Source organism: Malus sylvestris, chromosome 12, assembly GCF_916048215.2.
Source record: "Malus sylvestris chromosome 12, drMalSylv7.2, whole genome shotgun sequence".
In the NCBI taxonomy this organism is placed as follows: Eukaryota; Viridiplantae; Streptophyta; class Magnoliopsida; order Rosales; family Rosaceae; genus Malus; species Malus sylvestris.
The window spans coordinates 23,744,368-23,816,456 of record NC_062271.1 but is presented as its reverse complement, the minus strand read 5'-3'; the positions used below and the strand labels follow the sequence as shown (position 1 = coordinate 23,816,456).

General features: G+C 37.7%; 1 protein-coding gene and 3 long non-coding RNA genes across 15 annotated transcripts in view; all 4 read left to right on the top strand.

Moving 5' to 3' along the window:
• Positions 1–27,251: 27,251 nt before the first annotated feature.
• LOC126594210 ((-)-germacrene D synthase-like) lies at positions 27,252–30,501 on the top strand. Its single transcript, XM_050260426.1, has 7 exons — positions 27,252–27,438; positions 27,926–28,187; positions 28,326–28,701; positions 28,797–29,015; positions 29,139–29,277; positions 29,465–29,710; positions 30,021–30,501. Exons 1-7 carry the CDS (start codon positions 27,307–27,309, stop codon positions 30,312–30,314), a joined length of 1,668 nt encoding a protein of 555 aa, XP_050116383.1. The 5' UTR covers positions 27,252–27,306; the 3' UTR covers positions 30,315–30,501.
• Positions 30,502–35,227: 4,726 nt separating this feature from the next.
• Positions 35,228–36,389, top strand: LOC126594224 (uncharacterized). The gene is made up of 3 exons (XR_007613183.1): positions 35,228–35,364; positions 35,992–36,036; positions 36,301–36,389. It is a non-coding gene; the product is annotated as an uncharacterized LOC126594224 (long non-coding RNA).
• A 2,731-nt stretch (positions 36,390–39,120) lies between these two features.
• LOC126594221 (uncharacterized) lies at positions 39,121–40,515 on the top strand. The gene is made up of 2 exons (XR_007613180.1): positions 39,121–39,581; positions 39,861–40,515. It is a non-coding gene; the product is annotated as an uncharacterized LOC126594221 (long non-coding RNA).
• A 27,568-nt stretch (positions 40,516–68,083) lies between these two features.
• LOC126594218 (uncharacterized) overlaps positions 68,084–72,089 on the top strand; it is a 9,999-nt gene continuing 5,993 nt past the window's right edge. For 4 of the 12 annotated variants that reach the window (XR_007613171.1, XR_007613172.1, XR_007613167.1 and 1 more), the window contains exons 1-4: positions 68,084–68,604; positions 69,101–70,438; positions 70,742–70,808; positions 71,908–71,973. This is a non-coding gene — a long non-coding RNA (uncharacterized LOC126594218). Of the gene's footprint in view, positions 68,605–69,100; positions 70,439–70,741; positions 70,809–70,930; positions 71,759–71,907; positions 71,974–72,089 lie in introns of those variants that run through there. The other 8 variants (XR_007613168.1, XR_007613169.1, XR_007613176.1 and 5 more) reach the window with 7 other exon arrangements.

Here is a 72,089-nt window from a genome sequence, read left to right as displayed (position 1 = left end):
ATCAAATGAAAATGCAAGAACAAAATATTAAAGACACCAAGATTTTAACGAGGTTCCTCCACAGTTAGTGTAACTGGAGTACGTCCTCGGAGCAGTAGGAGTTCACCCAATAATCCACTATCAACCAAATGGGAGTTTACAAAGTGTTGGCAATCTCACAACCCAAAACCCCAATACACCCAATAACTCTCACTCACCAAAGAAACAAATAGAGAGGGAAATATAGTGAATAATTTCCTCTCTATACAAAGCTCAAAGCTAATACACAAATACAACTTTAATTGAGTGAGTACCAACAAAGAAAGAAAATCACCTTTCTTTCTTCTCTTGAAAATGGGGCTGCAGCACCTCTGTTTTTGCTCTCTATTTTCTGCTGCATTTTTTTCTCTTCTATGGCTGCATTACTACTCTTCATCAAAACAACAATTACTTATCATTCAAAACCTCAGCCGTGGCTTTCCATATGCCAAATAAAAAACAAAAGGACTTTAGACAAGGTCCATGTTTTCCTCCCCAAAACAAGGAAGGATGTTGTCCACCTTTTTTTTTTCTTTTGAATTGTTTTGTTGTCCACTTGGCCACTTGGCCAATTATTCAACAATCTCCACCTTGGCCAAGTTTCGAAAAACGCCATGATAAGCCAACCAACACAATTAACACACAACATCACTCCCAAACACTAGCAAGAGAACAACTCATGCCGAGCCAAATGCTCCAAAACTCCTACTGCTCAATGCCTTCTTTATATAGGCATAATGTGAGCCAAGTTCAAACAGTGAACAAACTTGGCTACACCAACAACCTTAGTCAACATATCAGCGGGGTTGTCTTTAGTTGGAATCTTCTGGAGAATGATTTCCCCTTCACCAACAATTTCACGAACAAAGTGATAACGCACATCTATGTGCTTGGTCCTCGCATGATGAACTTGATACTTAGCTAAATAAATGGCACTCTGACTATCACAATGTACATCCACCTGCTTCTGATCAACCCCCAAATCTCTAATAAGCCCATGTATCCAAATGGCCTCCTTTATAGCTTCAACAACTGCCATATATTCAGCCTCTGTAGTAGACAAGGCAACAGACGACTGCAAAATGGACCTCCAACAAACTGGCCCTTTAGCCATAGTAAACACATAGCCTGTAGTAGACTTCCTTCCATCCAGATCACCTGCATAATCTGAATCAACATAACCAACTGCAATACGTGTGGTTTTGCCTAAATCTGTTACTATGATATTATTAGAGCTGAGTGCAATTTTCAGGCAAATGTGTAGCAAGAAGGAGTTTGAGAAAGGTTTCAAGCAATTGAATTCAAGAATTGCCTTGACATTATGTTAATTGGTGAAGATATTCCTGCCTGCATTTTTTAATGTAATGATGCACCTTCCAGTTCACTTGGCAAATGAAGCAGCTATTGCAGGGCCTGTTCAATATAGATGGATGTATCGAATTGAATGGTAATTAACAAACATTTATAAAATTTGTTAATTTATAATGATAATTTTTATTAGTAATTATAATAATTTGTGTTTTGTATTATAATTATAGGTATTTGCAAACACTGAAGCACTATGTTCGTAATAAGGGTCATCCTAAAGGTTCTATTGCTGAAGCATATTTGGTGGATGAGTGTTTGTCCTTTTGTTCCATGTATCTTAGAGATGTCGAGTCTCGTCGCACTCGTAGAGGTTGAAATGAAGATGGTATTGGACGTGGAGTATCTGGTGGGTTATCAATATTTTACTCTAAAGGTTGTTATATGGGTTCAGGAGAAAATGTGGAGCTTGAGTTAAATGTTCTTGATTAGTGCCACAGATACATTTTAAATAATTGTGATGAGGTCAACCCATTTAGAAGGTAAGAACATCTAGTCATACGTCTTAATGTTTTATCAATTTTCTTTACGTTGAAAAATTAATTAAGCATATTTGGACCTAATTGGCTAGGCAACATGAGGAATTCTTGAAAAATCAACATCATCGAGCAAGACTGACTGTGCGACAAATCAAGGAGCTAAGCAAGAAGGAACTTCCAGAATGGTTTAAGCAACATGTGAGTTAATATAACAGTCACATTATTACTTCTTCTTCTTTTTTCTTTTTTTTTTTTACATTTTAATTATGGCATGTTTATATTCCGTGTTAACTTTTATCCTTTTACTTATTATAGATTAATTCAAGATGTCATGCTAATGACATATTGATATCTGAAGACTTGCGTTAGCTAGCCAATTATCCTAGTAGGGTTGTGACAAAATATAAAAGTCACATTATTCATGGGTTCATATTTTGTACAAAATCTGTGGACGATAAGCATAAGAATCAAAATTGTGGCGTGTTTATATTCCGTGTTAACTTTTATCCTTTTACTTATTATAGATTAATTCAAGATGTCATGCTAATGACATCTTGATATCTGAAGACTTGCGTTAGCTAGCCAATTATCCTAGTAGGGTTGTGACGAAATATAAAAGTCACATTATTTATGGGTTCAGATTTTGTACAAAATCTGTGGATGATGAGCATAAGAATCAAAATTGTGGTGTCTTTGTACCTGTAAATGTCCCTAGTGCAATTAGGCAAGTGAATTGTTATGGCAGAGTCATAGACATGTTTGAGGTTATATATTGTGGCCCTACCGAAGTAGGAGACAGGGGTCGAGTTGTGATGTTGTTTAAGTGCGAATGGGTTAATAATGAAAGTCCAAGAGGTATGAAGACCAATCAATATGGATTTACTTTAGTAAACTTCAATCGATTGGGCTTTAAAGAGGATCCTTTCATATTAGCTTCACAAGCATTACAAACATTTTATGTGGAAGACACAATTGAAAAAGATTGGCATGTTGTTGTTTGAACGTAGCTGAGAGATTTGTTTGACGTATTGGAGGATAATGATGCACTTGATGATTATGCCATACCTGATTTGGATGATCGTGTACTTGACAATGAAAATTTGATTACAAGGGTTGGTGTGGAAGAGACTCATTTTTACGAAGTATTACCGTTGCCTACCCAGTTCCCTGATTTTGCCAATGCCGACGATGACCTAACAGAAGATGAAATGGAATAGTTTTATTATTTACTTTATGCTTTTTAAGTATTAATTAGACTATATTTCAATTTGTGTGGTGACTTTGATTTAAATTATTTTAGTTTGTGTGATAAAATTTAAAATGTTATTTAAAAACACATGGTTTAAATTTTTTTTTTTCAGTCATGGCCCTGTCGGATATAACTGACATGAACAGAACAAAATTTTGGGCGGGATATTTCCCCCAACTTTGATTACAAAAAAATAAAATAAAGGCACACAAAAATAGACAGAGGAAAATTTTGTGGCGGTAGGCAGGCGCTTTTCAGTCGGGTTGTCGGATATAACTGACACCATTTACTTTATTGTCGGTCACAACCGACACTATTCTGACATCTATAAATGCACCGTTCTGACATACATAAATGCATTGCACTGACAGAAACATAAAAGCTCTATCGGATTTTAATTTCCTGACGGATATAACTGACAACATTTATTACCCTCAACTACTTCCCATTTTTACTTCAGCCATTCCTCTTCTCTTTCCCATTTTCACTTCAACTGTTCTTCTCCTTCCCATTTTCACTCCTTCCCATTCTCACTTCCAGCCATTTTTACTCCTACCCATTTTCACTTCTACCCATTTTTACTCCTCTTCCCTTCTCTATGGAGGAACAAAATGAACGTAGGATTTTTTTTTTGTTTTGTTTAAGGGGCTTGAGACACCAAAGTACTCTTCTGGCGTTCTATTGTAGAGATATATTTTTCCATCGTGTCATGCTTCAACGTCCAATAGTATGTTTCCACCGACAAATTCTTACAAATTTGAGCCAAACTACTGGACGTCTACAAGGTAAAAACATAAACCTGCAAGATTTGTGAGACTAGTAGAGAAGAAAAGAGAGACTAGCTCTAAAGGGGAGAGACAATATGTGAGACTGGTTTGGTGGCCAAACTGCATAAGGAAAAGGAAGAGGAAGAGACATATAGTCACTAGGGTTTAGTTAGGTTATGGCCTTTGGACCTTCAATTTAGTTAAATTTGGTAGGCCTTGCAAGAGATTAGTATTAGATGGGCTATGTTTATTGAATATATTTAAAAACATAAAAATTAAATTTTCACCCCCTCCTCTTAATGTAGATAATATCGTTTGATAAATAAAAACATAAAAATTAAATTACTAGTAGCTGGTTCAGTTCGGTCGTGCTAGTTTTTTTAAGTTGAGAACCTAAATCGAAACCAGTCTGAATCGGCTCAATTCAATTCTTGTCAAAAGTTAATCTTTTTTTTTTGTCAACAAACACAAATTTTCTTTTTTCGATTTTTTTTTTTGTCATGGTTCAATTCGGTTTCTTAGTTCTATGGTTCTCATGCAGTCTAACACCTAATGGTGGCATATGGGCCTAAGCCGTTCTTGGGCCCAGTATTATGAAACCATTTATTAGTGTCGCTATGATAATCGACAAAAAACATATATTACTGTCGGATATTAAGCAAAATTCAACAAAAAATGGATGCAGTGGCGGATGTACTAAGGGACAAAATTGACAGCGTCAGGAAATAAATTTTCTGTCGGTTAAGGCCCTAAAACCAACAGAACTTGTGTTGGATATATGCAACAATAAATACTAAACTATTGTTGGATATTATCAATTAATGTCGTTCCTGACGGCCAGAGAATTAAAAATACCGTCAGATTCACATCATCTTCCTGTCGGTCCTAACCAACAGAATTTTTTTTTAAAAAAAATCTACTATTTTCCGTCAGTCACAACCAACAAAAAAATATTAATAATTAAAAAACATACGAATCATTCTGTTTGTTTTTTTTTTAATTTTACAGAATGAATAAAAAAAATTTAATGAGTGAATAAAATAAACAAAGCTCGTAACTAACATAATATGCATTCAAATATAAATTAACCTACAATAATGTCTTTTGAATCCGCCATAACACATAAAGTAGATGTTAGATATAAATTAACCTACAAAACGGTCATCTGAATCCGCCATAATACATAACTAGACAAAAAAACATTTGTCCGAAGTAGGATAAAGTGTCAGACATAGCTGTAAGGAAAACCAACAAACTATTCAATAAAACCCGAGCCTTCTGCCGAACCTCCTTGTGCTCTAGAGCCTTCTGCTGATCCTCCTTGTGATCCAAAGCCTTCTGCCAATCCTCCAAGTGCTCCTAAATACCTCATCACATCCCCATCAAAACTACCCGACAACAATTCGGAAAACAAACCCAGGGATAATCCACCATTGAAAACACCTAAAGAAATATGCGAGTTATCGGGAGAAGCCATCTGAGGTCGCTATACTGGCATTGGATACTACAGCTGAAAAGGCATATGATGCGTGGGATATGCAGGCGCATGTGGCTGACTGGGGGCCAAATGCTGTGATGCCTGAGGACATAGTGGTGGCCACCGCAAATGTTGTGGAATAAGCCACATCAATATTTGATGTTGCTGCATCATGATCTGCTGGTTCATCGTCTACTGTTGCGAGGTTTTGATTTCTCAAGCTCAATCGTTACCACTGCCAGCTTTCTGGAGGCTTTTTCCTCCTTTATCCTCAATTCGTTGTTTTCAACTACCACCTTGGCTAATGCACCCCTGGATAATTTCCTGGAATACCTAGCACTTAAAGAGCTTGCATATGACACCATCTCTGGTATCACCCCATGACCATAACCTCGAACCCTATTTCTAGTCTCATAACCCATATGCTCAACATAAATATGTGTTCTAACCTCAGAGGTGTCTTCTTCTCCAGACTCGACAATTGACTGAATTTGACTCTCCATAGATGTCTTGCAATATAATATTTAAACAAAATAATAAAAGATTATTAAGAGTTGAAATATAGAAAAATAAATAAGATTCATAAAAACAGATTCATCAATCCAAACAGAAAGATAAACAAAGTTCATAAAACACAGATTCTGTGTTTAAATAATGTGTTCTAACAAATGCAATATTATTGTTTAAATAATGTGTTAGAACACAGATTCATCAATCCAAATGAAACATAAATAAGAATTAAATACCAATATTCATAATCTGAATAGTGTTATAAATCATTTACCCCTCTATGTTGTGACGATTCATCAATCCAAGAGTCATCTTTCTAGATATGGGTAGCTCAAAAAAAAAAAGATGGGATCCGGCTCCTGTCCATGCTTGTTCTTCTTTAAATATGTTAAAAGAGAACAATAAATACATATTAACCCCAGATTATAAATACAAAAATAATAAACACTACATATATTACAAATTAGCAACACATACAAGTTCCTCACGAACCCGAGCAAACGTTTTTGTCTGTTTTTCAGGCAAAAAACTCGACAACTCATTCAAATGGAGTCTTATTTGCATGACATGTTAAATTTCATTGAGGATGTCTTCTGGAAATTCCAGTGCAATGGTTCCATGTGTTGTTCCCGTGGATGAGGAAGCGATGCAAAGGCATCTTTAAATTCATATGCCTTCTGGAAATTTCTATGCGAGGGTTCCATGTGTTGTTCCCTGGATGAGGAGGCGATGCAAAGCACGATTTAATTTTGACGATGGAGTTCATTTCTTTTTTCTATTTTACTCGTGTCTTTTTTTCATTTATGTTTGACTGGATTTTGATAATTTGATGGTGGTCATTCGTTTATCATATGGATGCTTCGCTTCCATGACTTAGGTTAGAGAATTTTTGTCTTTTAAATTACTCTTCTCTTGGTAGAGAAGAATATATAGCCCAGTTAAATATCAAAGTACGCGATAATCAATACTACAAACTAATAGGAATATTATTAAACAAACGAAAATACCAAAACGGCTACAAAACCCTAAGAGGCTACAATGTGACTAACTTATTTCTCAAACTAAATTACAAGCAATATTTATAGAGAACTAAACATAAGAAACCCTAATTCGGATGGACTAAGCCCAATTCTTAAACTAACAAGGAAACCCCAAATACTAATATTTTCCAACACCTGTCAAACTCATGGCAGTATACGACATGGGTTTGCAAACAAGTAGATGCGGACTGGCAAGCATGCAAACTTGACTTTACTGGACTTGACTTGACCGGCAAACTTGACTCAAATTGGCAAACTGATTCAACTTGACTGGATTGGCAAACTGATTCTGACTAGTGTTAAGAGTATGGAAAGAACCCGTCACTAAACGGACGAGATTTCCATATTTCAATTGTAGCAACAAATGAACAACATCAACAAATTATGACAACTATCACTTGAGTGATCAACACTCCAGCCACTTGAAGGACCGTTGCGGTCATCAACAACATGCTCCAAACACAAACCAAATATCAAATGTGGGCCCAAAAAAAAACAAAAAAACCAACAATTTCTTCTCCTGCCCGTGTGGGCCTAAAACACAAAATTATTTTTTTTCTTCCTTCCTTCTCTATGCCTTTCTTCAATTCATGCAAAACCAATTGTAGCAAACAAAAAAACTTCTAGTGCAAATTCAAACTGCAGAAGGGGATTTCATAGGATTGTGACAAATCCGACTTGAACAAGTCGGTGCAGGTACGATGAACGGGTGGATGTAGTAGCGGAGATGGTGGTGCGGCTTGGACTGCAGGTGATCCAAGGCGGAGACGAACTCAATCCGAGTTTGTGGTTCTCAGGTTTGGGCTTCGTCAAACAAGCAGGTGACCAGAGACGAATACGGACGGCGGGGAAGGACCAGAAGGTTGTCAGCACAACTGAAAAAATTATCACTTTTTTTTCTTGCAAACTGTCAAACACAACTAGGCAATTGGTGCGAAATATATAAGCACACAAATTTAACCCTCTTTTGACAATTGTAGTACAAGTATAAGTAGGGATTGTTCTGGACCGGGGATTAGGATGACTTGCTAATAACCTCTAAACTGACTCAAAAACATAAAACTAAACTTAAAAACACTTAATAAGACTCTCAAGACTCAAAGCAAACTTAAAATACTCCAAACAGCTTAAAACAACCAAATAAACTTAAACTAGACACTAGGAATGACTTTGGACGAAAATTGACTTTTACTTGAATCAAAACACATAAAAACACAAACTAAAACATATTTGAAACACTTTGAAACAAGAAACTAAAATGGGGGTTTTGATTTGGATGAAGTTGAAACAAACAAACAAGTATGAAAAATTAGACAGATTGTAAAATAAATTTGAGAAATAAGATGATGGATGGGATAGCTAGAGGCTTTTTCTCCACACATGACATGCATGCAAATAACTTGATTTCTAGTTACTACTTCATTGAATTATGAATGACAATGCTCCAAATTAACCGTGACATCACTAATTAATTCTCAGATTTTCCTTGTTTTATTGGATTGGATGACATCATTCGACAACCCAAAACATTCTTCTAAAGTTCCCTACATGACATCATAATAGAGATACAATCAAAGATCATTACGTTTAATGAAAATCATAAGCATTGACAAAGCACTTGCAACTATGACATCATGTCGCTCATGCTAGGAATTGAACTTAACGCGATCGTTTATAAGCGACATTCACTACATGTGAATATAAGTTTGTAACGATTATGTGAAACTTCCTTATATTCTAGCAACGGATTTATGCATGCCAATTAAGTGTCGACCCTTAACAAACAAATACAAATAAGTTATCAATCAAATAGTTAAGCCAATTGCATTTACGATTCAAGAGTTCATAACTAGAATTTATCAAATCATATTACACACATAATCATGGCTTTGAAATCACCCTTAGCCAAGAGGGGTTTAACCACTCATCTTCACAACAAAACAAAGTAAAATGAATTTAAACATTGGAAACAAAAGAAAGAAAACACCTAAACGCTCCAACGATCCAAGTTGGATAGCAAGCACATCCAAGCACTTTCCTTCCTTTCTTTTGCTACGGCACAAGGTGTTGGTAAGTGTTTGAAGGTTTGTTTGTATGGAGGAATGGATGTGAAGATGAATGGATGTGTTTTTATTGATCTCCCTTTGATGAAGGGTGGATGAATGTATTTATAGACTAGAAAGATAATGTAGTGGGTGGTGGTAATGAGTGGATGTAGTGGTAGGTGAATGTGTTGGGCGGTTGAAAGGAGTGGATGTGTTGGGTGAAATGAGTGGATGTAGTGGTAGGTGAATGTGTTGGGTGAAATAAGTGGATGTAGTGGTAGGTGAATGTGTTGGGTGGTAGAAATGAGTGGATGTGTTGGGTGAAATGAGTGGATGTAGTGGTAGGTGAATGTGATGTAGTGGTAGGTGAATGTGTTGGGTGGTTGAAAGGAGTGGATGTGTTGGGTGAAATGAGTGGATGTAGTGGTAGGTGAATGTGTTGGGTGAAATGAGTGTGCTAAAATGGTTATTTATATGGAGATGATGATGCACAAACTTCAAATTTCATCCATTCCTTTTGCTCCAAGCATAAGCTATCCATTCCATGCCAAAAAATGCTCCAAAATGCACTTCTTTGCCACATTAACCCTTTGGACCTACAAACACACGAAAATAGCTTAAATACATATTTAACTAAGAAATAACAACATAAATGCATGAGAACAAGCTAACTCAGTCGTATAAATATGCTTTTATCAACAATCTGAACACGAACGACAACTGACACAAGCAAACGGATACCAACCCAAAGCAGATTAAATCCCAAAGGATGAAACCTGCTTTGATATCAAGTTAAATATTAGAGTGCGGGATAACCAATACTACAAACTAATAGGAATATTATTAAACAAACGAAAATGCCGAAACGGCTACAAAACCCTAAGAGGCTACATTGTGACTAACTTGTTTCTCAAACTAAATTACAAGCAATATTTATAGAGAACTAAACATAAGAACTCCTAACTTGGACGGACTAGACCCAATTCTTAAACTAATAAGGAAAGCTCAAATACTAAAATAAACATAAATGCTAATAATTTCCAACAACCTCTTCTCTGCACTGATATTAATGCAAGTTATTGTTATTGCATATATTGTTTCCTCATGTTATCTTTTCTTTTGTCAAAAAAATTACTGTGTTTTTTTTTTTGTGGAGTTTTAACAAAACACTCCCTGTACTGTTCATTTTTAACGAAAAACCACATTTATACCTTTCCCTGGTACTATTTACTATACCTTTAAAAATGAATTTTCATTAAAAGGGAAGTTTTTTTTTTTTACTTTTCGTTAGTTTTCCTTTTTTTTTTTTTTTGGTTTATGTAGGAATATGAAGAAAATTTAAAGTGGATTTCAACAAATCAAGAATGGACACAAATGATAGGGGCAATAATTTAATTTTACCTAATGAATAGCATTTGTGACCCATATAAATTAATTTGATTTGCTTCTGTATCTCCAGTGAATGCTTGACTTCACGCATAAAGACATTCTTGATTTCTTGGTTTGTTAATTTGATACCTTTCATAATGTAGGTAACAAATTAAAAATAATTATAAGAATGTCTTTATGTGTGACAAAATTTAAAAAAGAAAAAAGAACTTCATAAGTCGTGCATAGCGCACCGTGATGTAAAAAGACATTTTGCAAGTGCATAAGTACGTGCAAAAAGGTAAAAAGACATTTTGATCATAATATAACCACACACTTTCCCTCAATATCCTCACACCCCGCCTGGCCTTGCCTTTTTTCTCCTCCTTCCTTCTGCACTTCCGTTTTTCATCCCGTTTTCAATTAATCAAAAAGGCAAATTATACGCTGTGTAATAGACTGTGTGGCACCAATGATACATAACAATGCTCTTTACATGCATCAGTGTTATACATCTTCTACATTTGGCTTGGATGTAGGGTATATAAGTCATCTAATATTAAATTTTAATGTAGAATGCTAATAAAAAAGCTTATATATAATTCAGTTTAGATTGAATAACCGGTCAAACTAAACCGAAACCGCACTGCCCGGTTTCATTAATAGATTTAAGTAAAATTGAACTAAACTTAACTGAACTAGTGTTCTTCAATTTTGGATTAAAAAATGTACCGAACTGAATTAGACCGTGCCCACCTCTAGTTGTTCGAATTCAAAATTCAAATTGAAGCACATGATGGGTTGGATTATTGTTCTAAATTTTCTTTCTTTATTGACTGAATTTTTTTTTGTTAATTTTTGGAGATTGGTTACTTTCATCATCATGCACTAGTACTAGAGTAAACCCACAACCTCGAGTCAGAAGGACTTGCATTGGCACCTAACTGTCAGCTACCCACGCTATGGATTTACGTAAGAATTAACATAAGTTTAACTTTGTTTTTTAGTTTTAAGGGAATTTTTTTGAAAATGTCATATGAACTTATACTCATTTTTTAATTTGTTATATAAACTAAAAGTTTAAGTAATTTGTCATAACAACATTCCAAAATCATTAATTTGTCATCTCATCCTAACTCTATTAAGTTTTCCATCCAAAATAAGTCATATGCCTCGTACATGACTTGTATTCAGGGTTATTTCTACCATTTTAACATCTCACTTCCTTCTATTATGTTGCATTCGATTAAAACAATTCTAAAGTGTTCAGTTTAGCATATCATGAAATCGAATTTAATATGGGCTCTGTAATATAAGAAACGAGTTGAGGTTTGGTGATAGAAATGGAAATGTAGATACATATACTCGAACACAACGATCCGCATGAATACCCTCGAACCCAAAATTTATGAGTTTTACTAAAGAAAAATAAAGAACATGTAAAAATATCTTAAATGACAGAAATAACCTTGAATGCAAGTTATGTGTCTTGCACATGACTTATTTTTTTATAGAAAATTTAAACGGAGTTAGGTGAGATGACAAATTGATGATTTCAGAAAGTTAATATAACAAATTGCTTAAGATTTTAATTTATATGATAAATTGAAAAATATGTACAAGTTCATATGACATTTCAAAATTTTCTTCTAGTTTTAATAAAGAAAATAATAAAATGTCAAACCAATTCCTCACCCACATGTTGCAACTTCTTCCTTTCCTCACCCGCACTTTGCAAACCTCGACCTCTCTCTCTTCCTTTCTGTTTGGATTAAAACTTGATTTTTGGCCCAAGGATGGAGTCGGCCCAAAAGGAGGCCTGGAGGAATAGAAGATCAAGGCTCGGCCGAAACTTAGGAAAGCAGGAAAGGGCCTTTTCTGACTTGATACAATTCATAAGTGCCACTTGCCTACCTACCCAAGGACCAAGTGGTGTAGACTGATCAGACTGCACAACCCATAAAGTACTTTATGGTGGCATTACATGTAATAAAACTGATGAGTCATCACCCTCAGACCGCATTCGGACAAAGCCGTCGCTACAGGAGCCAAACCGAGTCGTCTATAAAAGGAGGAAGATAAGACAGGAATAAGGACACTCAATCAAACAAACAAAAGCGCAAACTCTGCTCAAAAAGCCAGATTTTCGTTTCAAAATGAAGCTGTAGTCAGCCCAAACTTTCATCCCCCGCGGGATAATCTTTTCTCCCAACCTCTGTAATAGCTCTGCTACCTTGTTCGAACTTGTTGTAGTAACGATTCACCTTTTGTATTCTCCTTTCCCCTTCCTCCCTCTAAGCTTTCAGACCTTTTACAGAACTACAAAGATAGGGACCTGCAAGACGATCAGCCTTAATTGATAAGGTTTAATCTTGCCCGACCGGCTTTGTTTAGTCTTTGTCTTCTCTTTCTTTAAAGTCTAGCAATATGTTGTATACTTCCAGTTATATGCAAGTTGTTTCTAGCAAAATCACGATGACAAAGCTTTCTCAGTACTTGGATCCGATTTGAATATATCTTCAGTGTTTAAATCAGATCCAAGTCCTAAGCCCTCGGGCATGTAAATCTGATTAGTTTAAAAGTCCTTGGCCTCAAGGCATAAAAAAGAACTTTATGTGGACTTGACAATCCTTGATAAACGAGAAGTCCGAAGTTACTGAGGGCGCAAGTAATCGATCTACCTCTTGGTTTTGTTTCTATTATATCATGATTATCATAGAACGCTTAAGTATGGAATGTATTCTGATAGGAAGCCTTAAGGCCTACACCTAAGGCCCCACAAAGGCACTTATTTGGATTCATTCTATTCTGCGGTCTAGATGGTTTGAGTATAAGAACGAACTCTAATGGGAAGCCTCAAGGCCTACACCTAAGGCCCCACAAAGGCACCTATTTGGGTTCGCTCTACCTCTCAGACTCGGATAATCAGAAATATAATAGTTATAAGAATCCGACAACCATAAAGACCAAATATGATATGTTCGAGTACTGGTTTAGTTTGACAGGAAGCCTCAAGGCCTACACCTAAGGCCCCACAAAGGCACTTGTTATATCTAACACGGTTTCTCGGACATATACATATTCATAACTAAAACTTGACATCCATTCGACATCTGCCATGCTGAAGATGGCAGTGGCACGCCTGAGCACCTAAATGTTAACCTTGATTGTGAGCCTTAAGGCCTACACCTAAGGCCCCACAAAGGCACCTCTCAAAGGTAACGCTGTCATTCTCTTTCAGCCTTGCCCGAAGAGTTTTGCCCGAAGAGTCTTGCCCGACAAGACTTACCCGATGAGACTTGCCCGACAAAGCCCGACAACAAAGCAGAAGCCCGACAGTAGCCCTCAACCGGCGCCAATCTCCCAGGGGAGCTGTGTGCTCGTTGGCCAGTAAGTCATCCCCGACGGAAATTCCTGCGACGAACATAGTTTTGGCACGCCCAATGGGACTTCTAATTAGAAGATAGAGAAACAGATATGCTAGAATACTTACAGACCACGTTATTTCAAATGCTGCAACGATTGGAGAAAGCCTCCACAGGCTCTAGAAGTGATATAGATGTGGTTCCTCCTAAAGGAAAAAGACGTAGAAACAGCCAGCCAGACGAGATGGTAGTAATCAACCCTGCATTTCCCTTCTCAGAGGCCCCTATAAATATGCTCAATATGACATGGGCAGAAAAAGGAAAAGGGAAGATTACAAGGGAAGAAGAAGAAAGACTGGCCGAAAAACCTACAGAGAGAATAACCAAACTACCCGAGTATCCAAATGCTGCCATAATTAAGGGGATGGTTATGTGTAGTAAATGCCAGTGTGAATGTGAGCTCGAGATTCCCTCGGCTGGAGTCCTCATTGATCACGAGTTAATCAGGAGGAAAGAAGAAGATACAAGAAGAGAAGCCCGGGAAAAGATTAAGCAGGCAACAAGGAAGGATACCTCCCGAAGCGTTTTTCAACGCTTAGGAGGTGATTCCCAACCCAAGGCTTTGTCAGAAGTGTTTCGAAACCATGAAGCTTCTGACGAGGCAGAAAAAATAGAGGCTAAAATCCAAAGAGGTGCAGATCATCCTCAGAATGGCCAGATGGGGAGGGAAGTCAAGAGAATTGATGGGATAGCTAATCCTGGCAGAAAAAGGAATCCTGCACATCTTGGGCGAAAATGGTATATAGTCAGAAAGGATGGACAACCCACCAAACCAATGGGAGCCTCCATGGTCAGGAGGGTTCAAAGGAAGCAAAAAACCTACATGAATTCTTTGAAGACCCCCACTACCTCTGAAGCCTCAAAAAATCAAAAGTTGGAAAGAGCAACATCTGAAGGTAGTAGCCAGCTCCGTTGGCGAAGTAAGAAGGAGGTAGAGAAAGCCAATAGCAAAGCAGAGGGTGTGGGGGATCATGTGCCGCAGAGCCAACATCCTGGGAAGTATAGGATCTTGAGAAGAGCTCAAGAAGATCTGATCATGGTACCAACTCCTGGGTGGAAGCCGGAGCCTATTGTTGCATCTGAAAGAAGACCACTTTCTCTGCCATTGGTGGATCCCTTTGGTGAAGTTCCAAAACAAACGTTGTACGAGGGCATGGATCAACCACAACAGGAAGGGATACCAGAACCACTACTTCCAGCCGATGCGTTGGCATGGTTAGATGAATTCATGGACCAAATTGGGAGTAAGAAGGAGGATGTACTCGAGCCCAGTAATTTCCACATCAACATGGCTTATGTATTATCCGCCACGTTTGGTGCCAGACCTGATCAGCCTGCTACTATGGAGGGTGATTACTTAACAACGGAGCCAATGATGGCACAAGTCAATGTGGAGATAGCGGAAGAAGAAGACTCGGGCAAGGCTGAGCCCTCAGAAGCATCCAAACGTAGTCCTCTAAGGATTTACACAGACGAGATGGTGTTCAGCCGCCCGAGTATTTCGTTGGCCAACCATCTGAAGCCTATATATGTTTTAGCTTACTTAGAAGGTGTGCCATTCAAAAGAATTTTAATTGATGGAGGAGCAGCTGTTAATGTGTTACCGGCCAAACAGATGAGGAAGATGGGGAGAGGTACGGAAGATCTTATTCCCATGAACCTTACGGTCTCTAGCTTCTCAGGTGCTATCACTAAGACTCATGGGATATTACCTTTGGAGGTGGACTTGGGATCCAAAAAGATAATGCTGGCATTCTTTGTGGTGGACTGCACCTCCACTTACGGGGCCTTACTCGGAAGATATTGGATCCATCAAAGTTTGGCCATACCCTCCACTCTTCATCAACAAGTGGCTGTTTATCACGAAACGGGCACAGAAGGACCAGGTTTCTGGGAGATGGTAGAGGCCGAATCACGGCCGTTCCTCCCCTCAGCCAATGTGGCTGAAGCAAGTTTCTACAATCCCAACGTAGGAATCTTGAAATGTTCAAGAGCTGATAACAACGGCCGCCCTACCAAGGTGACGGCCCAAAAGCTTCTGGAACAAAGAATGCTCCTTACTAAGGAGGAGTGGGATAGACCCTGTCTCATACCAAATTCCCTACACCATCAATGACTGAACAAAAGAAGAAAGATCAGGTCATGGCAGTCAGATCCCTGATTAAAAGACTGCTGGTATATGGGAAGGGAAGAAGACAAGAAAGGGAGCAGGAAGAGCAAGAATGGCAGGAAGAAGCTTCAACCAGCCAGCATGGAAATGGAGAGGAATCTTGCAAAGAGGAATTGGATAGGGCCATTCAAATGGCTGAATGCATATATGATCTAGACGAGCCAGACAACTTGCCCGAGAGCCCAAAGTTGGTCGAATTTTTATGTGCAGAACCTGATAAGCCATCACCAGAAGTTCAGGATCCTTTGGAAGTTATTGATCTAGGCACAGAGGAGGATCCAAGACCAATACAGATCAGTGGTTTGTTAGGGGTTGATGATCGGGCAAAGATTATTTGTCTTCTGCAAGAATTCAAAGATTGTTTTGCTTGGCATTATACCGAGATGCCAGGGTTAGATCCAGCTTTGGTGGAACATAGAATGCCCATCAAGGAAGGATATAAGCCTGTTAAGCAAGTACCACGGAGGATGTCAAAGGAGATAGAAGAAAAGGTCAAAGAAGAGATTGAGAGGCTAGTGAAAGCTAGCTTTATCAGACCAGCCAAATATGTGGAGTGGTTGGCCAATATCGTACCCGTTTTAAAAGCTGTAACAAAAGCAGTACGATGTTGTGTTGATTACAGAAATATTAATGGCGCTATACCAAAGGATGAGTACCCCATGCCCATGGCTGATTTATCCATAGATGCAGTAGCAAAGCATAAAGTTTTATCTTTTATGGATGGAAATGCCGGATATAATCAGATAAAGATGGCTCCATATGATATTCATAAAACAGCTTTTAGGTGTCCTGGTCATGTGGGGGCATATGAGTATCTGGTCATGCCATTCGGGCTCAAGAATGCTGGCGTAACATATCAAAGGGCAATGAATGCCATTTTTCATGATCTAATTGGCCAGAGCATGGAGGTATATATCGACGACATCATGGTGAAATCTAAAACAGAAGAGCAACATCTAGTAGATCTCAGGCAAGCATTGATAAGGATGCGGATCCACAAATTGAAGATGAATCCAAAGAAGTGCGCATTTGGAGTAAGAGCGGGCAACTTCTTGGGATTCTTGGTGCATCAGAGAGGCGTGGAAGTGGACAAGAACAAGTCTCGGGCAATATTGGAGTCACCTCCACCTACCAACAAAGTACAACTTCAAAGGCTACTAGGCAAGATCAACTTCTTGAGGAGATTCATTGCCAATTTAGCAGGCAAAATCCAGCCGCTAACTCCTCTACTAAGATTGAAAGATAAAGAGAATTTCGAGTGGGGGCCGACCCACTAACAGGCATTTGATAACATCAAGGCCTACCTAACTTCTCCACCAGTGCTGGTACCACCTCAAAGGGGAAAGCCCTTGAAGCTGTATATTTCTGTTTCGGAAAAATCAATTGGGAGTTTGCTAGCCCAAAATAATGAAGGTGGGAAGGAACAGGCCGTATATTACCTCAGCAGAATTTTGACCGAGGTAGAAACAAGATATTCTCCGGTGGAGAGATTGTGTTTGGCTCTATATTTTACTGCCAGCAAGCTAAGGCATTATATGTTACCTTGTCACGTGCACATCATTGCCAAAACAGATGTGATAAAGTACATGTTGTCAAAACCTATGCTAGCAGGAAGGATTAGGAAGTGGATTCTAGCACTGTCAGAATTCAGCTTTCAATATGTACCCCAAAGGGCAGTCAAAGGCCAGGCAATTGCTGACTTCTTGACCGAGCATCAAGAACCTCAAAGTGAGGTAATCAATATCCCGGGAAGTTTGGAGGTTACTAGCGTTTGGATCCCACCAAGAAGTGATGTTTCGGGCAAAGAAGATTGGATCCAGCAAGAGATAAGAAGAGTAACGGGCCTCTGGATTACTCCTTGGAAGTTGTATTTCGATGGATCCCACACTCAGAAGGCTGCAGGGGCTGGGATTGTGATTATAAATCCTCAAGGGGTTTATCATTATTACTCATTCCTGCTCGATTACCAAGAAAATACTAATAATCGGGCAGAGTATGAGGCCTTGATTATTGGTCTAGAAATCCTGTTGGATTTGGGGGCAGCATAAGTAGAAGTCTTTGGTGATTCAGAGTTGGTAATAAACCAGCTAAATGGCGAGTTCAAGTGCAGACATATCACTATGGCGGGGTACTATATGGCAGCAACACAATTGTTGAGTTTCTGGGAGTCTGAGATATCAGTCAATCATATTCCTAGGGGGTCTAACTTAGCAGCCAATGAAATGGCGCAACTAGCCTCAGGAGTGCCAATACAGGAAAGAAAGTATGGAATAGATGTCGAGATCCAAACAAGAAACCTTCCTTCCATCTTAGACTGGGGATTTATTTTGGATGTAATGGTTCTAGAAACCAAGATGGAAGATTGGAGGGCACTCATCACCCATCATTCATCATTTGAAGGATCCCTTTTCACCTACAAGTAAGAAGAATAGGCAGCAAGCAACCAAATATGTCTTATGGGCGAAGAACCTGCTAAGAAAAACCCCAGATGGATTACTGTTAAAATGCTTAGGCCAGGAAGAATCCATGAGAGTGATGGTCGAAGTACATGAGGGAATATGTGGAGCACATCAACAGGGACAAAGATGAGATGGCTACTCAGAAGGTACGGTTATTTCTGGCCCGACATGGAAAAAGACTGCAAGTCTTATGCCCGCGGTTGTGAAGAATGTCAGAGGCTTGGACCTCTCCAACACGTGCCTTCAGTGTCTTTGAATCCAGTGGTCAAGCCTTGGCCGTTCCGAGGATGGGCGATGGACTTCATCGAGCAAATTTATCCAGCTTCTAGCAAAGGGCATACCTTCATAATTGTGGCAACGGATTACTTCACCAAGTGGGTGGAAGCATCAGCAGTAAAATCCATAACTTCCGCCGTAGTCAAGAATTTTATCGAGACCAAGATCCTGCACAGATATGGGGTGCCCGAGACTATAGTAACGGACCGTGGGCAATATTTTATTTCAAAAGAAGTCTAGGAGTTTGCAAGCAAGTACAAGATAAAGATGATCTAATCCAGTCCGTACTACCCTCAGTCAAATGGGCAGGCCGAAGCTAGCAACAAGATCCTGGTCAACATTATTAAAAGGATGGTGATAGATAGTCCAGAAAAGTGGCACGAGATGCTGGGGAATATGTTGTGGGCATACAGAACTTCCAAAAGAGCGGGAACAGGCACAACTCCTTATGCCTTAACGTTCGGGCAAGATGTAGTGCTCCCCATGAAGATCAACGTTAGTTCCGTAAGAATTCAGAACCAATTTGGGTTACATAGTGCAGAATATATCGAAGCCATGTGTCAAGGTATTGAAGACCTGGATGCAGCTCGAATTGAAGCCTTGAACCAGATTCAAGAAGGAAAGATAGTTGTTGCCCGAGCTTATAACAAGAAGGTGAAGGTAAAGTCTTTCAAAGAGGGAGATTTAGTATGGAAAACAGTCATCCCGCTGGGAGCTCAGCTTCGGGGTTTTGGAAAGTGGAGCCCGACATGGGAGGGTCCTTTCATTATTAGTCGAGTTTTGAATAAAGGAGGATACTACTTAACGGACCTCGAAGGAAATGGGCAGAAACATCCCATTAATGTTAGATTCTTAAAAAAATATTGTCCTACATTATGGGATGTTAGGGATTGTTACATTGAAGAGGGGGCAAAGTGAGGCAAGTCTCGGAGTTTAATGTGCAGTATTTTGTTCATCCAACATTCAAAGAAGGCAGAAAGACAGAAATTGCTAAATTGTATTTATTTCATGTCGACAAATTGATGAAATTTACAGAGTACCAATCCTATGTATTACATTTGATTCTCTCTGAGTATAGTGGTGTCTTCAGCTGGTTTCCCGATGTCTTCATGGATGGAACCCAATCGGGTGATCGGGTTGTGCGGCCAACATGTGCCTGGTAGAGGATCCTCCGACGGGGCTGTCACCATATGTGATGGTGAAGCCCAACTTATCACCGCAACTTGCGGGAAGACAAACCATCAAGAGGAAGCCGCCTGACCAAGGGTGTTGGAGATAGAGGGGTGGTTGACCAAGGGTGTTGGAAATAGCAGGCATCAGTTGAAACCTCATTTTCTCATGAAAGGGGAGTTTTAGGAAACTCCATTCAAAACCTGAGGAACCCATTTCTCAGTTTCTAAGAGGAGACAAAAACGCTCAAGATGGATGGAAGTTAAAGGCCAGAGCCAAAGGGGATTTGGTAGTTTGATAGGAGAAGTCCCGAGCTAGATTTTATAGGGCCCAAAGGACAGTTCAAGGGTCGTGAGAAGAGCAATGGGCACCGGAAGCACAAATTCCCAAGGACGGATATGCATGCATGCGGGTATTCAATCAATGTCGACGCCTGGGATTCCAACCTTCACATTAATTGAAGGGGGCACTGTTTGGATTAAAACTTGATTTTTGGCTCAAGGATGGAGTTGGCCCAAAAGGAGGCCTGGAGGAATAGAAGATCAAGGCCCGACCGAAACTTAGGAAAGCAGGAAAGGGCCTTTTCTGACTTGATACAATTCATAAGGGCCACTTGCTTACCTACCCAAGGACCAAGTGGTGTAGACTGATCAGACTGCACAGCCCATAAAGTACTTTATGGTGGCATTACATGTAATAAAACTGATGAGTCATCACCCTCAGACCGCATTCGGACAAAGCCGTCGCTACAGGAGCCAAATCGAGTCGTCTATAAAAGGAGGAAGAGAAGACAGGAATAAGGACACTCAATCAAACAAACAAAAGCACAAACTCTGCTAAAAAAGCCAGATTTGCCTTTCAAAACGAAGCTGTAGTCAGCCCAAGCCTTCATCCCTCGCGGGATAATCTTTTCTCCCAACCTCTATAATAGCTCTGCTACCTTGTTCGAACTTGTTGTAGTATCGATTCACCTTTTGTATTCTCCTTTCCCCATTCCTCCCTCTAAGCTTTCAGACCTTTGACAGAACTACAAAGATAGGGACCTGCAAGACGATCAGCCTTAATTGATAAGGTTTAATCTTGCCCGACCGGCTTTGTTTAGTCTTTGTCTTCTCTTTCTTTAAAGTCTAGCAATATGTTGTATACTTCCAGTTATATGCAAGTTGTTTCTAGCAAAATCACGATGACAAAGCTTTCTCAGTACTTGGATCCGATTTGAATATATCTTCAGTGTTTAAATCAAATCCAAGTCCTAAGCCCTCGGGCATGTAAATCTGATTAGTTTAAAAGTCCTTGGCCTCAAGGCATAAGAAAAAACTTTATATGGACTTAACCCATCCACGACAATCCTTGATAAACGAGAAGTCCGAAGTTACTTGGGGCGCAAGTAATCGATCTACCTCTTGGTTTTGTTTCTATTATATCATGATTATCATAGAACGCTTAAGTATGGAATGGATTCTGATAGGAAGCCTTAAGGCCTACACCTAAGGCCCCATAAAAACACTTATTTGGATTCATTCTATTCTGCGATCTAGATGGTTTGAGTATAAGAACGAACTCTAATGGGAAGCTTCAAGGCCTACACCTAAGGCCCCACAAAGGCACCTATTTGGGTTCGCTCTACCTCTCAGACTCGGATAATCAGAAATATAATAGTTATAAGACTCCGACAACCATAAAGACCAAATATGATATGTTCGAGTACTGGTTTAGTTTGACAGGAAGCCTCAAGGCCTACACCTAAGGCCCAACAAAGGCACTTGTTATATCTAACACGGTTTCTCGGACATATACATATTCATAACTGAAACTTGACATCCATTCGACATCTGCCATGCTGAAGATGGCAGTGGCACGCCTGAGTACCTAAATGTTAACCTTGATTGTGAGCCTTAAGGCCTACACCTAAGGCCCCACAAAGGCACCTCTCAAAGTTAACGCTGTCCTTCTCTTTCAGCCTTGCCCGAAGAGTCTTGCCCGACGAGACTTACCTGACGAGACTTACCTGACGAGACTTGCCCGACAAAGCCCAACAACAGCCCTCAACCGGCGCCAATCTCCCAGGGGAGCTGTGTGCTCATTGGCCAGGAAGTCATCCCCGACGGAAATTTCTGCGACGAACACTTTCTCTTACATTTTTTCTTGTACACCATTTTTTCTTCTACTGTTCCGTCATCTTCGTCTTATACGGTACTCTGACATTGATAGCTGATAGTACCTGCCAACAGGTACATAACACGCGGCAAGAGTTAGATCATAAAAAGACACGAGTTACACACGCACACAAAAAAAAGACGTAGCTTTACGCCATTGGCCCACAGGTGTAAGTTTCAACCCATCGTTTTCGTACTCGCTCTTTGTATGCGGAGGCGCCCATGCCCGACAAAGACAACAACGTTGAGGCTAGCATCATGGGTGGCAGAATCTTCAAACCGTCCATCGTCTCCAATCGGGAATTCTCTGAGCCACTCGTAAACATCGTTAATTTGATTGGTCACCTTCTTCAACCCCTTTTAAGTTTCCCAAGAGCACCAGGAGTCAGTCCTTATAAGACACGAATTACACACAAAAAATGAAACACGTAGCTTTATGCCATAGGCCCACATAGGTAGATTGAAAGATGATGTGTGGAAAAGGATGATTTCACATGTTTTTATATAAGCGATTGAATGATGATGTGTGTAAAGAGCACATGATATCATATGTTTCTTGAGATACGACTCATATTTTTTGTATTTGTGTTTATTCCTTAATTTAATGGTTTATATTGCGTCCACCGGTTAAACTAACAATTAATACAATTCAAATTCAAACTCGAACCGTTAAAACAATTGGTGATAGGACCTGATACATTAAGAAATTTGTTGAAGCATGAAACTTCATTTCAAAGAAGGTATCCAAAAGTCAGTGATTAGGATTGTCAGAATGAGTTTGATAAGGGAGGTATGTACAATTATTACAAAAGCCAGTCTCTGGTTGAAACTGATACCTGTGGTTGACACTAAATCATGTAGTTAATTAACATGTCACTAACGAGTCTACCCGTTTCAATCCGAACCCATTAATGCTCAACTCAAATATTTAATTTTTCGTATTGTATAGTTTTATGTTATTATCATGTTGTTTTCAATATTGTCAAGTCTATCTCGTAGATTTTGACAAAAAAAAAAGTCTATCTCATAGATTTCCAATAGTCTGGGTATGAATTTGTGAATGTTGAAGTAGGACTCGAAAAAAATAATATATAATTCGGTTTACAATCGATAACCGGTCAAGCCGAATTGGAACCTCAAGAACCGAACTGCTCAGTTTCATTAAGAAATTTAAGTACAACCAAACGTTTCGGTTTGGAAAGTTATCGGACCGAATCACCGACGTTTTCTCTGCGGCCACATGTCTCAGAAAATGTTTTGACCACGCTGAGCCACTCGTAAACAATGTTAGGAGAGGGTGAGTGATATAATAGAGAAAATTTTTATTGTGACAGGAATACAGGTGATACACCATGTGTTTTAATAGAAGTGGTGGAAAATTTTAATTTTTAAGTTATTAACTTTTTAGCACACATATTCTATTATTTGTATAATGACATGTGGTGTATCACCCTGTATACTGGTCACACTGAAAAAATCTCTCATCAGAGTTGGAAGAAAAGTTACTTGACTGTTCACCTTCAATCCCTTCTAAATTTCGCAAAAATGTGAGCACCAAGGAGCAAGGTTCTAAAAGTCGCTAGGCGCTAGTCGGGCGGCGGGCTGGGGCATAGCGCCTAGGCGGCTAGGCGGGGTCTAGGCGGGAGCCTAGGCGGATTTAAGTAAATCTATCATATTTCAGGTAAATAAGTGTCTGCTTCTACTTGAAATATATATAATTTCATCATAAACTACAAAATAGAATGCATATATATCATGAAGTATTGGAACATAATGAAAACATGTGAAATAAGGATATAATGTTTGTTCATTCAAGTATGCAACAAGTCTCTTACAATTTGTTGGAAAAAAACGAAATGCAAAATGAAAGTTATGTATTTTATATCTAAGTGAGTTGCAACCTAGGCGGGTCTAGACGGGTGCCTAGGTAGTGCCAAGGAGTCGGTCCTTATAGACACGAATTACACACAAAAAATGAAAGATGTACTGATGTAGGTTTGAAAGGTGACGTATTTTGAAATTGGGCTGATTGTGGGACTTCAAATAAGAAACGAGTCATATTTTTTGTGCTCGTGTTTATCTATTATTCTAATGATTTATGTTGTGTCAATCGATTAAGCTAACAAGTAATATAACTTAAAGTTAAACCCGATTTGTTAAAATAATTAATGACGCTACGTAACTGTTAAGACTTTTTTTCGGCGATTGAAGATTGAAACAACAATCAACAAGGCCCAAAAATCCAGCTATAATCTTCTAAACATGTACTGTAGGAAATTAATTGCCTTTCCGACGTCCAAAAGTTAGTTAGAAGGGGGTTTTAACGAAAAGCTCACGGTATTGTTCATTTTAACGAAAAATAATATTTTTACACTAAAAAGTCAAACGTAGTACTATTCATTTTACCCATTATTTTGTCTTTATCGTTAAAACTCAAAGTTTTCAAGCCATTTTCATTAGTTTTCCTTAGTTAGAATGAGTTTGATAAGGGAGTTATGTACAATTATTAAAGGGGTGTGATATCTACACACCTCTTTCTACTTATCCCATACCTTTTTAGTTTTCAGCCCTCGGATTGGATGAACTGCAGAAGATCAATGGACATAAATTAACAAGGGGTGTGTGAGAAGTAAAAAAGGGTGTGTGGATAACACACCCCTTATTAAAAGGAAAACTAATGAAAATGACTTGAAAATTTTGAGTTTTAACAATAAAGACAAAATAGAGGGTAAAGTGAATAGTACCAAGATTGACTTTTTAGTGTAAAAATGTGGTTTTTCATTAAAGTGAATAGTACCGTGAGTTTTTCCATTAAAGTTCCCTTTATAATATTAACCGAAGGTGAGCTGCCATTTGTCCTTTATCACTTCCATCATAGACTTGCTGGCTATTAGCTGCCAAGAAATAATATTTAATTATGTCTTGGGCCTGTGCTTCAACTAACCCAAATCCAAAAAGCCCTTGTATGCTTGGGCTTTTAATATTTTTCAGCCCAATGTTAATTAATTACCCAACCCCATCAACTTTTAATGATTAATCAAATACATTAATCATTGTCAACGAATCTAGACAACTAATCAAACAAATGGGTACATTTTCAAAAAAAAAAAAAAAGTTATATTACATTTTACCCCCCCTCAGATTTAGGGTCAATTTCAATTCCTTACAATATCTTTAAAACGTTTTAATTTCATACATTTACTTATTATTTTATTTCAATTTCATACGTCTGTTACAAAATCTGTTAAGTTAACCGTTAAGTCATGACGTGGAAAAATATGAGGTCCTCATTTGTGCTGACGTGACTGTCACATTTGTACCACGTGGCTAAATACTTAATAAAAAATTTAAAATATTAAAAAAAAAAAAAATAGAAACCCAGAAATCCCTTTCCCCCTTCGTCTTCCCCACCCCTAAATCAACATATTCTCTCTCTCTCTCTCTCTCTCTCTCTCTCTCTTCCTCCTCTCTCTTTACCTCACCTCTCATCACCACTCCCAGGTTTAGAAGGCCTAGCCTAAGCTTGCCACCGCCGTCCAGCCAGGTAGCCATGGCTTGCAGCAATCTCTCCATTCTCACCTTCGTTCTTCACCTTATCGGTGACGGGAAGGATGAAGAACTTCCATTGCCATCAAATTTAATAGGATGCAAATCGTGGAACAGAGAAGGGAGTGGAGGAGGGAAGGAAAAGGTTGATCTAGGGAGAGAGAAGGGAGGGGAGGTGAACAAAGTGGAGGAGAGGGAGAAGGTGGGTCGAGGAGGTGAAGAGGGAGGAGTGGATCGGAAAATGGTGGCTCAGGTAGGCAAAGGGTGGATGATGGGGAATGGGAGAAGGGGGTGCTCGGGTGGAGAGGATGGATGGTTGGAAGGGATGGAAGGGTGCTCGACGGGGAAGACGAAGTCTGGGTTTCTGGTTTATTTATTTATAATAATTATTTTAATATTTTAAATTTTTTAGTAAGTGTTTAGCCACGTGGCACAAATGTGGCAACCACATTAGCACAAATGGGGACCTGATATTTTCCATGTCATCACTTAATGATTAACTTAACAGATTTTCTAACGGATGTGTGAAATTGAAGTAAAATGATAAGCAAATGTATGAAATTGAAATGTTTTAAAGATGTTGTAAGGAATTGAAATTGACCCCAAACTTAAGGGGGTAAAATGTAATTTACCCAAAAAAAGAAAATGAAAGAAAAGAATTGCATATGAAATCAAACCCAAAAGAAGAAACAAATGGGACAAGTGTAAAAAAATCACAAAATCAGATGAAAGAATAAAACGCAGGTGAAATCAAACCCAAAAGCAGAAACGAATGGTACCATTGTAAATAAAATTACAAAAGCAGATGAAACTAAACCCAAAAGCATAAGTTTTTTTTATTATCACCTGTTAAACGATGAAGGACGATCTACTGAAGAGATGGGGAAGACAACGGTGGGGTTTAGACGGTCTGAGAGTTGAGTGTGAGTGAGTGAAAGGAAAGGGAAATCTTAAATCCGCCTGTGTAAGTTTATCTTACATTGCCGGTCCCAAGCCCGGGTAAAGGAGGAGGGGGAGGGCGTCAGGTAGTCAATAGCCGGCACTCCTCAGTTACGTCGAATCCTTATGAAAATGAATCCAGAACGAAATCGCGCTAAAATTAGGGCGTCACCCTTAAGTGGCGCGCTGTGTGGCCCGAGCATAGTGATAAGTGAGCAAGGGTTAAAAGTGATATCCATATTAGACACTCAAAATCGGGCCATAAAAACATCAACATCTATTCTGATTAAAACAAACAAAAGTAACCACGGGTTGGTTTGGTTAACCGATGTCCAAGAATTGTAGGAACTGCTCATTAAACTGACCTTAGTCGGTGCGCGTCGGTTCACTCACTGAAAAAAAAAAAAAACCCATTTGTTGAGTGGAAAGGAAGACAAATTATTATTAATTTGTTGAGTGGGGGACCCACAAATTAAAGATCAGATTTGGGAAGAGCATAAGTTAAGAATTTATGTGTAAATAATTTGTGGTTCAGTTGGTTGAAAATATTCATTCATGCGATTTTGTGTTCGAATATTTTTTTTTTGTAATTTAGTTAAATTTAATATAAATTATCCTATTATTTGTCAAAAAATAAACATAAGAATTTATGTAATAAAAAGAGTTTAAAAAGCCAAGATGACCGACCGGTAAAATTTCTGTAGATATATTTTTTTTCCAGTGGGTGCGGTAGCTAGTCAGCGATACTATAAATAGCAAAGCTTATGAGCTCCTGAACTCACACCAGCACTTGATACAAAAGCAATAACACTTGGCTAGTTCGCTTCAGGTTTGAAATCTTTGAAATATGTCTTCTGTGGAAGTTCCACTATCTCAATCTTCAAACCCAAATGACACTTTTGATGTTCATCGGCATAAGCCTTCAGCCACTTTTTCTCCCAGCATTTGGGGTGAGCATTTTCTGTCCTATGCTTCTTTGGTAAGACTTCTTTCTTACTACAATAAACTATTATATATTTTGAAACACTATATTATTATGAAAATTAAATTTGTAATTTTAAACAAAAAGGAAAAAAACCAAAGAGTACTTTAATCATTTAAAATGCTACTGATTCGAAATCATTTTATCTTTCCCTTCCTTAACGTGGCAAACATGTTGCGAATCTAACTACCAAAGTTAAATTCACACTTTTTTTTTGTTTTTGTTTTTTGGGAAAAACAAGTTCTTAAAGTCATGAAACTGCCATGCAATAACTATTTCAGGCTAGGTGCCTCTCTTTTCTCAATGTTTACAATTTAGAAATTGATCATAAAGGTTATGTGTTTTCTAATGTGTTACCAGACTTATAATCATCTTATATTAATTGTAGTCTATATCTTTTGGTACTTGGAAACCTCCTCATTCAAACATATCATAAAGGTTATGCGTTTTCTTTTTTCTTAAATCAAAATGTGATCATGTGGAGGAAGTGGATGCTGAACTTGAACAACATGTACAAGAACTGAAGGAAGAAGTGAGAAGGATGCTAACGACATCACTTGAAAATGTGTCCCAAAAGCTAAACTTGATTGATGACTTTCAGCGATTAGGTGTTTCCTACCATTTTGGAAATGAAATTGAAGAAGTTTTACAGAAAATTCACAAGAGCTCTTATGATTGGGATGACCTGTACACGGCTGCTCTTCGTTTTCGATTGCTTAGACAACAAGGTTATAACGTTTCATGCGGTAAGTAATCTCGGATGGTGGTCCAGTCATATATTTTGTTTTGCTTTTTTTTTTGTTTTTGTTTTTGTTTTTGTTTTTTTTTGTTTTTATCTAAATGCTTCTTGAGGTTCTGAATTTTCCATTTTGTTGGTCATGCAGACTTATTCAACAAGTTCAAGGACGGTGATGGAAAATTCAAGGAATCACTCGTTGATGATGTTGTAGGACTACTAAGCTTGTATGAAGCCACACACCTTAGGATACATGGAGAGGAGATACTAGATGAGGCACTAACCTTCACCACGACTAATCTCGAGTCGGCGACATTCCGTTTAAGCCCCCCACTTGCAAAAGCAGTAACCCATGCCTTAAATCAGCCGCTCCGAAAGGGTTTACCAAGGGTTGAAGCAAGGTATTACTTGTCAGTCTACCAGGAACTAAGAGAATCACCGAATGAAACTCTCCTAACGTTCGCCAAGTTGGATTTCAACCGACTGCAACGAGTCCATCAGAAAGAACTAAGCGAAATCACAAGGTAAATTAATTCCTTATTCATCCATATACATCACTTACTGAAGAGTTGAATTCTCCACCTCTAGCTGCTAATAAATAATTATTTTTGTAACATAGGTGGTGGAAGGACTTGGACGTGCCGAACAAGCTACCTTTTGCAAGAGACAGATTGGTTGAGGTCTACTTCTGCTGGAGTATGTCAATCTACTTTCAGCCTCAATATTCCTTTGCTAGGAGGACATCAAGCCAAGTCACTGCTATAATATCCCTTATCGATGACGTTTATGAATATGGCACAAATGAACAACTGGAGCTCTTTACTGAAGCTATTGAGAGGTATGAATATATCATTAATTAAAATTCTCTTATATATAAAATATCTTACCTTAGATTACCATCCGATTAAAAAGGAAAAACTAACCTAATTATGCACATTTGATTTATGTATTACTTGATCAGGTGGGATGTCTCAGCCATAGATCAACTACCAGAGTATATGAAAGTCTGCTATCGGGCGTTGTTGGACATATATACTGAAATTCATGAAAAGCTTGCGCACGATGGGAAATTATATCGCATCCACCATGCAACAGAAGCGGTACTATTCCTCAATATATGCTTAGTATCGAGTCTAAAGTTGTTACAAGGCCAGTAAAACGTGCTGCAAGTACTTTACATATGTATAGAAACAATTGATTCTTTTTGTATAATCTTTGTATATCAATATGAATTAACAGTAGAAATGATTAAGAATTATTATAATCTCATGATCTGGTATGTGTTAGATGAAAAAAGTAGTTAGAGGCTACTTCGATGAAGCCAAATTGTTCCGCCAGAAGCACATGCCATCACTGGATGAATACATGTCTGTATCATTCGTGACCTGTGGCTACCTATTGCTAATAACCACATCCTTTGTTGGAATGGAAGAAGCTACCATAGACTCCTTTGATTGGTTATTAACTTCCCCTCCAGCAGTGAAGGCTGCGTCAACAATTCTCAGACTCATGGATGACATAGCGGAACACAAGGTACTTAATCGTTTATATAAATAGTATTAATAAGTATTGTCGAATGTAAAATGTCTCGCACAAAAAACCCGACAGAATAAAATATAACTCATATAAGTAGTTCCACTTCTAATTGCACCAAACGCTTTTGTGATAAAACTCTATACCTATTGGGCTAGCAAGTGGGTTAAGTTAGAATAGTATTACTGCTTGACCTATTAGTAGTGGACTGCTGGCCCCCTAATTGAAATCTTGACAAGCACAACTATTATGATTGCATTAATACTTATACTAATTCATGGTCCTTTTTATCCTACTCCTCATGCGCTAGCTTGAGCAAGAGAAAGAACATTTTATCGGTGTTGTGAACTGTTACATGAAGAAATATGGGGCCACAGAAGAAGAAGCGATAACCGAACTTCAAGGACAAGTGAATAATGCATGGAAGGACATAAACGAAGCGTGCCTCCACCCTACTGCTGTCCCCATGCCCCTGCTAATTCGTTTTCTCAATTTTGCTCGGGTCATGGATGTTGTGTACAAGCATGAAGATGGATACACTAATGCTAAGGGTGTGGTAAAAGATCTTATAATTTCTACACTAGTAGAACCCGTAGCTTTATAAGCCTAAAATATCGACTTATTGTGATGTTTCTTTTGAAAGTATAATCTCCAGTGCCCAAGTTGCCTACAAAAAAATAAGGAGCTACTATCCGATAAGACAGTAAAAATGTAATTTGGGTTGTGCCTTTGCTTTCCATATTATGATTATATCAATAAAACAACAACTATGCAGTTGGGAATAAAACATATACTAATTATTCAGCTCAAATAGCACAATAGAACACGCATATATAGCAGTTGGTGCTAGAACTCAGATGGAGTTTGGCCACGGGGTTTAACACGTATTGGCTCCCAGTGTTGCTTTTGGTCTTAGTGCCACAAGATGGCTTGAGAAAAAGAGAGAATAGACTTACCACTATTGGAAGTTGGGAACATACAGTGGTTTTGTTTGAACATGTGTGTAAGTTGCTCATTAATCTAACTTCTGAACCAAATCATTGTGCACCAAGTGGGATGGTGGTGTGGTTAAGGTTTTTTTTTTTTTTTTTTTTTTTGGGCCTTAATAGATATAGTGTAACTTCGCACATGCTTGCCTAAAAGAAAGCAAAATAATAACCAAAACGGGGAACAAGATGTAATCATTTCATGATGGAGTCAAGATTATAAATTTTCTAAAAAGCAAAATCTAGGTCGATTGGCTGAACTACATAAATTGAAATGTAAAGAAAGTAGTAAATAAAAGATTCAAGCCATGAAGGCTGAGATGATGCTAAAGAACGTCACTGAGATCACTGGTGTCTGATGTCGGTTTGTGTAGGAGCTCTTCGAGTCTTTGGGCTTCACATCTCGAAGTCGTTATGTTTATGTAGTTTTGTAGATTTTATGTTGTCGTCCTCTTCTTCTACGATGTGTAGTGAAACATCGACGTGTAATTTTTTGACAAACCACCAAGTTCGCCGCCGAGACCGCCTAGCCCGCCCAGTCAGCCGCCTAGACACCGCATAATACCCTTGCCGATTTATTGAACGCTTTTTGGAAAAATTGCGGCAGCGATCTGACGCCCAGTGCTTAAGCGTCCGCCTTGACCGTGTTTTAGAACACTGGTGATAATACATATCTATGTGCTTAGTCCTCGCATGATGAATCTGATACTTAGCCAAATAAATGGCATTTTGACTATCACAATGCACCTCCACTTGCTTCTGATCAATCCCAAAATCTCTAATAAGTCCTTATATCCAAATGGCTTCCTTTATAGCTTCATCAACTACCATATATTCAACCTTTGTAGTAGATAAAGCAACAAACGACTACAAAATGGACCTCCAACAAACTAGCCCTTTAGCCATAGTAAACATAGCTTGTAGTAGACTTCATTTTATCTAAGTCACCTGCATAATCTGAATTAACATAACTAACTGCAAAAGTTGCCAATACCAGAGTTATCGCTCTCAAAGCATAAACCAACATCTCTAGTACCATGGAGATACCTCAACAACCACTTAGCCGCATGCCAATGCTCTGATTATGCATACATCAACTCTCAATACCAACTGCATGAGCAATATCTGGTCTAGACCATACCATTGCATACATCAAACTACCAACCAAATTAGCATACAGTATATTTTTCATTTGCAGCTTCTCTTTATTAGTTTTACATAGAGAACTCAATTTTCAAGGTATTGCTTTCGATTCAAGCACACTAAACCCTTTTCTCTATCTCTAGTAATCACCATGCCAATGATCTTCTTTGCTTCACCAAGATCCTACATCTCAAACTCATTCTTCATTTGCTTCTTCAATTTCTCAATCTACATTCTCTGAGGCAATCAACATATCACCAACATATATCAACAAATAAACGAAAGACCCATCTTGCAAGCTGTTGAAGTACACACAATGATAATATTGACTTCTAGAATAATTTTGGCTTCTCATAAGTTTATCAAACCTCAAATACCATTGTCTTGGAGATTGCATCAAGCCATAAAGTAATATATATATATATATATTATATTAGCTTTTGTTGCACAATGTGATCTGGTCGAAACATATATATATATTTTCATTCAAATCACCATGTAGGATAGCCGTCTTCACATCAAGTTGCACAAGCTCAAGATCACATTGTGCAACAAAAGCTAATATAATACAAATGGAGGAGTGCTTCACAACCGGAGAAAAATTTCATTGTAGTCAATGCCTTTTTTTGCGCATACCTTTCAGCAACTAATTTTGCTTGAATCTCACATTGTTTTTCTCATCAACACCTTTCTTCTTGGCATACACCCATTTGCAACCAATAGCTTTCTTACCCTTAGGCAATTTAGCTAACTCCCAAGTCTTGTTCTTCGAGAGAGAATTCATCTCGCCACCCATGACATTGTACTACTTCTCATTTTCTTCACTCTTAATGGTTTTCTCAAAATTGGATGGAATCTTATAAGTGATAATAGGAAGAGAAAAAGCAACATAGTCACTAATCAAGCTGGCTCGGGAGGTCTTCTTCAACATGATTCTCAACAAGCAAAATTTTTCGATATTTTTCTTCCTCCTTGACCTCCACCATTTCTTTGCAAAACAAAATTTCAGTCTCCATCACTATAGCTTCTTTTCTAATGATTGCTTGACTCGTCCTTGCCAAATACAATTTATAGAAATCAGGAAAGAATTGCTTAACAATTAGACGCTTCAACCGACGCCAAGTTTAGATAGGATTCTTACCTTGATGTTGCCTATGATCTTGTATTTGATCCCACCATAAATTAACATCACCATCTAAACCGAAAGCAACCATCTTCACCATCTTTATCTCCAAAATTGGTTGTCTTGAAAAGTTTCCCTACATCCTCAACCCACAAGAGAAAACCTTAAATGTAATCACTTCAATTCCCTCTGCACATACCGCATCTATTGCTACAACATCGCTTAAGGTATATCTTCTCACATGGCCAATCGCCACTAGAACAGGGCAAATCCTAGCTTTGATACTAATTGATGCAGCATGAAGCAAGAGGGATACGAGCGTAAGCCCTCGAAGAACATGATTTATGGAGTCCACCAGATTTTGATTGAAAACCCAAATGTTGTTTTGTTTAATTGAATGTTTTTTTTTATTGAAAGATTGAAAGATGATTACAAATGAGAAGCTAAATTGCTTAAAATAAACAGATTACAACTTTTGAGACATTTCAAAAGACTTTAGGAATTAAAATGAAAGTAAATGACATTAATCCTACAAAAATTGAAAGGTCCACAATTTAATATAGATTTTAAAATGCTCCATTTTTTCTCTACTTTTCCTCTTTGAAATTCATCCCAATCTTATCATACATCAATCTAAATATAAATAAGGGTTAAACTCTATTTACTACCCTGAAGTTTTTTTGTTTTCAACATTTAGTACATCAAGTTTTTTTTGTCCCAAAGTCATACCTAAAGTGTAAATTTTGGGATAGTCTCATACATCCGTTAGTCAAACTGTTAAGTCTCCCGTTAATTGTGACGTGGCACCCATGTGGACAATGACTGGGTGCCACATGGGTCCACGTGGATTTTTTAAATTTTTTTTAGAGAAGGGATTTTAGTGAAAAAAAAATTAAAAAAAAAATTTTCCGCCCAAATTTTTTTTCCCACAACCATGTACCTTACATTTTTTCCCGCCAAAAAAAAATCATATACCTCCTTTTTTTTTCCTTCTTCTTCTTCTTCCTCGGGGGGACGAACTGGGTTCCCCTTTTTTTTTCTTCTTCTTCCTCCTCCTCCTCCTTCTTCTTCTGGGGTTGTAGGGGGTTAGGTTTTGGGGGGTGGACGAACTAGGTTCGGTTTTTTTTTTTCTTCCTCATCCTCCTTCTTCTTCTTCAGGGTTGCAGGGGTTGGGTTTTGGGGGGTGGACGAACTGGGTTCGGTTTTTTTTTTTCTTCTTCTTGAGCGTGTAGTCGAAGATGGTGATGGGAGGGTGGGATTTGGGGAAGATGAAGAGGTGGGTGATGGGAGGGTGGGCACGGGTGGGATTTGGGGAAGGTGAAGGTTTTTTTATTATTATTATTTTTTTAATAAATATATATATATTTTTTATTTATTTTATAAATAATTTATTTTTAATTTACACGTGGATGACACGTGGTACCCAGTCATTGTTCACATGGGCGCCACGTCACAGTTAACGGGAGACTTAACAGTTTGACTAACGGATGTATGAGACTATCCCAAAATTTACACTTTAGGTATGACTCTGGGACAAAAAAAACTTGATGTACTAAATGTTGAAAACCACGAAACATGAGGGTAGTAAACAGTCTTTTGTCCTATAAATAAGATTAGTACACTCTTCCAAGCATTGGAGAAAATGTCGTTGATCTTTTAAACCTCGTTTGTCAGCTTGTATAAGGGATCGAATAGCATTATTAATACGGACCTAGTTTTGGTGCTGAATGTGTGAAATAACCACCGGATAAAATAAATTGGTGGGTCCCACCAATTTAATTTAAGGAAAACTAATGAAAATGACTTGAAAACTTTGAGTTTTAACGATAAGAACAAAATAAAGGGTAAAGTGAATAGTATCATGATTGACTTTTTAGTGTAAAAATGTCATTTTTCGTTAAAATCAACAGTACCGTAGGTTTTTCGTTAAAACTCCATTTTAATTTATCCTCTCATATACGCTGGTATAGTTAGTCGGGTTCACGCTCATGTTTGACCCTCTGCTCCTGCGCATCGCAAACTCCTTAATCAAGGTATTGGCGTATTGCTGCTCTCTTTCGCTCCCTCCCTCCCAACCACCAGCATAGGCTCCGGCAATGGAGGAGCCCAAAAAGGAAACACAGCTAGCTAGGCAGACGAAACCCAGGACTCCATAAGAGAGGAAGCCCACACTGCCAAAGCACAATACTAAAAAAGCAACATGCACACCAACTTGGAAATTGCTGTTGTTTTACAACGAAACTTTACTGTTGTTTTACACTCTTAGAAAATCTCGCTATTGCTCTTTAATCTGACTCTTTAGTCAACAGAAAATCTTCATTGAGTATATAATGCTTGATGGAATGAATGATGAAAAGCAACATGCACACCAACTCGGAAAATTTGTAGAGACATTTCAAGTGGTAAGTTCTAATCTATGAACTTGCACCATATGTGGAACTTCGGTCCCTTTTTTGTGTCTGTATTTGTTTTTTCTAATCTTATATGTCATTAATTCAATACCTTTTAAATCCAATCGGTATTCTGAATAAATTTACAACCAGTAATGAAAACGAAGTTACAAGCTTCCAAAAAAATTCTACGAGACACTTATGGCAATCAAACGACAGTTTGCAAGGAAATGAGTCAGGATATAAGTGAAGCATCAGATTAGAGGTGAGAAACGTAAGCATGTATGTCAATTCCCTTAGAAATGGATAAGTAAACTGGGTTTTGTGGGTTTTCCCAACAAAAAGGTCAATTTAGTTGAAGAAAGTGATTATAGATTCTGATATTGAAGGTTAATTAATAGGGTTTCTTTTCATTTCAGATTAATTTGGTTCTTACTGGATCAATCAAAGGTTCGAAGGGTGCGACTAGTGGTTTTTGGAAAAGGTTGGTTGTTCAATTTTTCATTTTTGTCTTTATGGTTGTTTGAATGGACCTTTGTATAATCTAAATACAGCTGAATTGAATGGCTATTTTTCTACATTGTATTTGCTTTCTTAAATTGATTCATTTTCGTTGATAAAGGTAATTTGGTTTTGTAGGTCAACGTTTTTCGGCAAGAAAATTAAGCTGGAAATTCAATTGAGGTATCAATGCTTGCACTTATTTAAATTAGTTCATATTAATTTTGATTTCGATTTGACATTGAATATATCTTGGATAAGCAGTAGGTATATATTTGTCAAGAGTACTAATTAATTACATATTATAGCTCACCGATTTGTTAAATTCATTCAAGTGTTTTTAATTTTTTTTGCTAATTAAATTACAAATAAGTATTAATGGCCTTCATTTGGTACCAATCAATCAGGTGAGACATGGGTTTAAATGTTTGATTTTACTTGAATTAGAGTTTCCAACTAGGAGAAATAGAAGGATCTGAATAGGAGCAAGGCACAACATGAAACAAACGAGCACAAGAGAATTTTATGTTTAGGGGATTTGGGGAGAGGGTGTGTAACATCCCACATCGTCTAGGGGAGTGATCCTTAAATGTATATTCTCATCCCTACCTAGCACGAGGCCTTTTGGGAGCTCACTGGCTTTGGGTTCCGTCGGAACTCCGAAGTTAAGCGAGAAGATGGCCAGAGCACTCCCATGATGGGTGACCCACTGGAAAGTTGCTCGTGAGTTCCCAGAAACAAAACCGTGAGGGCTTGGTCAGGGCCCAAAGCGGACAATATCGTGCTACGGTGGTGGAGCGGGCCTGGGAAGTGGTTCGCCTCGGGCCGGGATGTGACTGAATGGTATCAGAGCCAATCCTTGGCCGGAAGTGTGCCGATGAGGACGTCGGGCCCCTAAGGGGGGTGGATTGTAACATCCCACATCGCCCAGGAGAGTGATCCTTAAATGTATATTCACATCCCTACCTAGCACGAGACCTTTTGGGAGCTCACTAGCTTTGGGTTCCGTCGGAACTCCGAAGTTAAGCGAGAAGGTGGCCAGAGCACTCCAATGATGGGTGACCCACCGGGAAGTTGCTCGTGAGTTCCCAGAAACAAAACCGTGAGGGCGTGGTTGTGACCCAAAGTGGACAATATCGTGCTAAGGTGGTGGAGCGGGCCCGGGAAGTGGTTCGCTCCGGGCGGGGATGTGACAAGGTGACTAATCATATGAAAAACTCAGCTGTATATTTGTTCCTCTTTGAATTACATGAACATGGCTGTATATTTGCTTCTTTGGTGTCAATTATTAGAAAGAATGCACTGGATACGGAAATTCTTTTAGACATAATTAACAGAATCATCAAAATGGTTAATTCTACTTTGCCCTCCGTTATATTTTTCACCTCACAATGTTCCCTTCCCTTCTCTTGACATGGTAATTTGGAATGGTAGTGCATGATAGTAAGAGTTGTATATTTGATTTATCACTTGGAAATTTGGTAATTATTTGGGCAAACAATCTCAAGGTAAGACTAAAATGGGTTCGGTTATGTGTTCATTCAACATAGAGTTCATGCCATTTAATATTTTCATTTGCTATTTTCTTAGTTTCATCCACTGCATATGGAGTGTAGAAGATGGACCATTTTCTCTATGTAAGTACTATGCTAACTGGTGTACCAATTGTTTTTACTTTCTTATGTGTCAATCGATCAGAGCAAATGTTGAGTGCATTTGCGCTTGACAAAGAACCATATATGCACACTTTGGAAGATGAGACCACTCCATTTGGGTTGCTTGCAAGGGGCATTTATGCAGTAAAACTTAAGGTGCATGGCAGTTAGTTGGGTTAATGATCGCGAGGTAAGACTCAAATGGGTTTGGTTATGTGTTGACTCAACATAGAGTTTATGTCATTTAATTTTTCTTTTGCTACTTTCTTAGTTTCTCATCCACTGCATATGGAGTGTTCAAGATGGACCTTTTTTTTTTCTATGCAAGTACTATATTTCTTTCAATCCAAAATTTCAATAGTCATATAGGCCTCGTTTGGCACACCGTATAAGGTACCGAATAATACTAATAATACGGAATATGGTGTTTGGTGTCCGTTTGTATTAAATAGCCATCGGATTAAATAATCCGGGCCCACCAACTTTATCAGGTATACACCCGCATGCTTATACCATCCAAAACCATGGTACAATTTAGTCAGGTTCTCTTCTTCCGCTCCAGACGCTCTCTCATTCCTCTCCAGACGCACGGTCCTCTCCAAACGCTCTATCTGCTTTGCTCTCTCCAGACGAGGCCCCCCGCATACCACAGGACTACCTAAGAACTTGCTTTGTCCTCCTCGCTTCGCTCCTTGCTCCGTCATCTCTCACGTCATTTCCCTTCCTCGTTGCCCTGAACCCAGAATCACAAACTAACAAGACCTCAAATTTGAGTCTCAATCGGAGAATCCATGAGCTGCGTCGTTTGATTCACCTCCGACCCAAATTAGACAAGGTTATCGATCGCACCTCCGTCCTCCTGGACCTCGAGTTTCGATGGCATGGAGTCATCTCCTTGACCTTTATTTCTCAATACCATTTTCTGGGTTCTTCTAATCCCCTCTTATTACAAACTTGAAGCCTATAAGATCCATTCCTTGTTATTGTACATGCAATGACTCTCAGCAAATTAGCTGCAGATGCTCAAAATCCCTCTTCTCTATGGGAGCATCTCAGCCATGTGGCCATGCCCATCCCATCCCAGTAGAAGCTCAGTAGAATCCCTCTTCCCTTTTCTTATCCAGTTCAGTACCAAACACATTATAAATAATACGGTCCTTAGTCTGATACTGCACCAAAAGGCCAACTAATTTAGTCAGTACTATTCGATGGCTATTTATCCTATCCAACATAAATAGTAGGATGGGTTGGAAAAACCGAAAACCGAAAAAAATCGACAAACGAACCGAATCGAGGTCGAAAAAAATCGAACCGAAAAAAAAACCAAACCGAATCGAACCGAATTTGGTTGGTTCGGTTTTGGTTTTTGAGGTATGAAAACCAGACCGGACCGAACCGAACTGAAATATGAAAATAAAATATAAATACTCAAAACCTGCTAGAGTGGAGATTTGAACCCCTTCCGTCCAGGTTGGGGATACCTCCTTCAAACCAACTTGACTGTAGACTTTGTATTGCTATAACTGTACCAGTATAATATTTATAGGTATTCTAATCTTAATGTTTTATAAAATTTATAAAGTTCACAAACCCTAGCCGTCATTCATTTTCATTCTCAAATCTCTCTCTCTCTCTCTTTCTTCTCTCATCCGCTGCTCTTCCTCTCTGCTTCCTCAGTTTCTCTCTCTCTCTCCTTCTTCTCTTCCTCCCTTCAACTCTCCTTCCTCTCTTCCTCTCTCCAACCTGCTAAGTCCATGGTTGTAACATGGATCTTATTTTTTTAAAGGATTACCATAAGAGGCGTAGGGTTTGTGATGAATTTATTTGACAATCCCCATTTTTTTCCTCTCCAAATCTTACGCCTCTTGTCTCTCTGCTCCTCGTCTGATAGACTCTCTCTGTGGACTCTCACCTACAACAACAACAACTTTTTCACTCCTTTCTAATATTCCTTTCTTTCTCCATAAACTTTCGATCTCTACTTTTCAAATACAAGCCAAATAGTTTTTTACTCTGGATTCATATGGAGGTCGCACCAGACATCCATCTTTGTTCCTCCGAATTTCTTTAACAGTAAGTATTCAATTTTTTTTTTCTTTTTCTTGTTTAATTCTTTGAGTGCTGAAAATGGTAGTTTTTTTTTATGTATTGATTAAAAGTTTTTATTTCTTTGATTTGTTGACTATGCTATGTGAATTTATTTGTTGACTATGCTTTGTGAATTTTTGAAGAAAAATTGGCTGATGTTGTTCTTGGATTTGTCTTTGTGGAGCCCTATTTGGTAAAGATCTTTGGTTTTTGGATCTTTATTTTTATTAAACCCTTGGATCTCGTCTGTTTGGCTGTGTTCAGACAGGTGCTCGTGCCCAGATGTTACAATCGGCGAGGCGTCGGTTGGTTGGTGGCGAGGGTTTGTGCTAGTAGGGATGCTCGACGGCGGGTACTGCAGTAGAAGCCTAGGTTTTCTTTTGTTGTATTTTATGGCTTGGGCCTTTATTGTTTGTTGGATCTATTGGGCTAGTTTGGCAGGTCCTCTTTTGGGCTAGTTTACTAATATACAGATCTAAAATATATATATATATATATATATATATATAATAATAATAATAATAATGAAAAAAACCGAACCGGACTGAAACCAAACCGAAAAAATCGAATCGAAAAAAACAGAAAAAAATTTGAACCGAACTGAAATTTCGGTTCGGTTTCGATTTTGACAAAAAAACTGAACCGTTTCGAACCGAACCTAGCCCTAATAAATAGTCAGTACAATCCGAGCTGCCAAACGAGACCATAATCTCGCTCATTGTAGCACTTATTTGTCATTATCATTTCTTGGTACAAAATACTTTGGAGAAATGTCGTCAGTTTCTTCAAACTATATGCCATTAGATATAAATTTATAGTGATATGAACAGTATCAATTTTTGTAGGATTTTTTTCTCACAAGGATGGAAATCCTTTTATTGTTGGTGTGTAATATGTTGTCAAATATTTGCCAAAGTTACTACCTTTTTTTTTCAATTGAGAGTTTAGTATTTCGATTTCAAGCTGCCATATGACCAAATAGCATAAACATTTTCACTATCATTATTATTTTTTGAAAGGTAACTGAATAGAACAATATTTTTGTCATTTTTTGCATCTAAATGGGACAATGTTTATTAAATCTTGTGTATGCAAATATCACTGTCAATCCAAAGCCACAAGAACTACCTAGGTGGAATATGTTGATCTAATCTTTTCGACAAGGCTGTCCAGTTACCGTTTTCATTGTAAATTGGGTTAATTGCCACAATTCTTTTACGTAATGTATTGGTTAAATTCGAACAATATTCCCTTATTTTTTGGAGTAATGAGTTTTTTTTCAGTGGCGCTAATTTTTGAACAATTTATGATGCTATTTGTAAAATTTAGTCAAAAACTTTTTTTAACAAGTATGATATAGTTTGATTTCAATTCATAATTACTTATTTTGTTAAATTTAAGCTTGAATTTGTTAGTAAATCTTTATACTTTATGTTCAAATATATATATAATGATGTATGTATAGCCTTCATAATGTTGTCAAGCATTTTTAGTGTGTTCTTTTTGTGCGTAAAGGGTGAAAAGCGCGCTGTTTGCAGAGGCAAAATAGGGGACATCTTCTACTTCATATGGGAAGAAGAGGTTAGTTTGATTGTGATTGCTTGTCTGATTTGGTTAAATTCGAAGTTAGTTGGCTTGTGCCTGATTTAGTCTTTTGAGTTGTTTGCATATGTAGTTGTGTTGTAACTTAGTTGATTTAGGTTTGTACAATTTTTTTCCCATTCTATGCACATGCATATTCATGTTATACACTGTTATTCACTTCACCGGATATTAATACTATTTTTCTCTGGCATTTTTTTCCCATGTTGAATTGTCAAGCGACAAGCAATATAAACTTATATGAATTTTATTTATTCATTGTTAATCTACTGATGCTAGGAATAATTGAGTTTTTACATTCTTTTGAATATTTTTCATATTTGACTTGCAGGATCAGTGTCATTGTACACCTGTCCGCAACTGTTTGTTCTATCTATATGCCTTCCCTTGTGTAATTTTAAGTCAAATTGAACTACTTTTTTTAACTTCAGATTTAACTAAAGTGCTAAGAACTTAGTAAAATGAAAGTTTACTTTGGTTTGATGACATTTAGGTGTTCGATGTTGAGTCTATGATTATTAGGTCCACAATGATCGGATACATGATTTTTATATGTTTTAACCATAATATGTCATAAAATTTTCAATCTCGTAGCTACGCACAAGTCACACTCCCCGCAGCAACGTGCGGGTCACAATTTCTAGTTTTAATCCTATACAGTACCAAACACAATATTGAATAGTCGACCTTTAGTCTAATACTATGTCAAACGTCCCATTAATTTAGTCAGTACTATCTGGTGACTGTTTAACCTATCCAACTGAAATAGTCAGTATAGTTCGAGCTGCTAAACGATGACTCTTTCTCTCAAGAGTGTTGCATGGAATGCCATTTTTGTTCCTTCATAGCTGCAAGGTCATGGTTGCATAGATGGAAAGGTCCAATCGAGATAACGCGAGAGGCATATGCTTCATCATTGACTCTTCGAAGTTTCATTGGAACTTTATAGATGCTCAAGTTTCCCAATCCCGTTTTCACTTTGTGGTGTAGCTTCTCTGTGGTCTCCCATTTCCACCATTATCATTACAAGTTAGAACATAAGTAATCACCACCAAAGCAACCATTTTCTGAGGACATCAACTACTTCTTTACAAGATCGATTTTCGTCTTCATACAATCACATATAAGTTGAAAAACCAGAAAAATGATCAGACTCATTACACAGGAGGAAACTTTAAATACATAAATGATCATAGATGACTAATTAAACTCAAAGGATCCCAAGAGAAATCCTCCACACATAACTACCCCCCCCCCCTCCTTTCCCATTGTGAAACGAAAACTTACGGAGGGCAAATGGAATAGTATGTTTGTGTGATGTTAAGAATGGAAAAGAGAACCGCAACAATGAACGATGTCAATAGTCGTTCAATAGCTTATTTAAATGGGCTTGGGCCCAAGATTTAGGCCATTTAAACTAATACATAACTAAATATTAATATATTTATTCATTATTGTTCAACTATTAACATACATTGTGGAGCTAATAAGACTAAATATTTGTGAAATTTAGCTTTAAGCTAGATTCAAATAATTTTTTAATATTTTAAAATAACTAAAGTTTGATGATCCGCTTGTTTTGTGGCACGACCCAAGAACAGCTTATGCCCGTTTGACATTTGTTGTTGTTAGACAGTTTTGACACATTTAGTTGTTAGTAGTGGTGAGCATAAACACCGTGGAACTGAGAAGCCAAACCAAAAACCTTGACAAAAACACTATGTTGACAAAAAAAATATCCAACTTTTGACCAAGAACATAATTGAACCGATTCAGATCGATTTTGATTTTGATTCTCAACTTAATAAAATTTAGACTTAGCATTCATGTCGTGTTTTCCGTGTTCGTGTCGTTTTCGTGAAATAGCCAATATTTTAACTAGTTGTGTCATTTAACACCCGTTAAAATAAATAGTTAATATGACCCGACCCGTTACTTGTTGAGGAAAATATATTTTACATCAATAAATAATGAAAATGAAAAACCTAATTTAACCCCAAAAAAAATTGAAAACATAATACTAAATTTGTATATGTATATCTTGTTGTCACATAAATATTACTTCAAACATAAAAACAACATTTGTCTTTTAAGTATTACATACTCCAAAATAAGAGTCTAATGAAAAAACATTAGTACATTACTACAAAATACCAAATGTTCAAGGATATGCAAAATGAAAAGAGTTGTGTTTCAAGGTTGAGGAAACCTTGCACATTTTTTACAGTAAAACCTTTCAATTTTCATCAATCGCCAAGGGAAATGATATTGGTTTATTTTGAACTCCCTTAAAAATACTATTCATGAGGTTTGTATGGTTTTAAAAATTCAAACGACAATGTACCTATCTTTAAGAGTACAAGATGCAAGACAAGCATTTGCATATTTTTTCACATTTTTTGCACTTGTAAATTAATTATTACATTATTTTAATATGTTTGGTATTTTTAAATTATTTGATATTTTCCTTTTTAATGTGTTTTATAATTTTTAATCTCACTCCTTGCCTATAGTGTACTAAGTGATAACATTCATCTAAGAACTAACAGATGAAAGTATGCATGTGGTATCAAAGAAATACAGAAGAAAAGATCGAAAGGAATAGAGAGGATTAGAGAAAGAAATGAGTAATAGTTTTGTTATTTCATTTGACTGAATGAGAATACAAAAGACCCCTGATATCCCCTTATATAGTCTGCACATGTAGCTTATCAGCTAAGCCACCTGGATATCCTCTTATATAGTCTGCACATGTAGCTTATCAGCTAAGCCACCTGTGTAACTAATTCTTAACAAACTAACTAACTCAAAATGGCTGATGCGGCACATATGATGATGTGTCAATCACTATATTGTTGGAAATGTGCCCTAAAGCCAATCATGTGATGATACTTTACGGACATTTCACATGTTAAACTAATCTAGTTTTACATATAAAGGGCATACATTATTGTTTGAGCCGTCTCATATAAATGTTATATGCTTAAACAATAAAGTCCAAGGAATTTGTGATTGGGAGAATGTAATCTAATGAAGTTAGATTCTTGAGACCATTCTTTCGTAGACACATCCTAAACGTTCCTGATCATAGGATTGCCAATTGGGCATTGACAGTCCGTCAAGATCGGTACGTACTATGTCTTCTCTCAGGGAGAGTGATTAGTCTCGAATCATTGGTGTGTGTGACATCAAGACAAGTACGGTAGGTGCTCAATAGAGAATGAGTTCACTGAACGCGATCAACGAAGAGTTCTCATATTCCATGTCACATGAGAACTCATGGTTGGGATAATGCAAAGTAGTCCTTTGACCTGAGGCATCATAGTTGTCTTGTGGTTAAGACCTTGATCTTTGATTATGTCAAAGTCATCCCACCAGGAGGGTGTCCACGGCATCGTTGGGGTCAAGCCGCTTAGCTATGGAGACAAGTGAATGCGCAACAAGGGATCTCTAACCTTCAAACCGTTTGAAGGAGAATACTCTCTGATATGATTTGAATCTCTGGCCAGAGTATGAATGAGATTTGGGAATGTGTTCCTAATCACATTCAAGGTAATCATATAAGCACAAGACACACATTGGATAGTAGACATGAGAAAATAAACTATCAAACCAAACAATGTGGTCAAGAGTATTAGATTAGAGAAGGACCGTATTGCATTTGTAATCCCAGACTGAATAGGTTCTCCACCTCTTCTGATTAGCTTGGGTAACCATGACATACGGCTAGGTGTCACTCATGGTTTGTGGAAGCCCTAAACGTGTGTAATCACTAAAGGGAGAATTGAAAATAGTTTCAATTCACAATCGATGTAAAATGGTTTTAATCGCCCACTACCTCGCTAAAAGGAACCTAATGGATCGTACACCGTGTAAGGTAGAGATGGACGAAATAAATGAAATGAGTAAGATTAATTGAATGGTTTAATTAATTATGGCAAGGATTAATTAATATGTTAATTAATCAAACGAATAAGTTCGTTAAAGACACGGGATAGTTTTGGACCTTAAGGCCCAATGGGCTTCGAACGTCAAGCCCATTAACTTAAGTTGTATGACAATTTAATGAATAAAGATTCATTAAAGCCCAAAAGCCCAAAAATCCCTAAATGGCCGGCCATAAGGAATGAATTAGGGTTTTGGTTATTTAGGTCACTTAAAGAAGTGACTATATAAATGACTTTATAGCCAAATATTCATTAAGTGAAATAAGGGTTTATTTTTGGGGAAAATGGGTGAGAATTGTCTCTCCATTTTCTCTCTAAAGAGGCCAACACCTTGGAGGTGATTAGCTAGTCATCTAATCCTCCAAGGTCACTCATTCATCATCCAATCTCTCCTTGGTGTAGAGACTTAGAGGTTCTCAATTTTGGGAACTTGGAGAACCTATTCTTCCATCCAAATCCATGGATCTAAGAAGCAAGGAATGAAGGCCCTATCTCTTTGGGTGATTAGCCTTTGCTTATGCAAAGAGGAATCTACAAAGGTATTAATTTCAACTCACTTATTTTTGAGTTGATTATTGGTTCACCAATCTACTAGGCTTTGAATTTCATGGGTAAATGTTTTGTATTTGAGTGCATGTAAGCATGATTCCGCCTTTAATTGTTAATTGCATGCTATATGATGTTGCTCAAATGAACATGTTTTTCAAAATAATTCCTTCAAGTGGTATCAGAGCCTAGGTCTAGTAGTTGGTGAATCCTTTTGGGTTTTGTAGTTCATAGTATGTGATCTAAAAGTTGTAATTGTTACAAGCTTTATTCTTGCTTCTTTGAAAGTAAATTTTGTTGGAAAATTTGCTATCTCAAATGTTGTAGATGTTGTTCATATGAGCATGAATATTGGAGCTAAAATTTGGTGCCATGCTTTTGGGAAAATTCGGCCAAAATCAAAGGGTGAATTTTTGGGTTCTTGTTTGACTTGTTAAAAGTGTTTTAATGTGTTCTTTGGAACCCCTAAGTACCCTAGTTTGGTTAGATGTTATTTCCCTTAAGTAAGAATGGTTTTGGAATGTTTTTGGGTGGAAAAAGTTCATGGAAAAATTTGGGTTTTTCATGGATGTTCTTCATTGTTCTTGATGTTCTTGCCAAGAACAAAAAGGTTTGGTGTTTTGATTCAAAGTTTTGATTTATTTCTTAAAGTATATGTGATATGTTTTTAAATGATTTATTATGTATTTAAAGTGTTAAATATTTGTATAAATGATGATTGAAATAATTGTGTTTGAATTATTTCAAAAACATATCTTATCTTACATACACTTGCATGTTTTTGACAAAACTCACAAATCAACACACACACCAACCTTATCCCTCCCTAAAACAGGCCACTCCCTCAAAGGGAGTACTTTTGGGGCTTTTATGCAATTACATAAAGTTTTGATACTTTTGTGTATTTGCACTTTGGCCCAAAAGTTTACGTTTTTACGTTTAGGTCCAAAAACGCTAAAGGACAAATTGTTTTGATCCTTTAATGATGTTTTTGCATTATTAAAAGTTTGGGTTCTAGTTGTATTTACATGAAGTTGTGACTTTTGTGTATTATACAAAGTGACCCCAAAAGTTTTTGTTATTGCAATATGGCCCAAAAGTTGAGGTTAATTGCATGATGGCCCAAATAGGATGAGAACAAAATTGTTTTGTCTCTTTAAATGAGAATTGGATTTTCATTTTGTTTAGCTCCATTTAAATCAATTTTATGGATACAAAAACCAAATGATAATGTTGCATTCATTTAATTAGTTAAAGTGTTAATTAATTAAAAGGTGATTATGAACCTAAGCCTAATATAATTGAGCTATGTGAAAGGCGTTTCAAATTTGTTTGAACCATGGGAATGTGTAGATTAAATTTTGGTTGTAATTTGATTTGATCAAATGTTGTAAAAGGGCTTAAGCTCTTCTTTACTTTAAAGTAATTTGTTATATGCAAATGTTGTAATGAGCATAAGCTCACCTTTACTTTGAAGTACTTCTTTCTTGCTTTATACGATATGCATGAAAATGAAGTAGTTGGGTCCAACGCCCATAAGACAACACGCCTTAATGTGATTAAACGCGTAACTAAAATCAATCACCATTCCTAGACCGAGATTCAACACAAGGCTCGTGTTGAATCTAAACAAAGGTTCATAATCATCCTTAGGCCCTAAGGCAACTATGTAGTCCATCAAATGAATGCAAAGTTTATGTTAGTAGTATCATATACTCTTGCTTTAAAAATCGTTTTAAAAGCATAGTGGGAGTATTATGTACAACTAAAACAATGAGATGGACCAATAGTTGTTATAGGACCAAAATAGTTTTAATAGAGATTAAAATGTATGTTTATATGTGATGAGACCTAAAACCCTCAACCAAACCAATATTAAGTTGATAAGCGAGAGATGTTTAGAATATCTCTTCGTGGCCTTCCACCGTGGTGGGATCCAATCGTTTATGACTTGTACACCGGCTTCACCCTATCATGGGGGAGTACACAGTGCATGCTTATACTCAGGAGGAATCCATATACATATGATGAGGTGAGTGTAGGCAACGAGGATAGCTATATATCGTATCATCGTGAGGCTATTCTTGAACCCCTTCACACACTAAGCATGGTGGGAAGAACTTAACTAAGTGCAATGGAACCAATATCATATCATTGTGAGGTTACATTCTCTAGAGGCCAAATAAGATGGGTACTTGCATGAGTTGCAAATGAGTAAGCGTACTCTCTCATTATTATTGTTGCTAGCCATATATCGTATCATCGTGAGGTGGGCTTGGTAATAGTGAGCCTCCCATAACCTACTAGGAGTTTCATCCAAAACTCTCGAATTCCTATGAGGGATATGGAATTTGCCAAAAATAGTGGGTGGTGCTATTTTGATTTAAAGACCCGAATCAAATGGCTTAAAATCAATCAATTTATATTCGTTATGTATTTGTTTACCAATATATTTGCAAACGCTATCCAACACTTGACAAAACCGAATGTTTTAGTTTCCGGACTTAGGTACCACAATCCCAAAGAATGTCTTAAAAGGATTGCATATGTATCTAAGTAGTCTCATCCTCACAATCTTCCTATTGATAATGTATCATTAGAAGAATATGTTAGAAAAGGTCTATCATAAAGAGGACAACACTTTTAATGTCATAATTCTTCAATTACAATTTGTTGTATGAAGAAATAGGAGTTGCTTTGAACAACTCTTAGTCAATGCAAACACTTAGTGCTTGTTTCTTTGTTAAATGAACAAAGAACTTGAGAAGAAAGCACAAAGGCATGAACACTTAAATGTGCCATGATTCTTCATTTACAAATTGTTGTATGAAGAAATGAGAGTTGCCTTGTACAACTCTTGAAGGTTTGTAATTATGTTTAGAACATAATGGTTGGTTGACAAAAATAGTCCATTAACATGGACTTATGATGATTTTGAATCATTGAATGTTGAAGTGATAAACCACTTAAACGAGACGGAAACTAGGCAAGGACTTCACCTTTGTTTCCCTATCCTAATCGTTCACTAAGTTTATTGTAAACTATATAGTGAACAATAACCACATACTCTCCAAAATGTTTGATGTGTATAACACAATTGAAAAAGGTTTCAAGAGAGATAGTGGGAGTTTAGGGACCATGACTAATGTAGTCAAAGGTGAAAGTCAAATAAAGAAGATAAATAACTCCAAGGGAACAAACTTTCTTTATGAAAGGATGGATATTGGAAGGGGTATTTGCAAGAAATGTCTTGCAAGTGTCAAGGACACACCTTTCGAAGGTGTTGTAAAATGTTCTTGAATAGTTCAAAACAATTGGTTCTTCTACTTGAATGCATGATTCCGTATTAGTGACTATGTTTTACAATCGTTGTAAAAGTGTGGCTAATAAGAAGTAGAAGATTAATGAGAGAAGAGAAAGTACTTCACATTCGAAGCGTGAATCAAATGTAGATCTCTGCGAAAGCAGATGGTACTTACTTCCTCATATGAACTACCAAAGAAATTGGAAAAACATAGATTGTCTTTATATTCCAATTTTAAGGAACTAAATTCCGTCACTATGTGAAATGGATAAATGTTTTGTTTGACAAAACAATGTTCTTTATTAATCAATGATTGGATTATGGTAATCTAATTAATTATCTCTATAGTAGAGATAATATGGTAGTGTTAACTGTTTAGAAAATAATGATGCTTAAAACCCAAAAGGTTGCAAGGTAGTGACTAATCCCAACTAAAGTTGTGATACCTCTAAAACATAAATTACGAGTTGGTGAAAGATGGATGCTTTGGATCGTTAGATCCGGATCCAATACCTTCTTGTTAAAATTGTATAGAGGCAAAATGTTTGAATCTTTATTCTTTTGGAAAGAAGAAAGAATCACAAAGTTGTTGAGATTAATTCACTTAAATGTTAGTGGCACTTGTCCACAAACATAATATTACTCATGTTGAATTACATTCACCGAAGATCACTCTCGGTTGGACTATAGTTTATTTTGAATAAACACAAGTCCGAATACTTTGCAAAATGTTTCAAAGAATTCAAGTAATGTAAGTTGATGAGTAAGACGTCTAAAGTATTTACCTCCTTAGATTTGATCCAAGGAAAGGTAACACTTTAGATGAGTTTCCTTGAAAGATATCAAGGAAAATAGCATCATAAGATAATGTATTTCTCCATTAGGAGAAGAACGAACTTGAATAAGATTTAGTTCGTTAGATGTTATCTATTACCCATATATAGGATATATACTTCTAAAAACAATATGATTGTCAATGAGAAGATCTTCCAATATTTTCATGACTCCATAAGATGTAGTTGGAAAAGAAAGACAAATCTTAAGCATGTTAAAGATTTGGGGTTGTGTGCTAACAAGCAATATTTGTTTGATAATAATCTTGTAGGATATCCTTAAAATAACTTTTGGATATCGCTTCTATAAACCAACTAACAAATGTTGTTTTGTTGGATAGTTCATTGTAATTCTACAATGTGATTTGCCTAAAAGCAAATGAACGAGAGATAGAACTCGAAGAATGGGTTCTTTGAGAGACAAGAAAGTAATCAACAAATATAACAACCTAGTTCCTATACCACAAGCTCCAAGGTAATCGATAAGGATTTATAATCCATCTCAGTTGAATGGTTTTGAACTTTATGACTATGTCATAGAGTTGCACCTCTTAATTCGAAAGAAATAAGAATGAAAATCCTTATGACTACATTGAGTGCATATACGATATATACTCAAGAAAATGGTAAAGTACCATTTGACTCGAAATAATGAAACCTTCAAAGCTAATTGGTAGCTTAAGGTGACTACAATCAAATAGAATGGTTGACTTTGAAGGAACCATTTTTGACGTAGTCTTAGTTTCAATTAATTCGAAAATTGCTAGCTACAACTAAATGGTGATTCAATGTTTTGACATAATATGGGTTTCCGAAACCATTATTAAGATAGTCTTGATAATATATGTCTAAAACTATGAATCACAAAACATGAAAGTTGTAGAGATCCATCCATCATGGATCTTAGCAAGTTAGTGGGAGCTATTTGCATTTTATGAGAAAATGATCAAATCGTTTGATTTCTCATAAAGATGTAAATGAATCTTTTGTTTACTAGTTTTACAAAAGATTAGTGGGAGTTAATCATGTTCCTAAAAATTTAAATATATATGATATATTAATTTTGGAAATGAAAAGAATACTTCTTCGTTAAAGTTATGACTTTAATACATTATATGAAGATAGAATGTATATGGGAGATATAGTCTATATACATGGGATGGAAATCTATAATGATATATTTCATGATATAATTGGATTATATCAATCCCTAATAATAGACAATGGATGCTAGGAAGTTTCTCATATGATGATAAACTTCAATTAGAAGGACGATTCTAGTGAGACTAGTAAGTTGCCCTTCTCAAAGGGAACGTGTCCCTTTGACTCCCAAAGAAATAATGCGTAAATTGAATCCTTTATGCATAAGCAGAAAGGTGATTTATGTATTTCATATTGTATGAAAAACATTGATATGAGTTGTACCTAGAACGGTACAAGACGATATCAGTGCAAGCCCAGGATCAGAACCATGGCAACTGTCAAGTGAGTCCTTAAGTATTTGAGAAATAATAAAGGATAAATTCCTCAAAGAATGAGGAAGAATCAAAGTAACGTAATGGAAGCGTAAATGTATTAGATTATGAATCTAATCCATCATTGGATGTTTCTTCATTATGAATGAAGAGATAAACGAATATCTCTTTATTATGACTAAAAAGATATTTGGATGGAAACATTAAAGTAATGACTTTAGTGTGTTCCATTATGAATGCAAGATATATTGCCATATAGAATTTTACAACAATGTTGTTTGGATGGGAAAGTTCATTTATGAACTCTCTATTCGGTTCCAACCAGAAAGTGTATGACACTAATGGGGCGATAGCTCAAGCCTGGGAATCAAGGTCTCATCAAGATCCGAACACAAATGAGAGACTGAACCACATGATTGAGAATCATGTATAATGGTGACGTCGGTATTCTCAAGGTTGCTTCTATGGATAACACATATAGATATCCACTGTCTAGGCCTACTATTCAGCCATTTATGAAATGACTACAGAAGAGATATCATCATTGATGATCAAGCTGATTGGCTCTAGTGCAAGTGGGAGATTGTTGGAAATGTGCCCTAAAGCCAATCATGTGATGATACTTTACGGACATTTCACATGTTAAACTAATCTAGTTTTACATATAAAGGGCATACATTATTGTTTGAGCCGTCTCATATAAATGTTATATGCTTAAACAATAAAGTCCAAGGAATTTGTGATTGGGAGAATGTAATCTAATGAAGTTAGATTCTTGAGACCATTCTTTCGTAGACACATCCTAAACGTTCCTGATCATAGGATTGCCAATTGGGCATTGACAGTCCGTCAAGATCGGTACGTACTATGTCTTCTCTCAGGGAGAGTGATTAGTCTCGAATCATTGGTGTGTGTGACATCAAGACAAGTACGGTAGGTGCTCAATAGAGAATGAGTTCACTGAACGCGATCAACGAAGAGTTCTCATATTCCATGTCACATGAGAACTCATGGTTGGGATAATGCAAAGTAGTCCTTTGACCTGAGGCATCATAGTTGTCTTGTGGTTAAGACCTTGATCTTTGATTATGTCAAAGTCATCCCACCAGGAGGGTGTCCACGGCATCGTTGGGGTCAAGCCGCTTAGCTATGGAGACAAGTGAATGCGCAACAAGGGATCTCTAACCTTCAAACCGTTTGAAGGAGAATACTCTCTGATATGATTTGAATCTCTGGCCAGAGTATGAATGAGATTTGGGAATGTGTTCCTAATCACATTCAAGGTAATCATATAAGCACAAGACACACATTGGATAGTAGACATGAGAAAATAAACTATCAAACCAAACAATGTGGTCAAGAGTATTAGATTAGAGAAGGACCGTATTGCATTTGTAATCCCAGACTGAATAGGTTCTCCACCTCTTCTGATTAGCTTGGGTAACCATGACATACGGCTAGGTGTCACTCATGGTTTGTGGAAGCCCTAAACGTGTGTAATCACTAAAGGGAGAATTGAAAATAGTTTCAATTCACAATCGATGTAAAATGGTTTTAATCGCCCACTACCTCGCTAAAAGGAACCTAATGGATCGTACACCGTGTAAGGTAGAGATGGACGAAATAAATGAAATGAGTAAGATTAATTGAATGGTTTAATTAATTATGGCAAGGATTAATTAATATGTTAATTAATCAAACGAATAAGTTCGTTAAAGACACGGGATAGTTTTGGACCTTAAGGCCCAATGGGCTTCGAACGTCAAGCCCATTAACTTAAGTTGTATGACAATTTAATGAATAAAGATTCATTAAAGCCCAAAAGCCCAAAAATCCCTAAATGGCCGGCCATAAGGAATGAATTAGGGTTTTGGTTATTTAGGTCACTTAAAGAAGTGACTATATAAATGACTTTATAGCCAAATATTCATTAAGTGAAATAAGGGTTTATTTTTGGGGAAAATGGGTGAGAATTGTCTCTCCATTTTCTCTCTAAAGAGGCCAACACCTTGGAGGTGATTAGCTAGTCATCTAATCCTCCAAGGTCACTCATTCATCATCCAATCTCTCCTTGGTGTAGAGACTTAGAGGTTCTCAATTTTGGGAACTTGGAGAACCTATTCTTCCATCCAAATCCATGGATCTAAGAAGCAAGGAATGAAGGCCCTATCTCTTTGGGTGATTAGCCTTTGCTTATGCAAAGAGGAATCTACAAAGGTATTAATTTCAACTCACTTATTTTTGAGTTGATTATTGGTTCACCAATCTACTAGGCTTTGAATTTCATGGGTAAATGTTTTGTATTTGAGTGCATGTAAGCATGATTCCGCCTTTAATTGTTAATTGCATGCTATATGATGTTGCTCAAATGAACATGTTTTTCAAAATAATTCCTTCATATATATCTTCAACATCCCCCCTCAATCTCAACTGGGATTTCCCAGCTTGAGATTGTAAAAATGTTTGACAAAAGAGGGACTGTGAAGACCTTTGGTAAGAACATCAGCAGTTTGCTCTTCAGTTGGAATATACAACACCTCCAGATCGCCTTACTGCACTCGTTCTCGGACAAAATGATAGTCTGTATCAAGGTGTTTGATTCTTGAATGAAACACCGGATTGGCACTCAAGGCAATAGCGGACATGTTGTCACAGTAAATCGATGGTGGATCATCCAAAACGACTGCCAAATCCTTCAATATATTTCGAATCCAAGCGATGTCTGCAGCCGTATGTGCTAAGGCTTTATACTCAGCCTCAGTAGAACTCCTAGATACCGAGTGTTCTTTCTTTGATTGCCAAGAAATTGGATTATTGCCGAAGTACACAACATAACCAGTGATAGATCGACGAGTATTCAAGTCTGCAGCCCAATCAGAATCAGAAAAGGCAGTAAGCTTTGAAACTGTGTTTGCAGAAAACGTAATACCAATATGCATGGTTCCTTGAAGATAACGAATGATGCGTTTAACAGCGCCAAAATGAATATCAGTTGGTGAGGACATAAACTGACATACTGTGTTTACAGCAAAAGCAATATCAGGCCTAGTAAAGGTCAGATATTGTAAAGATCCCACAATGCTCCTGTAGGAAGTTGGATATGTCAACAATTGTCCCTCAGAGTGTAACATTTGATGATGAGGTTTACACGGAGTGGTTGCTGGTTTACAGGAATCCATACCTGCTTTATGGACGAGATCTTTGATATATTTAGACTGATTAACAAAAACACTGCCATCGGCGTTGTATTGAACTTGTAAACCCAAAAAATATGTAAGTTGTCCCATATCCTTCAACTCGAATACCTCAGATAATTCTTGAATCACTTTTTGGATCTTCAAAGGGTTAGAACCAGTTAAGATGATATCATCAACATAAAGTAATAAGATGATAATATCAGAGTCATCCTTCTTAACAAACAAACTTGTATCAGAAGCTGATGCATGAAACTCCAGAACCGTCAAATAACTTGTAAACTTCGAATTCCACGTGCGTGGAGCTTGTTTCAAGCCATATAATGACTTGACCAATTTGCAAACATGAGAAGGATATGATGGATCAATAAACCCTTGTGGTTGCTGCATATAAACCTTTTCTTGTAAATCGCCATGTAGAAAAGCATTCTTGATATCTAATTGTCGAAGAGTCCAATGGTTCATTACAGCTAAAGAAGGAATAATCCTTACAGTAGTATGGCGGACAACAGGACTAAAGGTGTCCAAGTAGTCAATACCATGTTCTTGGGAGAGCCTTTGAGCAACAAACCTTGCTTTATACCGAGAGACACTGCCATCGGGGTTTTTCTTCATTTTGTATACCCATTTGCTTCCTACAATTGTTCTATCTTTAGGTGCAGGAACCAATAGCCAAGTTCCTTGTGCTCGAAGGGAATCATATTCCTCCTGCATTGCCTTTTGCCACTGTGGAATAGTAGCCGCTTTCCGAAATGTCTTAGGTTCTGAGGCATCAGTGATCTCAGAAAGAAAGGAATAGCCACCCGTGAAAGGTTCTTCATCAGTGATTTGAAGAGAACAAAGCTCAGGACATTGTGCTACTAAAGCAGCATAATTTTGTCTCTCAATAGTGCCACTCTTCAATCTAGTGACCTTTGAGTGAGTCGATGGGGCAGGATGTAAAATGAGATCAGATAGAGATAAAGCAGAAAGGATTACCTCAAGTTGTGACTCGGAGTGGACAAGCAACAAGGATTGTGTACCAGAGTGATGATATGTAGGAGAACGATGAGGGGAAGAGCTTGGAGATGCATGTAGAAGAGTGGTATCAGCCGAATTGGTATCTTGATCACTAGGTTGAAGCACCTGTGTATTGTCTGAACCAGAAACATTCAAGTCACTAACCACATGTACATTGTCACCATTTACAGGAATACTGTGATGTGAACCAGTATCACTTGCTGATATATGTATAGAACTAGCTGCTTGTGAATCATGTTGTAGTGTTGTATGAAGCATGACTCTTTCACTTGGTACTTGTAACTGAATCAAAACAGGTGTCTGAGAACCCCTATTTTCAGCTGTAGAATCCTTAGATGACAAAACTTGTTTAAACAGATATACATCTTCATCATGTACTACATGCCTTGACAAAATGAACTTTCTAGTCATGATATCATAACAAATAACTCCTTTGTAACCATGAGCAAAACCAAGAAATACACATTGAGCAGACCGTGGCTCCAATTTATTCTTATTGAATGGTCTCAATAGAGGATAAACTGCAGTACCAAAGACTTTAAGATGCTGCACTTCAGGAACACAACCAAACACAACTTGATAGGGAGACTGCATCTTCAAAGTTCTAGATGGCATCCTATTGATTAAGAATGCAGCATGAGAACAAGCATGATACCAGAATGCAGACGGTAATTGAGCATTTGATAGCAAACTAAGAGCAGTCTCAACTAAATGTCTATGTTTTCGTTCAGCAAGACCATTTTGCTGTGGTGTATGAGGACATGAAACTTGGTGTATAATTCCTTTTATCTCCAACAATTGTCTAAACATATTACTCATAAATTCACCTCCACCATCTGATTGAAAAACTTTAACAGAAGCATTAAACTGATTCTCAAGAAATGTAAGAAACTTGGTAAAGACTGGAAAAACATCGGATTTATTAACCATTGGAAAAATCCATACAAATCGAGAGCAGTCATCTACAAAGCTTATGTAATACCTATAACCCTCTATTGACCTCTGCGGTGAAGGACCCCATATATCTGAGTGTATCATTTCAAATACAACTTTTGACCTATCGGGACTTACAGAGAAAGGCAACTTAGTCATTTTGCCTTGAATACAAGCAGTACATATAGATGGAAACAAATCTATACTAGCTAATACTTCAGACTTATTCAACATTGCAGTAAGTACTGCTTCAGATGGATGACCCAACCGTTTATGCCAAACTACAGTCTGTATCTTCTTTCCAACAAAAGCTGCACATCTTTCAATACTTGGTACTCTGGATCTCGACAATACTGTTATTGGTATCTTGAAGAGCTTCCCATCATCACTCTGGGCTTGATACACAATCCTTCGAGTTGCTTTCTCCTGTATCAAGAAGATCAGATCATCACAGACAAACCAGCAATGATTATCTCTGCATAATTTCTTAACAGACAACAAATTCATTGTAATGTGTGGAACATGTAGGACATTTTGCAAAATGAGTGACTTTGGTTTAGTGTTAAGAACAGAAGAACCAATATTTTTAACCACCAAACCTTCTCCATTACCAACAGTGATCGTGGCATCACCATTATAATGAGTGATATGATTTAAAACTTCAACACGTGATGTCATATGATGAGTTGCACCTGTGTCAACTACCCATGTATCAGCAGCTAAAAAGCCATGGATATTTGAATCTTCAGTTGCAACATTTGAGCCTTGAGCAGCCATCCCAACAAGAGACGTAGGTGGTGCACTGCCTTGATAGGAGAAGTTATTTCTATGAAAGCATTCCAGAGCCCGATGACCTCTTTTCCCACATATCTGACATACCAAGATCCTTCCAGATGATTGAGTGTTATCAGCTCTAAAGTAACAGTTTGGTGCTGTATGACCTCTTCTAGAGCAGATTTGACATTCAGGAGATATAGCATTTCTGTAATTTGTATCACCATTCCAGGTGTTTCCTTGTTTGCTTCCATTACCAGAAAAAGAACTTTGAGAACCTCCATTTTGAACACCTTTCCCATTATTCCCAAAAGTAGAATATGGCCTGTAATTATTATTCCCACCATTATAACCACTAGAGAACTTTCGATTGTTGAAATTATTCCCATTAAATCTCCTGTTGTTATTACCATTATTGTAATTATTCCTCCCTCGAGACCTCTGTGCATTTGAACTCTCCCCTTGTTCATAACTTGGAGTGTTGCCCTGAGATCCCTGTGTAGTCGAGCCATTGCCCTGAACATACATGGCAGCCATAGAACTTGATAAAGTTGTCAGTCGAGACTCAATACTGCCTTCAGCCCCAATTAGTTGAGCTCGAAAATCTTTCATGGAAATCGGAGTGTCTCTTGCTAAGATTACCGTCTTGATCATTTCAAACTCTGGAGGTAAACCAGACAAAGCAGCAATGACCAAATCATTCTCAGTAATTCTCTCCCCTGCAGCAATCAGTTGATCCTTGATAACCTTCAATCGAAGGAAATACTTGTCAACAGACTCTGCACCTTTCTGAACAGTATGAAACTCAGTCTTGAGTTGATTAACCCTGACAACAGATACAGAGGCATATCGTTCTTGTAAAGATTTCCAAGCTTCTTGAGAAGTTTTACACCCAATGACATAGTCCATAGCTTCATCCGAAAGTGTAGCAATCAGCAAACTTAATAGAGAAACATCGGTTTTAACCCAGTCTTTATATGCAGTCGTATTTTCTTTAGTGACCCCAGTCTCAGTATTGATTACAAACTTAGGAGGACATTGAGACTCCCCACTAAAGAAATCAAAGTAATCATACCCTTTAAGCACCGACTGAAACTGATAATCCCATTTGACAAAATTATCTTCTTTCAACTTAACAGTGATCATGCCCAAAAGACTTTCAATTTTGACAGAACTAAATGCCATATTGTTGATAGAAACTGAATCAAGAAACAATCACTCAAATAATCTTCAAGAAGTGTAACAATTCCAAGAACACACACTACTGGCTATGAGCCTTGTTCGTGTGAAAAACCCAACAAACACTCAAACAAAAGCAATGGCTATCGGCCTTTATGCTTTGACAAAAAACGCTTCAACAATCATTCAATCAGAACAAAAATGGCTATCGGCCTTCAATATCATACTCCAAACATCAAGAAATGGCTATCGGCCTTCAATATCATATTCCAAACATCAAGAAATGGCTATCGGCCTTCAACTTGCAATCTTTCACAAAAAAATTCATCATTGCGACAATTACACAAACACGTAGAGTGCAAAAGGAAAAATAACACCTGATAACCTCGACGTCAGACCTCCCAAACACCAAAAGCTCAGTAATCCACTAGAGCACATCACAGCAATCAGGACAATCCTTCGGCACAGCACAACGAAAATACACACCACGAGATCGAACCCTCGGCGAAGATACCATTATAACATTCATCTAAGAACTAACAGATGAAAGTATGCAGGTGGTATCAAAGAAATACAGAAGAAAAGATCGAAAGGAATAGAGAGGATTAGAGAAAGAAATGAGTAATAGTTTTGTTATTTCATTTGACTGAATGAGAATACAAAAGACCCCTGATATCCTCTTATATAGTCTGCACATGTAGCTTATCAGCTAAGCCACCTATGTAACTAATTCTTAACAAACTAACTAACTCAAAATGGCTGATGTGGCACATATGATGATGTGTCAATCACTATATATCTTCAACACTAAGAATAAATAAAACTTCAAATTTTTAAATTTATATAGAATAATAATACAATAATACACATTTTAATATACAATATATACATATACATTATGGTTGTTGTATTTTATAGCAAGTTTTGTTAAGTAGTTCAAAAAATTAAAATCATCAAAATTGTTGTGGTCTATATTTATCTGACATAGAGACTAGGGCCGGCTGCAGAGAAAGAGAGAAGAGAGATGTGTGTTTTGTAGAATTGTAGGGGAATGTGTGTGTTGTTATCCCTCCTACATTGTGCCTTTATTTATAGTAGTAAAGGGAGAGAAGATATTCCTTCTCCTACAAGTAATACAAGTTGTAATAGGAAAGGATAACTAGAATTAAATCTTATCTAGGATTTACACAATCATACTTAAACTAGGAATGTTTACAACACTCCCCCTTGAGTGTGTAAATACTCAAGGTAGATTCAGCATCATGCAGAAGTTGAGGAAGTCGACTCGTCGGCACTGATTCCAAGGAACAACGCTTATTCTCAATAAAGTAGGAACTTGCATAAGTAGTAAGTCTCACTAAAAAACCCTAAGGCTATGGCAAAAACCCGAGTAGGGACAAAATCCATAGTCTAAGGAAAAATGCGTGAGAAATGCAAAGTCAAAAGAAACGTCTACAGGACGTCATCAGGGATATGACCAGCCCAAGGTGGGTGCCTCGTTAAAACCTAGTTAGGTAGCAAAAACCCAGTGGGAAAAATGCTCCTAATCGTAGGGAAAAGAGTACATTAAGATCAAGCAAGTATCCAGAAGATACTCCCCCTGAGTTTGACATAATTCCAAAGAGAAATAGCAAAGTTACAACTCAGAAAGTTTACGCATACCAATTCCATGAACAAGCTTTTGAAACGTCGCCTTCGGTAGTGATTTGGTGAAGAGGTCGGCCAAATTGTCTTGTGATCGGATTTGTGTGACTTCAATCTTCTGATGCTCTTGTTGTTGATGTGTAAAGAAGAACTTCGGCGCAATATACTTGGTGTTGTCTCCTTTGATGTAACCCTTCTTGAGCTGTTCGATGCAAGCTGCGTTGTCTTCAAAAATTGTCGTCGGGGCATTAACGGCGGGATGAAGATCACAGGAGCTTCGAATATGGCTCACTACTGCTCTCAACCAAAAGCATTCCCGAGTTGCTTCATGTAAGGCGAGAATTTCAGCATGGTTAGACGAAGTGGCAACTAAGGTCTGTTTAGTTGACCTCCAAGATATTGCGGTGCCTCCAACGGTAAAGACATAACCCGTTTGAGAACGCGCCTTGTGCGGATCAGATAAGTATCCAGCGTCGGCATAACCAACAAGGCGAGAATCAACCCGATGAGTATAGGGTGCGGCATCACTCGAGGATTCGTAGGGATAGAATAAGCCTAAATCCGTAGTACCCTTAAGGTAACGGAAGATGTCTTTCACGCTAGTCCAGTGTCTGCGTGTTGGTGCATTACTGTATCTTGCCAAAAGATTAACAGCGAAGGAGATGTCAGGTCTAGTGCATTGAGCTAAGTACAATAAAGCGCCTATCGCACTTAGATAAGGAACTTCAGGCTCCAAAATCTCTTCATCATCCTCCTTCGGTCGGAAGGGATCTCGCTTTGCATCTAGCGTACGAACGACCATAGGAGTACCCGAAGACTTCGCTTTATCCTCATTAAAACGACGCAACACCTTTTGGGTGTAGTTCGATTGATGTACTAAAATTCCATCCGAGCAATGCTCTATCTCGAGACCGAGACAGTATCGAGTCTTACCTAGATCTTTCATCTCAAATTCCGACTTCAGGTGCGAAGCAATTCTCGCGAGCTCTTCAGGAGTTCCGATGAGATTCATGTCATCGACATATACTGCAACAATCGCAAATCCGGAATGTGACTTCTTAATGAACACACAAGGGCATAGTTCGTTATTCACATATCCCTGACTAGTCAAATACTCACTCAAACGGTTATACCACATTTTTCCAGATTGTTTCAAACCGTATAGTGAACGCCTCAGCCGAATTGAGAGCGTGTTCCGGGGTTTGGAAATATTTGAACCAGTCAATGTAAGTCCTTCAGGAACTTTCATATAAATTTCCGTATCAAGATCCCCATAGAGATACGTGGTTACTACATCCATCAGTTGCATATCCAGTTTTTCGGAAACTACCAAACTGATAAGGTATCGAAAAGTAATCACATCCATAACGGGTGAGTAAGTTTCGTCATAGTCATCCCGGGGCGTTGTGAGAAACCTTGTGCTACAAGACGAACTTTGTAACGCACAATTTTGTTCTTCTCATTACGCTTCCGAACGAAAACCCACTTGTAGCCAACGAGCTTCACATGTGGAGGAGTAGGGACTACATGTCCAAACACCTTACGTTTCGCAAGTGAATCAAGTTCGACTTGGATTGCTTGTTTCCAGTTTGACCAATCAGCTATACGTCGACATTCATCAACGGAACGCGGTTCAATGTCATCGCTCAACATGATCTCAGTAGCTACTGCAAATGCTAATGCATCGTCGACAATCATCTCATTTATACGCCACACATCATCTAAGCTAGCATAATAGACCGAAATCTCACGATTCTCGGGAGGAGGATTCGTCTCTTCAAGGACGCTTCCATAATCTAGAATTTCCTCATGAGTTGGGTAAAATGAGTAAGCGATAGTCGGATTCACGGTAGGCTCTTCAGGACCTTGTGTCGTGGTTTTCCTCTTCCGGGGGTGTGAATCCTTTGAACCAAGGGGTCTGCCACGCTTTTGTGTAGGGGCAGATGATTGGCTAGCCGCTAATGTACGTGGATCACCAGAATTGGCATCCCGGGCTTCCAGGAGGGTAGTCCGTCGTGCATTTGGTACATCTATCTTTGCAGGCGTATTCGCAGCTGGAATATGTGATCTTGTCACGCGCGCTAGATCGGTGAAAGCATCTGGCATGCTCTGAGCTATGCTCTGGAGATCTAATATGCGCTGCACTTCAGCTTCAGACTGAGCGTTGCGGGGATCTAAATGAGACAAAGTGGGAGTCGTCCACGATAATTCGCGTCGTTCATTAGGAACGTTGACGTTCTTATCTCCCTCTAACGACGGGAAGATTGTCTCATAGAAGTGACAATCCGCGAAATGAGCGATAAACAGATCGCCTGTCAAAGGTTCTAAGTAATGAATAATCGAAGGAGAATCATATCCGACATAGATTCCCATCCTTCGTTGAGGCCCCATTTTTGTACGTAAGGGCGGCGAGATCGGCACATAGACCGCACAACCAAAAACGCGCAGATGCGATATGTCGGGTTCGCATCCGGTGACCAACTGAAGGGCACTAAATGGTTGTGTCGCAACAGGCCTCAGGCGGACCAACTTTGCTGCGTGCAATATTGCATGGCCCCAAGCAGCGATCGGGAGCTTGGTACGTATGACCAACGATCGAGCAATCATTTGTAAACGCTTAATGAAAGCCTCTGCCAGGCCGTTCTGGGTGTGAACATAGGGTACAAGATGTTCAACTTCAACCCCAACCGATATGCAATAGTCATCAAAAGTTTTAGATGTGAATTCTCCAGCATTATCCAATCGAATAGATTTGATCGGATAATCAGGGTGGTGAGCCCTGAGCTTGATAACCTGAGCCAACAGTTTGGAGAAGGCAGCGTTCTTTGTGGACAACAAGCACACGTGTGACCAACGTGTAGAAGCGTCAACCAAAACCATAAAATATCTAAATGGTCCGCAGGGAGGTTGAATCGGTCCACAAATGTCCCCCTGAATCCGTTGTAGAAAAATGGGAGGATTCGAACGAATCTTGTCATAAGAAGGCTTAGTAATAAGCTTTCCCATAGAACATGTTTGACATGCAATTTCATGGATCGAACCTAAGCTTCGGGTTAGTGGATGCCCGTGTGAAGTTTTGAGGATACGGCGCATCGCTATTCGTCCAGGATGTCCCAAACGATCATGCCAAAGTGTAATTTCGTGCGCGGTCCCTGTGGTAGGGCTGGCCACATAGTGGCATTCTATGGGGCGTATGGTCGTAGTATACAGACCACTCGGGTTACGCTCCATCTTCTCTAGAATATGCTTCTGGCCATATTTGTAAGAAGTTACGCACAAAAATTCAACTCTGTTTTCTACGTGGGTTTCAGCGTGGTAATTGTTATCTCTAATGTCCTTGAAACTTAGTAACGTTTTTCCGGAACGTGGAGAATAGAGTGCCTCGGCAATGGTCAAGATTGTACCATTGGACAACATTATATGTGCCTTACCGTATCCTTCGATCAGGTTGGATGGGCCTGTGAGGGTTGTCAGAGGTGCATTCTTAGGTACGAAGTTAGTGAAATAGATGCGTTCACGCAAAACAGTATGCGTGGTTGCACTATCTGCCAGACAACTAACTTTCCCACTAGTCATACCTAGAATGAAAAATTAATTTGAATCGGTCACATGCATAAAAGTTTATAAAAACAAGTATCAATTCAAAATAATTTCATTTATTCAAGGATTAAAAACTTAATATCCAAAATAAATCGCCAACTAATAATCCAAAACATAAAGGAAAATTGTTCAAAATCAACCAAAAAACAAGGTGGGGTTCGGCCACTAGGTGGAATTCGGCCCCAATTGTATTATTTCAACTGAAAAATAAGTCTATGTCTAAGATTCTAATCTTCCATAGGAGTGGTATCCTCCTAAAAGTCAGAAACCTCCATCTTTGTAGTCTCCGGTTCATCCACTTGCAGGAAGTTTGATTCAAACTTCGTACGACGAGAATGATATGCATCCACAACCTTCTTGGGAGCACGGCAAATACGGGACCAATGGTCCTTGGAACCACAACGATAGCACATATCGTCATTAATTGCGGCAGGTGCTTTGCCCTTATTCTTGAAGTTCGGGGCCTTGGGAGCGAGGTTTGGGCGCTTCTGGGCTTTGTTTCCTCCCTTGGATGGGCCTTGGCTCTGTTGACCTTGGTGGGATGGCTTCTGGCCGCCCTTATCACGCCTCTTTTGGCGTTTTGGGTGCTGATTAGTGCTATAATGTGCTTTAGGCACAGCAGTAGCCCCAGTAGGTCGAGCTTGATGATTCTTCATCAACAGCTGGTTCTGCTTTTCAGCAAAAAGTAAAACAGAGATCAAATCCGAGAACTTGGTGAACTTCTGAGCTCTATATTGTTGTTGCAGGACAATATTAGAAGCAGAGAAGGTTGAGTAGGTCTTCTCCAGGAGATCCTCTTCAGTCAAAGTTTCATTGCAAAACTTGAGAAGTGATTGGATTCGACAAACTTCAGAATTATATTCATTCACAGACTTAAAGTCTTGGAAGCGCAAGTGCTGCCAGTCGTGTCTTGCTTCAGGCAAGAATATGTCATTTTGGTGATCGAAACGATCAGCCAAAGCGACCCATAATGCACGTGGATCCTCCTCAGCAAGGTACTCAGTTTGCAGAGCGTCATGGATATGTCTTCGGATGAATATCATAGCAGTGGCTTTTTCAGCTTCGCCAACAGGTTTATCTGTTGCTTCTTCAATAGCAGGACGCAAGTTCTTTGCAGTGAGGTGGAGCTTCACATCTTGAACCCACTTGAGGTAGTTCCTTCCAGAAACCTCCAAAGCGGTGAAGTCGAGTTTGTTCAAATTCGACATGTTCCTATCACAAAATAGATGGACAAGATGTGGTTAGTGTAATGGAGAAAAATCAATCCATTCACATAGGAGTAGAACATACAGGTTCTAATAGACATGTATTGGTTTAATTTTGCATGAAAAACTTCGGGTTTTCATGGGTGATATATTTAAGTGAAAACTTCGGGTTCTCAAACAAGGCATGTTTAGAAGAAACTTCGGGTTTCAAAGTAATTATGAACTTCAGGTTCATATATTCCTGCAGGCAAACACAAATATATATGCAAACAAATATGCAAAGAATATATGCAGAAATATTGTATAATGATAAGTGAATTAATTTATTTTTGGTTTTCGGGGCCAAATTAAAGTGTGGGTGAAAATATAAAAACCCATATTATTTTAAAAAATATTAAATAATAACATCTCGGGGCCTAAAAATATAGGCCAAGAACCCTCGGGTGTAGGCTGCAGGCCCACGGGGTGAGAAAAGGAATGGGCTGCTGTGTGCAGCCCTAAAAAAAATTTCTCTTTTTTTTTTCGCGAGCGGGCCACTTCAAGTTGGCCCAAAGAAACAAAAAAATTCTTTTTTTTTCGGTATGGGCTGCTGCAGGCGAGCCCAGGAAATAAACAAAAAAAATTGTTTTCTTTGCGGGTTGGGCCGCTGCAAGCGAGCCCAGCAAAAAGTTGTTTTTTTTCTTTTGTTACACGGGCCGAGAGACAGAGCCCGAGTAGGGCTCGGGAAAGAGTCCAAAAAGGCATCCCAGCCGTAGCTGGGTGTGTTCACCGGGGAAGAACACCGGAATTAGTGGACGGCGCCATGGCAGGCGGTGTGTCCAGGGTCGAGCAAGCCATGGTTAGTCGAAGAACCAGGTGTTTGTCGACGAAGAGGAGATCTCGACGTCGATGGAAGAAAAAAAATCCGAATGAATTCAATTGAATTCGAGTGAAGACCCATGAAATTCTTCTGGAATTTCTAGAAATCGTTGGTGAAAACAATGGGTGGTGTCCAATTTTGCACGACTGCAGGTCGTGTGGTGTCGGAAAATCGATGGCAAGGACCTGGGCTTCAGGCCGTAGGTCGGGACAAGGTGCTTCAAACGCACCGTTTCGGTTCAAGGCTTGCGGCCTGGGTTCTCGGTTTCGGTTGGGCCATCGCAGGCTGCGGGCCTGGTGGCTTGCGGCCTTGCAAAGGCACGGGTTCGACTAGAACCCTAATTCCCAATCGCAAAAAAATATTTTTCTTTTTCAATTCAAATATAATTATATGCATGTATACTTTTAATGAATCACATATTTACGTTGATGCATATGCAAATAATAGTTTCAATGCATGTACATATGTAAGATTCAATTCATGGCAAATATCAAATTCACATAATTGTAGCAATTTTGGTTATGAAGCATACACAATTTATGTAGAATCTAAAATACGTTAAACGTAAAGTTGGGTCATGCATCATGGTGAATGTTCATGCTATCAGGGCTTGCAAAATATCGAGTTAAAAACCGTTGTTTGGAAAGAACCTGATTGCGTGATGATATGGATGAACTGGTTTGATGCAGAAAAAAAATCTCCAACGTCAGATTCCTAAGTGCAGCGGTAGGAGCGTGCTGATAACGTGTTGTGGTCTATATTTATCTGACAGAGAGACTAGGGCCGGCGGCAGAGAAAGAGAGAAGAGAGATGCGTGTTTTGTAGAATTGTAGGGGAATGTGTGTGTTGTTATCCCTCCTACATTGTGCCTTTATTTATAGTAGTAAAGGGAGAGAAGATATTCCTTCTCCTCCAAGTAATACAAGTTGTAATAGGAAAGGATAACTAGAATTAAATCTTATCTAGGATTTACACAATCATACTTAAACTAGGAATGTTTACAACAAAAATAACTTTTTTCTTAACGTGTCGAAACGGGGTTACCTGCGTGTCACTCTCGTCTAAACTTGTTAAGGACCCGTTAACAACCTGATTAGTTATCATGTCAATCCGAAACTCGTTATCTTCGTGTCGGTTGCGTGTCATGTTAACGAATCGTGTAAAAAATTGTCAGGTCTAATAAAATTGGCAGGACTGATCAGTTGGTAATATTTTAATTTTCATGTTTTAAATATATTCAACAAACACAATCTCTCTCGGGCCAACTAAATTTAACTAAATCCAAGGCCAAAAGGCCCGTAACCTAACTAAACCCCGGCTCCTTTTGGTTGTGCCCTCTCTCTTTTTCTTTCTCCTTCGCCATCTTTTATATATATGTGTGTGTCTATATACATATATATAATTCGGTTTAAGATTGATAAGTGGTCAAACTGATTCGGAGTCGCCCTGCTTGTTTTTGTTAATAAGTTTAAGTAAAACCAAGCCAATCAAACTGATATTTTATGGTTTCGATTTCGATTTGAGGACTGAACTAGAACGAATTGGACCGTCCACACCTCTAGTTGTTAGAATTCAAATTGAAGCAAATTATGCGTTAGTTAATTGTTTAAAATTCTCTTTCTTTATTGACCTAATGGGCAATTTTGACATAGTCAAACAAAAATTTGAGAAAAGTCTAGGGCTTAGACTAGTTTAGTATTATTCTTTATTTGTAAATGAGAGATCTTAGGTTCTATTCTAGCCAAAAGCGAATTTGAACCATATTATTGCTAATCCATTGTGAGACTTAGCCTACTCTCTCATTCCCTTAGTATAAATAATATCGTTTGTTCAAAAAATAAAAAAAATAGTTTATCGTTTTGCCACTCAATACTATAGTCTAGTGATATTCCTCTTTATCGGTAAGTGAGAGATTTTATGTTCGAATCTTGTGAATGACAAATTCAATACCAAGGTTGTCTACAGTATGACTTAGCCGAACTCCCTTCTCTCTTTAGTATAAAATATAACATTGTACTAAAAAAATAGTTTAACATTTTAGGTCTTTATCTAAAGCTAAAGTTCTCGTAAAAATAATAACAATAAAAAAGGAAACTTTAATGAAAAGCTCTCAGTACTGTTCACTTTAACGAAAATCCACATTTTTACACTAAAAAGTCAATCTTGATACTGTTCACTTTACCCTTTATTTTGTCCTTATCATTAAAACTCGAAGTTTTCAAACTCTTTTCATTAGTTTTTCTTAAAAAAAAATTAGTCGAAATTTATATACACTAAAACCCAAACACTAGGTTCCGAAATTGCCCTCCAATTGCTCTTTGGTGTTCTATTTTTTCCGTTTCTGTACAGCAAAGTGGCGGATCTACCCTTGCCGGCCACGAGTCTCTCATTGCTTCACCTTCTGTTTCTTGACTCTTCTACTTCATTCCACTCTCTCATTCAAAAAATCAGATCGACTACAACTTCTAGATTTTTACCTTTTGTGTTCACTTCTTTCTCTCTCAAATCTCTGCTTCCATTGCACTTGAACTCCTTCTGTCGCTTTCAAACGCTGGCTAAAGTATCGACCACCCCTTCTCTATCTTCTTCTTTCGCTTCTCCTACGCAAATCTCAGCATAAAATTAATTTTCATGTGTCCTTAAACGCTAATCTTTCTCCTCTCTCTAAAATCCATCTGAAAAAATGTATAATGGGTATTGTTTCTCTCTGCAAGTTACTCGAAGAAGTCTGTGAAAGGTCAATAGGACAAGGTGGATTGCGTTTCAAAGTGCAAAAAATACAGGGCCTACCTCTCTATGCGTTTCCAATCTTCCAAAAATCATGTTCGTAGAGGCGATTTGAGACGGATTTGAAGCTCAACTACAGAGATTTGATTCAAATTGGTGGATTTGGGTAAGAAACTAAGAAACCCTAATACTTTCTTTTGGTTTTAAGAGAACTATCATAAAATCCCTCCGAAGTGTTTGTGATTCCAAATCTAATCAACTTTTCTTAAACTCATCCCTTTCCCATGTAGCAAATCACAGCTCTAAAATATTCCAATTAATTAATTAATTAATTATCATAAGCTTTTTTTAGAGTACTACTTCCATATATCTTTTGTTGCAATGGATTTGAAGATTCCTGGGCTTGGATTCTTGGAGTATTCCCTATTGTTTGCTGCTAAACAACTGCCTTTCGTTTGCTATCTCGCATGGTGTTTACGACTTATTGCAAAACTGAGTTCTCTTAATATTTGTTGTTGTTTTAAAATGCATAATTTACTGCAATTAAATCGTTCGGTTGGTTTATATTTTAGAATCCTATTGTTTTCAGTGATTTTACGTGTTATATTATGTCTTTTTACTGCAAAACTGAACTTTCTTTATTTTTTTCGCTTTGTGTGCAGTTCGAGCTGACTATATGAGCACCCAAATTGTTACCCGCAACTTTGTAAACTCCCATATTTGCTTCTTTGGAACCTTTCTTTTAGTTTTAGCCTTTTTAATGTGGAATTTTGGTGAAAATAGGAAGTGTTTTTAATGTGCACAGTTGTTATATTAATGTGCAGGCATTGATGGCAATGCCCTCTCTTGATTTCAGCCTTCTCTTCTGAATTCCTGAAAGAGTGGCATAGTTCTCCCATTCACTTCCTTCTTCTTTCAATACATACTCAGTTACAATTTCATTATTTTCGTTCAAATGAGTGATGGAGATTTCAAATAGGTTGTGCACTCTGTATTCTGCAGTTTATAATTCCCCTCCTCATTTGAGTTTTCCTTATCATAATTATTTATGATCTTATTTTTCATTGTGCACTCTGTGTGAAGTGTTCTTTGTAATAGCAGTGTATCTTATGGTGGGTTTATAATAGCAAATGTGAAGTGTTGTTTGTAATAGCAGTGTATCTCATTTTATGTCACAAAATAAGGAGGGGAATTTTGAATATAGTTTTCAATTCAAATTGCATGTGGAGTGTTTTTTTGTTTCTTTTTCATACAATTATCAATTTATCATCATTTGGTCATAGCTGCTCGAGTTTGAGTAGTTTGTGTCCAACTTTCGGATTGTACTTTCTGCTCTCATTGTTTCTGATGTTGGACAAGGTTTGAAGTTGGAGAGACCAAGAACTGGGCATCCTCTACAGACTGCAGTACTACTACTCTTGCTTAGGTCTATTTCAGTTCCTCTCTACTCTCCGAATCTTCATAACTTGCTTTTTATCTGTCTATCAATCTATCTTTCTTCACATTTATATATTAGAGTAGACTTCAACCACTTACTAGTTGATTATAAGGCTATTTCCTTTAGCATTTATCTGTGGGAATGATCCATGTGGTTTCACCAATGAACTCACATCCTTGAATGGCAAGAGGACTCAATAGAGCTCAGTATATAACTCAAAATCCAGTAAGCTCTTGGATGTATACTACTTGAAATCAATTAAAATCTTAGGATTAAAATACTTATGGAATTACTATCTATGATATCATTTTCCAGTTCATTGAAATTTGGTGAAGATTGTCCATGCTCATTGCTCCTCTCCTCCGTACACATGCTCCTCTCTCTTTTTATTCTTACCATTTTTTCTATGTAAATTGTAATATTTTGTATACGTCTTTTATAAATGCTTTCAACTTGGAATTTTAGTTTTGTGATTGAATAATAAGGAGAACTTGACCCCAATTGGCTCCAATCGGCTCTTCCAAGTGACAAGAAGGATCTGATTATTGGGATTTCTTAGTAGGTAATAATGTTTTAATCTTAATCTATGATTGTGTTGAAGTAAAATATTGGATTTTATTAATGGGTTTTGGATTTTGATTTTGACCCAATCCACATATTGATACGTAAAATCGAGCTGAATGAGATTATTTGCTTTGATTGCACTTTTTAATGGCATACAATTGCTTTGGTTTTACAATTGCACCTTGATGTTGGTAGATTACAATTTTTTCGTTTCACAGTAGGCTTATATCTTCTACACTCTTGAGCAAGAATATCAGATTGTATATATATTTTGACTTCACATTTGTTGGTTTTATTTCAGTAGTTTTATGGGTATACAATTACGAATGTATTGTAGGAAGTTACAGAATTTCATGCGAACTTTTAAGGTTGGACTCTTAGTCTTTCTCTCTCACTTTTTACTTGAATGTTGATCGGGCTTTAAGTATTGTTACTTAATTATTTTATTTTATTATTTTTCTCAATCAAAATTTTTCACTGAAAAATTCAGTTTATATTCATCAATAAACAAAAATAAGTTAATGTCAGTGATGTGTTTTTCTATCTGTACGTTATCTCACTTAGTTTGGGGTTAACTAATAATTAGGACTCGAAAGAAATTTTATAATCCACTCATGGGTAAAGTTTTTCCCGCACTAATCACTACTATAGTGTTAACGTCTGATTATATTGGGTAATCATTCAAAAATTCAGAACATAAGCTCATTGTAACCTCACGTCTGATTAGATTGGGTAATCATTCAAAAATTCAGAACAGAAGCTCATTGTAACCTCTCTCTCCCTCCCTCCCTCCCTCCCTCCCTCCCTCCCTGTTTTCCCATGTTTCTCTTTTTGTTGATCTAATTTGGGGTAAATTTGTTGAATTTTGGTTGAATTGGAATGTGGGTTTAATTGTGTTGAGTTTTTATTTAACTTCTAGAGTTAGTGGATTCAAAATTAAGAAATAGTAATTGGTTGTAGTTAATCATATAAAAGATGTGTATGATTTTCATGTTGCATGTGAGATGTTAAAATAGTCTTGCTGTTAAAAGTTGTTTCATTAGTGTATTTACACTTTTTTTTTGTTATGGATCAACTGGTCCAGCTCAAGATATAGATAAAAGAATACAAGCACTTAAAAAAAAAAAGGTATAATTTATTAACCCTATTGGCAGGTTAGGAATATATACCCTTTTTCTTGGGGTTTTCAGTGGTGTTTTTAATAGAATTACATATTTGAGTGATGAGTTTTTCAATGGTGTTAATTTTTTAGCAATTTATGATGCTATTTGTAAAATTTAGTCAGATTTTTTTATTAACAACTATTATATCATTTTTTATTCCAATTCGCAATTACTTCTTTTGTTAAATTTAAGCTTGATTATTTTAGTAAATTTTTATACCTTATGTCCAAATACATATACAATATTGTATATGTATAGTTTTCATAAAGTTGCTGAGCATTTTGAGTATGCATTTTTTGTGTAGAGAGTGAAGAATGTACAGTTCACAAAGGCAAAATAGGGAACAAACTACTACATATGGGAAGAAGAGGTTAGTTTAAGGCTTATTATATTAGCACCCCACATATTGTTGAATACACCTCCACAAACTTAATACACTCCATATTTGCTTTTTTAATTAACAATTATCTTAATGCACCTCACATC

What these genes read in the sequence shown, in the direction of transcription:
- LOC126594210 (XM_050260426.1), top strand. Translation starts at nt 27,307, where the DNA reads ATGTCTTCTGTGGAAGTTCCACTATCTCAATCTTCAAACCCAAATGAC. An exon ending in AGGTTATAACGTTTCATGCG is followed by an intron (nt 28,188 to 28,325) that starts GTAAGTAATCTC and finishes TTGGTCATGCAG; the next exon opens with ACTTATTCAACAAGTTCAAG. An exon ending in ATGACATAGCGGAACACAAG is followed by an intron (nt 29,711 to 30,020) that starts GTACTTAATCGT and finishes CTCATGCGCTAG; the next exon opens with CTTGAGCAAGAGAAAGAACA.